This window comes from Vespa mandarinia, chromosome 13 (assembly GCF_050613455.1).
Source record: "Vespa mandarinia isolate Hongniang chromosome 13, ASM5061345v1, whole genome shotgun sequence".
In the NCBI taxonomy this organism is placed as follows: Eukaryota; Metazoa; Arthropoda; class Insecta; order Hymenoptera; family Vespidae; genus Vespa; species Vespa mandarinia.
Window position 1 is genome coordinate 5,433,349 of NC_140822.1, and position 63,787 is coordinate 5,497,135.

At 30.4% G+C, this 63,787-nt stretch overlaps 4 protein-coding genes and 2 long non-coding RNA genes across 8 annotated transcripts; 2 read left to right on the forward strand and 4 right to left on the reverse strand.

The window, feature by feature from the left end:
- The first annotated feature begins 4,052 nt into the window (after positions 1 to 4,052).
- Positions 4,053 to 8,126, forward strand: Sec63 (translocation protein Sec63). The gene is made up of 12 exons (XM_035887022.2): positions 4,053 to 4,482; positions 4,829 to 4,931; positions 5,026 to 5,140; positions 5,211 to 5,316; positions 5,497 to 5,720; positions 5,827 to 5,988; positions 6,053 to 6,281; positions 6,355 to 6,500; positions 6,586 to 6,733; positions 6,809 to 7,298; positions 7,412 to 7,703; positions 7,774 to 8,126. Exons 1-12 carry the CDS (start codon positions 4,359 to 4,361, stop codon positions 7,912 to 7,914), a joined length of 2,280 nt encoding a protein of 759 aa, XP_035742915.1. The 5' UTR covers positions 4,053 to 4,358; the 3' UTR covers positions 7,915 to 8,126.
- Positions 8,127 to 9,912: 1,786 nt separating this feature from the next.
- On the reverse strand, positions 9,913 to 14,466 carry IKKbeta (inhibitor of nuclear factor kappa B kinase subunit beta). Of its 2 annotated transcripts, none has more exons than XM_085660953.1 (12): positions 14,068 to 14,466; positions 13,740 to 13,936; positions 13,434 to 13,592; positions 13,143 to 13,360; positions 12,962 to 13,066; positions 12,722 to 12,860; positions 12,408 to 12,593; positions 12,137 to 12,348; positions 11,739 to 12,020; positions 11,493 to 11,639; positions 11,154 to 11,369; positions 9,913 to 11,078 (listed from the first exon to the last, which is right to left on the reverse strand). In XM_085660953.1, the coding sequence occupies exons 1-12, from the start codon at positions 14,171 to 14,173 to the stop codon at positions 11,000 to 11,002; spliced, it is 2,046 nt and encodes a 681-aa protein (XP_085517079.1). In that variant the 5' UTR covers positions 14,174 to 14,466; the 3' UTR covers positions 9,913 to 10,999. The 2 variants fall into 2 exon arrangements, with proteins under 2 accessions (XP_085517079.1, XP_035742919.2); XM_035887026.2 differs by having other exon boundaries at positions 9,915 to 11,078; positions 13,740 to 13,939; positions 14,068 to 14,460.
- Positions 14,467 to 14,534: 68 nt separating this feature from the next.
- Positions 14,535 to 18,844, forward strand: LOC146872623 (uncharacterized). Its single transcript, XR_014982871.1, has 3 exons — positions 14,535 to 14,595; positions 18,549 to 18,638; positions 18,721 to 18,844. It is a non-coding gene; the product is annotated as an uncharacterized LOC146872623 (long non-coding RNA).
- A 10,171-nt stretch (positions 18,845 to 29,015) lies between these two features.
- On the reverse strand, positions 29,016 to 31,664 carry LOC118450971 (cytochrome P450 4C1-like). Its single transcript, XM_085660954.1, has 12 exons — positions 31,481 to 31,664; positions 31,303 to 31,409; positions 31,148 to 31,238; positions 30,702 to 30,884; positions 30,553 to 30,622; positions 30,350 to 30,476; positions 30,172 to 30,241; positions 29,980 to 30,086; positions 29,826 to 29,894; positions 29,560 to 29,734; positions 29,289 to 29,465; positions 29,016 to 29,182 (listed from the first exon to the last, which is right to left on the reverse strand). The coding sequence occupies exons 1-12, from the start codon at positions 31,662 to 31,664 to the stop codon at positions 29,016 to 29,018; spliced, it is 1,527 nt and encodes a 508-aa protein (XP_085517080.1).
- Positions 31,665 to 41,648: 9,984 nt separating this feature from the next.
- On the reverse strand, positions 41,649 to 45,047 carry LOC118450969 (uncharacterized). Of its 2 annotated transcripts, none has more exons than XR_004840979.2 (4): positions 44,979 to 45,047; positions 43,909 to 44,073; positions 43,205 to 43,844; positions 41,649 to 43,103 (listed from the first exon to the last, which is right to left on the reverse strand). It is a non-coding gene; the product is annotated as an uncharacterized LOC118450969 (long non-coding RNA). The 2 variants fall into 2 exon arrangements; XR_014982861.1 differs by lacking the exon at positions 44,979 to 45,047 and adding an exon at positions 44,329 to 44,965.
- A 6,776-nt stretch (positions 45,048 to 51,823) lies between these two features.
- LOC118450972 (cytochrome P450 4C1-like) lies at positions 51,824 to 54,774 on the reverse strand. Its single transcript, XM_035887028.2, has 10 exons — positions 53,838 to 54,774; positions 53,510 to 53,692; positions 53,361 to 53,430; positions 53,158 to 53,284; positions 52,980 to 53,049; positions 52,788 to 52,894; positions 52,634 to 52,702; positions 52,368 to 52,542; positions 52,097 to 52,273; positions 51,824 to 51,990 (listed from the first exon to the last, which is right to left on the reverse strand). The coding sequence occupies exons 1-10, from the start codon at positions 54,772 to 54,774 to the stop codon at positions 51,824 to 51,826; spliced, it is 2,082 nt and encodes a 693-aa protein (XP_035742921.2).
- Between the last annotated feature and the right edge of the window lie 9,013 nt (positions 54,775 to 63,787).

A 63,787-nucleotide genomic window follows, 5' to 3' on the forward strand; every position in this document is an offset into this window, starting at 1 on the left:
AACGTTCGGTACATGACTGTTATAATCGTCATTTGTCTCTGAATGCGAAAATATTCCGAATTGTTAAAGTATGAAAAATCGCACAGAAAAACAATTGATATGTTATCTGGAATGTTACATCTTTTTTTTTTGATGTATTACTGAATAATTAACAAATAAATGCATTAGTACATTTCGTACTAATAATGTTCCTTTTTTTATTAATTAAAATGTGCAAAATGGCTATAGCTGTCATTTGCCTACATATCGCCAAAAATCGGACGGCTATAGCCATCATTTGCGGCAACATGTTAATGGCTATCAATTAAAATATACGTTTTGATCATGGAAGTATCACACCTTGTTCGTTGCAATACAAATACCACACCGTATAGCTTAAGCATATATCACACTGGACAAAATCTATTAGGGAATGGCACTTCATTGAATACCATGACTGGTCACGTCTCAGTCTTCAGATTCGGCTAAATTTATCCGATAGAATGATAATAGAAAATTTCTTTTGTACTATTACACGTCATTGGCATCACGCGACATGAGTTATATCTTATGAAACGTCGTCGCGCCTTTAACATAAACTAACCCTAACAATTACTATATTGAGTTATTCACCAGGTGAAATATACAAATAATTTAAATGTAGAATCGTATTTGATGAAAGTGAAAATGAACATGAAAGTGGATATATAGAATGGATATATAGATAACAATAATAGAAATTAAATATGGTTTAATTCAATTGTCAAAGAAGCCAATTAAAAATCTTTTTCGAGTATATCTGGTATTAATATATAAAATATCAAAGTTTTAAAATATACTTTTCTAATAGAAGTTTACCTATTATTTTTAATGAAGAAATAATTTAGATGATTTATTTTGAATGATCTTATCATTTTAAAAATACTTGATACATTAAACTTTCCGAATGAAGTTAACTAGAAGTATTTAGAAAGTCTACTTGTTCAGTAATTGCGCAATCAATAATTCATTCTTCAACTACAACTTCGGGTAAGAATTTCATATCAAAAATCGGCGTTGGTTTCCGGACAATAGGAAATAGTTCAAATAAAATATTAATTAAATTATAATTCAATATATATTTACAATTTACAATTAAAATATAGTTCAATATATATTTTTAAAAAATTAAATAAGACATAATTTATAAAGAACATTACAACTTCTTTGGATTACTTTTTTGTCTTTTTAAAAATTGGATAATATGAAAAGTATTTTATTTGCACAATCTACTCCTTTTATATAATTATAATGTAATATTGATATAAACTTTTGAATTAATAATTTTGTCTATTTACGTCATCGTATTTTGTTAATCGTGCAATGTATTGCTAATATCAAATTTATATTTTTTTCCCCATTATTCCATACTTGTATAAGACCATTATTTCAATGAAAAATAGTTGACCACTTCTGAATATTACTGATTGAAAATTTTAAAGTAATTCTATTTCTCTGAATCTTATAGCACATTTGTATCTTCTTTTCTTAAGAATTTGAGCTATTTTGACATTATAATAATTATCTTGATAAATATAATGCATAGTTGTATAAAGCTAAATAAATAAAATCTTTAGAGAGTTGTTTCACAAATATATCATATTTCATTATTTCTGCAGGATTACATGTTCTGAGTCTGCCATATCATGGATTATGACATTTAATGACAGTTTTTGAGAAGGTTTATATATTTCATAAAAGTTTTTCAAAAAATAATAATAGATTGAACTCTTTACTGAAAACATTACTCTGTGAGTAATGTTTTCATTGTCAGTGTTATTAAAGTTTTTTATTATTTCTGGTTGTACATTATCTGATTAGATAGTTGTGTTCGTCAACTTAAGTTGATATTGATGAAATTGAAGTGGAACCTTCCTGATTATTTACAATTAATATTAATAACATTAATTATTTAATGTTATTAATAATTAAATATATTAATGATTATTATAAATAATTACAATTATTATAACTGATGTTATTATTCATATATATAATTCCATTTTCTTTCTTTGGAATCTCATTTTTGAACTGAGAAGATTTTTAATATATTGATTTTAATAAGTATACATTTGTTATGCTGCAAAAAATGGTGAACGCTGGGCAAACATATCGAAAAGGCATTAAGCAATTAGTATTGTTCAATCAAAAATCTTGCAACTATTGGAACACATTTAATATCTTTTCATATCAAAAGTGAGATACCAAAATTATAATTTAATAAGATGGATAAGATAAAGGAAAATGAAATATGTATAATGATGTTAATGAAAATAATTACCATTAATTAATTTAAATAATTAATATTAATGTTAATTGTAAATTATCAGGTAGGTTCCACTTCAATTCCATCGCCGTTGACTCAAGATGACGAATATGTAAATACTGTTCACTCGGATATTGGTAATACATAGTCGGAAATAATTTCAATTCAATACAATGTGTAAAAGAACCTATAAGAGGTAGCTCACATATTTTCAATTGACTAAACAATTGTATATAATTTAACTTTGATCCATGTAAATATGACATAAAGTAGCATAATTGTGATAAAAATATGTAAATCTGAGAGAATAGTTATTTATATTTTACATATAGCTTTAAAATATCTTTCTAAAAACTTAAAAGAAAAATTTATCAAATCAAGAGCACTATATAATTTATGTAAAGGGATGTTACTGTGAAAAAAGAAAAGTAGATGCAATTCATATATTAGAAGAAAAGATCGGAAAACAGAATAAAATTCAAGAAAAAAGAAATGATATTTTAAAATGTTTAATTTCTTTAATAGAAAATAATGTAGAATATATGGATAAATAAATAAAAAATATTTTGATTTATTTAGTTTAAATGAAGTTGGATTCAGATAACATGATAAATAACATTAGATAGATTATTAATACTTTTTTTTAATAACTCAATAGTAATATATAACTAATAATATATAACTTGGGGATATTTTTGTTTATTTATTGAATAGATTACTTTATATCCTTATTCAAAAAATATAGATTATATAGAGTTTGATCACAATATAAAATATGCTTACACTTGCTTTAAACATATAATTAAAAAAATACATCCAGCAGAAATCTTATGCTATCGGCAGTGCTTATTAAGCTGCTTATTCTGCTATATGCAACTATCAGCATGGAACGCTATAATGATGTTGTTTATGATACAAGTTTTAAATAAATTTCTGTAATAAACGTATTGGTTGGCGAAAAGAATACATATGTCGATATTGCAGTTTTCTAATATAGTGACGACTGTTCTTACAGATTTAATATAACCTTAATATATACGTATACATTAGTAGATACATAATATTGCACATATTATATACCATGTAAAGATATATCCACATATTGCGTTGCCTGATTTTCCATGTGCGAGTTTTTTATATTAAAGTTTGGGAGTATTGACAAATTCTGATATTATATAAATTCTAAATAGATCAACCAGAATAAATATCTCGAAATATTAGTTTTTTTAATACTGTGATTGTTTTTACAGCCTTGATAAATATTAGTATAATACATAATAATATAGTATTTTCCATATTAAAAATTTTAATACTTCGTATATATAATTATTGTTTTTATGACTTTTAACGTAATCTAATCAAGGTAGTTTTCAAATTAGAACAAAAAATATAAGACAGTTAAATTATATATATATATATTATATATATATATTGAGCTTTGCTGCGAATGTGTTTTAAAACAGTAAAATATAGTTTATGCTCGTCTTAAAATAATTATTATTTAGATGTGCATTCCTCTTAATTAATTAATCTACGTCATCGATTTTAGTAAGTATATTTTTCTAATTATATTTTAAATTAAGAAGTACGTACAAGAGTTTTCTCTTTCCAATAGTACTAACATATATACTATTATTGGCTTAGTATTAACGAAGAAAGATAGATTATTTATTGTAATAAAAAGGAAACTTATTAATAGGAAGGAAGAACGAGCTTCGTAATTACTAATATAACAATTTAGTTGCAGAGTGAGAGAGAGAGAGAGAGAGAGAGAGAGAGAGAGAGAGAGAGAGAGAGAGAGAGCTTAAAAAATGGAAAGGAATGAAAAGAAGAAGAGGGAGTGAAAAATAACGGTGAAAACTGGTAGAAAGAATGACAAGTATACTCATTTTTGGTGAATCGTCAACGTCACCGAGAACGTCTATTGTATGCCGGACTTAAAATTATTCATCCGCGGTCTATGCTGAGTTGGCACTCTTGACGAAGATAAATGTTACACTTTAATGATGTACATGATGGAACCGTGAATTCAAAGTATAACTCGATTAATTTAAATATTTGTACTTAATGAGCTATGAGCGGACAGAAATTTCAATATGACGAAAGTGGAGGGACGTTTTTCTATTTCCTGCTTTCATTTTTGGCACTCCTTTTGATACCCGGAACATATTATCTATGGCCACGTTGCCCAAAGCAAGGTTAGAGTATATCAGTTTATTTAAAATTTATTAAACTCATGAATCGAATGGCGACGCTTTTTTTTAAACTTTATTGCTCTTATTGATTGTTTTTACTTTAGTAGAGAAAAAATAAAGTAATTGGGGAAATAAACTTCGTGTAATAACTAAATTAAAAAATGTTTCATAAACTAAATTTAAAGTTTAATTTTTAATAAGAGATATATTTTATATATCGTGTATTATCTTAATGGATTAAGCTCAAAGCTTTTCAAAATTTATAATTATTAATATGTTTCTGATTATTACCATTTGTAACTAAGTTATGGGGAACAGATAGTTAAAATTAACATTTTTCTCTTTGTAGATCCGGATAAAGTTTCGAAAGAATGTCAGTGCGATGGGTGCAAAAAGAAAAAAATCATTTTACAATCGAATGAACCTTGGAAAGAAACAAAAGCATTGTTTACGTAAGTTTTATATATTTTTTTATAATCTAATTATTTAATTTAACAAAAGTATATACTAGATACGATTGATATCATAATCTGTATATTATCGTAGGAAGTTTCTGATTATTCTGGGATGGATAATTCTTATTTTACTAGCATATAAAGTATCCCAATTTGATTATGAAATGGCAAATTTTGATCCATTTGAAATATTGGGAGTTTCTCCTGTAAGTATAGATAATATTTAAGATATCCATTTAATTAAATAACTTAATTATTAATCGTATCTTCATTAAGGGCTCATCACAAAGTGAGATTAAAAAGGCATATCGTAAACTTTCGTTGATTTTACATCCAGATAAAGAAACAGGAAATGAAAAAGCGTTTATGAAGTTAACTAAAGGTTAGTTTATAAATGAAATGAATAAAGTATAATTAGTTTTAAATAATATTATGAAATGTATCTATATATATATATAGAGCTTGCATATATTGCATATAATGAAGTATATTGTTTCTAGCATATTAACAAATTTAATATAAAATTTAACAAAAATTATTTCTTCTTTTAATATACAATTAGCTTATCAGGCTTTGACAGATGATGAGGCACGAAAAAATTGGGAGAAATATGGAAATCCAGATGGCCCAGGTGCAATGAGCTTTGGTATAGCTTTGCCTTCTTGGATAGTTGAAAAAGAAAATTCAGTTTGGGTTTTAGGTTTATACGCATTGGTTTTTATGGTAGCTTTACCTACAGTTGTTGGAACATGGTGGTATAAAAGTATTCGTTATACAGGAGATCAAGTAATTCTATTTTATATAAAGATTAATTTTATTGGATATAAATTTGTAATGTAAGTTGTACATGTAAAATGTATTGCGTATATTTAACAAAAAAACAATTTCTTAGGTTTTATTGGCTACAACTGAAACATATTACTACTTTTTTATTAAAACCCCATCGATGACTTTAAAGAGAGTTATTATGATTCTTGCTGCATCTTTTGAATTCTGTAAGAAACGTAATGCAGAAATAATTGAAAGACATACAGACATTGAAGAAGTTCCTTCGGTAAGATCTTTATAAAATTGTTTTTTTTTTATATTTTATATACAATATATTTTAATACTTTCAGCTTATCAAGCAATTAACTAACTTAGGAGAAAAAAATAAAGAAATACCATTATGTCATCTGTATTCAATAAAAGCTAGAGCTTTACTTCATGCACATTTGTCACGTATATCATTAAATCCGGAAACATTAGATAAAGATAGACAGTATATTGTAAAGAAATGTCCATATTTAATTCAAGAAATGGTTGCATGTGTCAATCAAGTAATTTTTCTAGCTTATGCAAAACGAGGTATTTATCATATATATTTACATATAAAATAATTTAATGAATTTCTTATAAATGTAAATATATTCTTTTCTAGTTCCGCGAGTACCCAGTATAAAAACTATAGAAAATTGTATGAAACTGTGTCCAATGATTGTTCAAGCATTCTGGGAATTTAAAAATCCTCTTCTTCAACTTCCACATATTTCTGAGGATAATTTAAAATACTTTCTAGCCAAAAAAGTAATTACTTTAATATTATTTTACTGCAAATTTTTTGTAAATATAATCAAAGGTAGCAAATGTTGTATATATATTTATTTGATAGCGCCAAATTAAGAGCCTTCAACAATTTGCACAATTAAAAGGAGAGGAAAGAAGACTGATTCTTAGAAACTTGACGGATAGTCAATATGAAGATGTTATGAAAGTTCTTGGAAATATGCCATACATTGAATTCAAAGTGCGGTCTGAAGGTTAGATTATTGTTTTCTATTGCACAATAAGATTACTATTCAATTAAACCAATTAATATTTCATTTGAATTTTAGTAATTGATGATGAAAATCCAACGGTATATACTGCTGGTGCTATAGTAACCGTAACAGTATCATTAACACGTAAAGACATGAAACATTTATTTGGTGATGACACTGTTAAGGAACAAACTATGATAGATGACATCAAAGTAAGTGGGGAAGTTAACGAAGGTTCAGAAGAACAAAATCAATCTGTGAAGAAACCAGCATGGCTTAGACAAAAGAAAGGTCAGAAGAAACCTCACAAAAAAGGTACCAATAAGAAAACAGCCCCTGTAAAAAATATACAAGCACAAGGACAAACAACACAACAGAGTAATAATAGTACACAGCAAAGTAATACACCAAATACAAAAAAGAAAGAGGACAAAATAGAAAAAGAGTCTTCCAAAGAAAAATCTGATGTTAGTGATAGTGAAGCTGATAGCGATAGAAGTGATGATGAAGACAGTAATGATAAGAAAGATATGAGTATTGATGATGATGATACAGAATGGGAAAGGTAATAATTTATAATAAATCATTAAATATTTTAATCTTATTCCATAATTATTTTCAGTTATGTATATAAATTAAAAATATGAAGACACGATTTTTTCATATTATTATTTATAGATTTCAACAAAGAATTTCAAAAAGAGAAAGAGTTTTAGAAGGAAGAAGTAATTTATCACACGAAGTACATTGTCCACTTTTTCCTGATATTAAACAAGAATATTGGTGGGTTTATATCTGTGATCGCAAAAGTCAAACTTTGCTGACAACTCCAGTACATGTTACATCTTTAGCACATTCGGAGGAGGTACAATTACGTTTTACAGCACCTCGTTGGCCGGGACTATATACATTTACAGTATGTTTACGTAGCGATTCATATCTTGGTTTTGATCAGGCACAAGATATTAAGGTACATTAGATTGAAAAATTAATTTTTTTTACTAATTATTTTCAAATCATTAAATTAATGTGATTGATAGTTGGATGTAAAAGAAGCTCCCGAGGTACCAACAGAACATCCTCAATGGGATATTTCGGATGAAGAAACTGCAGAGGATGTGGATGCAGTGGATGAACATTCCGAGTTCACAACTGACGAAGATATCAGTGATAATGAATAATATCTATTTATCTTATATGATCGGATGAATGGATATTCTACAAATCCTCATTTCTTTTTTTTTTTACTTGCTAAGTTAATGTAAATTTGTCTTTTATACATGGAATTGCATAATCGTTGATGTATGTGGACAATCTAGGAAATAGTATGGTGTGTAATATTTCTCCATGACGAGAAAATAATAGTAAATAAAGAACATGATATTTATTTTAAGATCGTTGTTTAATTTTTAATCTCAAACGTGCATAGGGTTGTGTATTTTATAATATACCAATAATCTTATTTTCGTGTTTATATTATATGAATTTTCGTGATTTGTAAATCATATTCAAATAATTAAATATATTAATAATAAAAGATTTATTGTGTATATTACAAAAAATATGTATTGTATATAGTTTTTAATAACAATAATAACATAGTACACATACAAAGATATGATATTAAAATTTGGTGTATTGTACATTTATGTATTATATGTATATGCTGAAAGAAATCGAATTTATAATTACTATAATTATACATTATTCGTAGTAATAAACAATAAAATCTGAATCAAGAAAAAATTTAATAAAAAAACTTCTACCATAAAAAAATGTATAGTATAAACAAAGTATATAAATATTAGTCACTTGCTCTTTATAAGTAACATCTTATCTTATAAAATTACATTTAATTATACTTTTACAAGATTATCACATTTTAATCTACATTTTATAAAGAAATTTACAATGCAAATCTTTACTGTAATAAATTTACATTATATGTATGAAGTAACATATGAATATAAATCTATATAAAAATCAATATTATGTTATTTATATATATGTAATATATAAATTATTTATCTTTTTTTAAAGTTATGAGTATTCCTGTACATTTACTTTTATATACAATATATATTATTACTTATGATAAATGTAAGTTTCATATATTTTTTTCATTATAACTTATTTTCTTTTAGCATATATATATATATGCTAAATACATATATATATATATATATATATATATATATATATATATATGTATATGTAAATATATGTTATTTGTAACAATTAGATATATACATATCGATGTCTGTCATATCCTACATACGTTAAATTGTTTAATGCCATAAATATTCCTCGTTGAGAGTTAGAAATGCGTAAATCAAATATTCGCTTAAGTCACAAAATTAAAAATATTCGCAAATATTTGAGTATCTTTAAAAAATATTTTTTCTTAGTTATTTCATTTTTTCATTTTTTCTCATTATTTTGTTACATTATTTATTTAAATATAATTCTAAAATAAGTTTAAGAACACTTATTACATTGAATTTCTATAGGTTGAAGATTAAGGATTTTTTGAATCCTAAATCTATTCGCGCGCATATCCCTAAAAAAATCTTTCGAACAATAAACAGTCACAAGCAACTGTCAATATCTTACATAGATACATTATAAACTTATAGGTTACGCAAATTATCTATCTTTTCAATATATGGTGACTTTACATCTTAATCACCAGAATGAAGTTCTTTCAGAAAAAGGACGCTAACCAATGAGTGGTCTTTAATGGAAGTATCAAGACCAATCAGTAGCAACTAGATTATGAAAGTATATGCGATCGTTGTGACGTGCTAAAAATAAAAGATGAAATACACGTCTTTTTTATTAAAATTCTTTTGTAAACCTTTCTTAGTGTCTTATTGTTCCTTAATTCTTTAAGTATTAAATTGTATTATTTGCTGTCGAAATTTTATTAATTAAAATTAATTCTTGTTCTAATGTACTTTCTAGGGTAATTACTAGATTTCTTTTACAGATATATTTTATGTTAGTCGAACTTCTCTATATTCTCAATTATAAAAAGTTCATGGTTAAATTTTAAACCAATAGAAATGCTCAAAAACATTCCGATGAAGAATTTATGAAAATGAAAATATTTACATTGTTTTTATGTATAAATGAATTCATATTTAATATATTTTCTAAATATATGTAAGAATTGAGGCAAGATCTATTTTAAAGTCTACTGTCAACAATATCTTAATCTGTGTCTAATTTATTCTGGTATCTGCACTTAGTTTAGTCGAAATTTTTATTGTTTAAGATTAATCTCATTATTTTGTAATTAATATCAGTACTTAATTATAATTTACGATTAATAGTAAGTTCTATACTCAAAATTTCTAAATTTTAATTTCATTATATACAATATTATTTTGAAATTGACAAATATATATAGTAATCAAAATAGATTCAATTAGAATTTTTATTCGATTATTTGTTACATAGGCATTGGTGCATTAAACATTTACAGCTTCAATTCAGAAAAGATGCCTATTCTTTTACGTAGAGGATAACAAGTTCAAAAAAGGTGACACCCGGTTCTTTTAAAAGACACAATAAGATGAATAATTGAAGAATTATTTTTTCTACGAAAAGATTATACAAAATTACTATATATTTTTATATAATTTCTGAACAATCCTACAATCTAAACTTTTTCTACACTCATATTTATTTCTTTATCCCATTTTCTTTTATGGTAATTCTGGAAAAAATATTTGAATCCAAAATTATTTCTATAGATTAAATAGAAACTCATTTAATTCACCCCAGTTTAGAATAATAAATTAACTTTATCTATTTTAATATTTTTTATTTTGTTTTATAGAATCACAATCCCTTTTATCATAATCTTTAAATGAATTCATATTCCTTAGGATCCGTTCCTGGTAAATATTTTATGGTTTAATCGTAGAAAAAAGATCCATACTTACTATACTATAGGAGATTACAAATCATTATGACAGATATATATTTTTTTCTATTTCAACAATATGAATTAATATTCTATTCGAATTAGAAAGGATGAATAAATTGAAATTATATACATTCTTTAGAACTGAGAAAGAAGTGAATATTAAATGAGTAAGATAAGGATACATGCTATTATTTTTTTTTTTATAATTGTAATAAAAGTTAATTCAATACAACTTTCTGATACAAATATAATGTAAAATTAAAGTGGAATAATATATTAGTTATTAAAAAAATGTTGATGAATATTTATATTTTGCACGTATTATGTATAACTCAAAATTTATTTTTCATTTTATGGATCAAGCCTATCTCCTGATATATTTTCTCTATTTCTGTCATAAGGTTATCCATCCTATACAATAAATATAATTCATAAAACTGTTGTAGAAAGTTAGTATTAATTAAACATAATGTAAAATAAACTCACGTATGTCGTACTATTAAATTTTCATATATTAAGCTATCATGACGTTCTATAGATTTATTAGGCTCAGTAATCTCATCAATTTTAGATGAAAGTTCCATATCTGAATCTTCCTTTATTATAGAATGCAAATCTTCTTGATACTTTTTAGTCATGACTATTACAGAATCGAATGAACCTTCTAATTTAAAAAGTTCATTTTCTAGTTTATTTATTTGACTGTAAAAAAATTCTTAATGTACAAAGTAATATAAATCATGATTATATTCAATATAACAAGAAAAATATTTCTTGATTATTGTTTTAATTACAATAATAAATGTTTTTAAACAGACATAATACCTTGCAAATTCAATGATTTTGTTTTCACGAAATTGAACTTCTCGTAATTTTATGAATTCAAAAAGTATTTTAACCATTTTTGTTGGTGTCCCAATACGGTTAAAGGTCTCCTTAAACGTTTTATATATATCTAAAGCTTTATTATATCTATAGAATTTATTTAAAATATTTCATTAGTAATAAATATCGATATCTTTTTCTCTAGAATAATATAGCATTAAAATTGAAATATATAATGTTACTTACATTTCATATAAAACTTCTATTGAAATATTTTGGGCAATGTTTCTTAATACATTATTATCTTCATTAAAACTAGTAAATTGTAACTGTATTTGATTAGCAGCAGTTAGTAATTTGTTTACTTTCTTAGAATTTTCTTCCAAAGCTTCAATTTTCTCTTTTTTTATTTCTTGATTAACATAATGGGTTTGACAAGAAGTTACTTCTGCAGCTAATAAATTTGTACTTTGTAATGTATTTTCCATACATTTTCCAAATTTAACAAGTCTTGCATTTATTAAATCTCTGAAATATTATACCTTTTTATTATAAGATTATTGCATTGTTTTAATTATTTAACAATTAAGTAATGTATGTATTACTTAATGTAATTAAGTAAAGAATAAGAAGAATGAACTTACACTTCTATGGATAAAGCAAAAATATACAAATTGAAAAAATGCAACTCCTGTTTCATCATGAATATGGTTGCACGATAATAATCATTTAATGCTTCAAAACCGAGTTCACTTTTTGATTGTTCTATCATTTTTTGTGTTAGGTAAGGCATACTTAGTACAGGTATATTGTATATTAATATATCCCCAGTTTTCAGGACAAATAACATTGAGTTCTATATTAATGAAATTATTTTTAAATTATAAAAACATTTCATGTTATATTAATACGTACATTAATTTGTGCAAGAACTGGTGTGTCATTAAGAAGGATATTCCCATAATAATCAGTTAATATTTGTTGATTTACTGAAATATTCGTATCTTTCTCTATAAGAAATTGCAAATTTGAAAGTGTAGTGTTGTTATCAATTACATATGTATTAATCTTATATAAATACATACAATACACATACAGAACCTGTAAAATATAGAAACAATAACATGTAAAGCATAGAAACAATAATTCCGAAAAATTCTATTCTATTATTTGCATCTGTATAAAAAAGAAAAATTTCATATTTTTAATTGTTGCTTACTTAAAAATACCTTCTGTAATAGAGCTGGTTCAAGTAATTTAAAAACTACTAATTCAAATGTTCCATTTACATCTAATTGTTTACCCCGTTTCTTAGGATCCCATTGAAGGACAACTTTAAACCATTCTACCATCGCAGATCTGATATAACTATAAAATAAAATAAAATAAATCATAATAAAAGTTATATTTAATAAATTCTTCTATAATTGTGTATAGAATAAACCAAACTTTTTTTTTATAAAATTTACCTAGACAGATCTATTGGATCTTCTATATCTTGTCTAAATATTACTTTTCCTTCGCATTCATATGCACATATATCATCATTGGATTTATTTTTAATAATTTGCATCCTGTGTAAGTTAATAATAGAATGTTTATAAACATGATTTTTATAAAGAATATTTATTCTGTAAATATACTACTTACCATTCAATTGTATGTGGCATAAGTGGTAAAAATGGTCTCTTTCCTGTTATTATTTCATAAAAAAGTATTCCTAAGCTCCAATAATCAACAGAACAACTGTATTTTTCATTACAAAGAAGTTCTGGAGCTACATAATTCAACGTGCCTACTATAGACGCAGATGTACTTGTCTCTCCAATTTCTTTAGCATATCCCAAATCTATTAATTTATATAAAACCTATAAAATATTTTAAATATTGTATAAAAGTTTTACAAACTTTTTTCTACAAGATTAGATAATATATTCTTACTGTGCCTTTTACAGGTTGCAAAACTACATTTTCTGGTTTTAAGTCACGATGAGTAATATTATGCAAGTGTAAATACTTTACAGCCAATAAAATATTACTTATTATTTTTAAGGTATCTGTTTCTTTAATACCACAGCAATTCTCTGGTTTGTTCAAGACCTGACAGATATTATAAAAAAAAAAAAACAATTTTAACCTATAATAGTGATAGTATGATTCAATCAATATTAAAAAGCAAAAAATTAAACAATAATAATTAAAATTAAAGTATGGTGTAGACACATATAAAAATAATAAAAAATTTACTTTTCTAAGATCACCCATTGTACAATATTCCATACATAATACAGGCATGCTTTTATCTTTATCCAGAAGTTTAAATGGAATATGTATTGCTTTTACAATATTAGGATGTGTTAAGCGCTTCATTATTTCGACTTCCCTAGTCCATCGCTCTTTTTGTATTGCTGTTAATTGTGTATCATTCCATTTACATTGTTTTACTGCTAAAAAAATAATTACTAAATTAATATTATAATTTTTTTGACGAATTATAAATTTAAGAATACATAGAATAAGTTTAATGCACTTGCTACATATAATCGTATTTTTACTATTTACATATTTTATTTACCCAGTTTTTGTCCGGTTGGTTTATGAACCCATAGCTTTACAATTCCAAAACCTCCAGTTCCTAAGATGCGTTCACAATTCCAATTTAATGATGTGACAGTTGTCATTTTTTTATTAACTTTCGTAATAAACAATATATAAGAAGAAATAAGCAAATATAACAAGTATTTTTGCAGTCTCTTGTAGTATCTGTATATACAAAGCACTTTAAAAGATTTTATTTATTTTTAATAGAAGAAATGCTGCATTATCAAATTTTTTTGCATTTTTTTTCGATTTAACTAGGATTTATTTAGCTTAAATAGTAAAGTGGCACTGACAAGTAGCATACGCACACATATTTAACGAAACTGTATCATATTATCTCAATAGCGTAACATACACTATAAAGAAAATCGCCACCTATAGCTCGTTCAACAAAATAGAAATTTAAATGAAACAATCACGTACTAAGAATGTGATTAGTGTTAGGACACCAGCTATTGGATGCTGAATGATAGTTAATTGTTAAATATAGGAGTAAATTCTCGTAAGTTTTCCGTCATAAAAATATTATAATATTATAATATAATATCTAAAGGTTATAAGTACGCTCCTGATCCGATCACATTTGATCATGTGCATTTGTTTACATTTGATATCTCCTTGAACGAACTACAATATGGTTAACTACTGCTGAGATCGTTTTGATGCATCAAGTCTTGTCAAGGTTAAAGAAAACAGAAAATTACACGATTCATTTTTTAACATATAACGCAAATCAAAAATAAATAAAATCGAATATATTAAATTGTTTAATATATTATGTTTTTTTATTTTTTTATTTATTTTTTTTTATTAATAGAGGAATATACAATCAATTCTCGCAGAGAATTATAAGTATTTTTGCTGACGTGATATATTGACATGAGTTCAAGACGACATTACAATGATTAATTAACCTAATTACAAAAAAAAAGAAAGTAACTAAATCTTCTTCCTAGATCAGAAGTGTAGAACTTTTTTAGCCTATGTACTAGTTCTGAGGTTACTAGCAATTTATTTGCTAGAGGATTCAGATGTTTAGCTAGACAAATATTGTAGCGTTCATTGAAATTAACAATTTCTTCCTTGACTGTAGGAATTCTTAAATCAATATGTATTCTTTCGTTTGTTACATACCAAGGGGCATTGCAAATGTTTCGCAGGGTTTTTGATTGAAATCTTTGTAGAATTTCTATGTTAGAGTTACTAACGGTTCCCCATAGTTGAATTCCATAAGTCCAAATGGGTTTTAGAATGGCTTTGTATATTATGAGCTTGCTCTCCAGACTTAACTTAGATGATCTCCCAATGAGCCAATATAGCTTTCTTACTCTTTCCTTCAGATAGGTTGTTTTGGATTTAATATTATTTATTAATAATTATTTATAATTTAATAATTTTTCCACGTCAGTCTTTTATCAAGTACCATACCCAAGTATTTGACAGAATCCCTGGTTGGAATTACTGTCCCATTGATTGTCACAGGCAAATGCCCTTTCTCAGCATGAAGGTTACATGTGCCGATTTATTTTCGTTGATGTTGATTCACCACTTTTAGCACCATCTTTCAAGCTTGTGTAGATGACATTGCAGTATTTCAGTCGCATTATGAAGATCACTGTCCGAAGCATATATTATATGTATACATATTAATTAATATATATGCATATATAGGTGTATCAGTAACTTTATTACAAAGCGATATCTCTGTTACTTTGAATGATACAAAAAAATTCCGAAGGAATGAATTGTTTAGTTCAAAGGAGTATATATTATAATGTGAATCAATTCTTTTTTAAGATTATTCTTTTCGAGATTTCAAGGTCATCCAGGAAATTAAAAAATATACGACATATTATCATTGAGACACTATAGTTAAAATCAAGATGAGTTTAACAATCTATAATACCATGACTTTCACGTGATTTTCAATTTATACCAAATTACTTCTTTGAATCAAACAATTCGCTCCTTCGGCATTTCCTAGTATCATTAATAAGATTAACGGAAGTGTCGCTTTGTAACAGAGTTATTGAGATACTTTTTATACATAATATATGATATGTATACTTAATATATGTATTAATTACAAATATGTGTGAAAGCTTAAATAGAGTTATTAGTGTCATTATTTATAAATGAGAATTTAGATAAAAATGTGTTAGTGGAGTAAATTTTGTGTGAGGCTTAATAATTACATGAAAAGATGTTAAATAAAGAAGTTTGAGAAAAGAATAATAAGTAAGAATAAGAAATAGTATACAGAATGTAGACGTTTAGATAATAGGTAAAATAAAGAAAATGGTAGTATACAAGTTTAAAGATACTTTTAATTCCAAATGATCAAGGTAAGGTTAGAAATAGATTTAATTGACAAAATTAATAAAGCACAATAAACAAAACAGTTTTTATGTAAATATAAGAACAATTATAAATTTGAAGAAAGCAGGATGAAAAACAGATAAGAAAGAGTTAGATGGACTTACAAATACAAAAACCATTTAGAAATCAAATTAACTAACTCTATCAAATAAAAGTGAGAGAAAATGATTAAAGTTATACAATGATTTTAAAAATTTTGTGTAAATTATATGAACAAACAAAAAATTTTTAATATATAATTAAACATATGTAATTTTTATATTATAATGTATAAAATATATAAAAATATATATATCAAATTAATTTCTAAAACAAGCTATTTATTATTCGGTAGAAATCACAATTTTTACCATATTAAGATAATATTATATAATGAATAGATATTATCAAACTATTTTATTTATACTTAGTTGAATATTTATGCGTGTGCTTTGGTATTCAAATGGGAAAAATTACCAAAAGTGGACTTAATCAGTTTAATCCATTGATATATTAATTTTTTACTCTAATATTATGTTTCTATGTATACTATTTTTTCTCAATTAAAATATTACTTTTTACTTATAATTTTATATATACAAAATTAATATTTTGAAGTAAAGATGGATAAAGAAGAAAAGTATATAGGAATGAAAAGAATATTGATAATTAACTACTTTGTAACAAATTGGAAAGGACTTCTAAAGATAGAAGAATTACAAATATAAGAAAAGAGGATTTGTTTTATTTATAGAAGTTAACTACAAGAATATGTAAAAAGTAAAAAATATGGGAAAATGACAAAAGAGGTATATTTAAAAGAAAGATAATTCCTTTAATAAATTTACATAGGAAAGGAGAAGAAAAGAAAGAAAAAAATAGAAAAAGAAATAAGAAACAAAAAATCAGTAATATAAATATGAAAATATATTAATATTGATGATTTTTGATATTGAGAATGTAGTTTCTTATTAGATAAAGAATAGATATAGTAAGGAGAAGATTGGAGATGCAGAGGAAAAAAAATAAAAGTAAAAGAAATACGAAAAGGTGATAAAAGAGTGTATAAATCTTCGGAGAAATAGGGAGATAAAAGTAAATTTTTTGAATGAAAATGATATAATAGAAGATGTTAAAAATTGCAACAAAAAAGAGGAAAACAATAAGAAACAGGTGGTGATGCAAATAAGAAAATAGGTGAGAGGTTAGGAAATAGAAAAGTTACTGCTTAATGTGGAGAAAAGTAATGTGAAAAAGATGGAGAAAATCAAGAAGTTAATATTAAATTTACCAATCGGTTAAAATGATTGATTTCAATTATAAAAATTTAATAAAAATTATTATAAAAATTGCTACTTTAAATTTCATTGTATCTTTTCTTTCAAGGTAATGACTTTTTATTTTATACATGTAATCAATTTTATAAATTTTTTTTCTTCTTTTTTTTGTTTTTCCAAAGATAAATATTATAGAAATATAGACGATAAGGGAAGAAATAAGAAGAAAAGACAAAAGGGGATTTGTAAGAGAAAGAGGAAAATTGGTAGTATAAGAATGAGATATTAACACATCGAGTGTCATATTGGTCACTTATGACCAGAGATTGTTTCTTCAATGGAGCCATAGTGGTCATCAGTGATTGAAATACTTCATATGTTTTTTATTATTTTGTCATTATTTATCTAGAATAATGAAAATGAATTCTCATATGACCCTGAGAGCATCAGGTAAAATCATATAACGTACAAATAAGAAAAAAATCACTCAAATTCTCAATATCATTATATTGTAAATTAAAATAATTTCCAGAAGTTCTATACAATCATATATTTTCATATAGTTACGTGCAGTAGTAGCAGTAAGATATACATCTAGTTAGAGTTCCAGAAAGCCACGATATTTAACATATGTACGATATTATACAATTACAATAGAAAATATTATAAAGATTAACTGATGCTTGGTCAAGGTTCGAAAAATCATCTAAATTGGAAAAAGATCAATTTAAACTAAAACAATAATGATACTAATTTTTTTTTAAAAAGGAGAAAATGTGTTATGCATTATTAAAGAGCTTATTTTCTCTCTGATGTGTAGGACCCACTAAAAGGCTACTTCTACTTCAGACATAGAATCCATTCTAGCATCATATATATTTTTTCAAATTGATATCTCATGCTACTTCGCGTAAGGCTCTTGTTCTTATTCGCCGTTGCTTATTAATTATTTTGTGCCATTTAGTTCTTATCTTGTTTTTTTGTTGTTGTAGCACTGCCTCAACATATGTAGCCATTCTTTTCCCAGTTGTCCTTGCCTGAAAGTATCACTTTCATGAAGTTCTGAGATGACAGCTGGTCTACTATTCTTGATTCTAGTGCGCGTCTCATCGATGCCCATTTGTTGTTAAGGATCGTCCAGAAGCGAATCACAAAACAAAAATTTTCGATCAGTTCGAACTTCAGTTTTTCGTGGCGAATTTATAAGAGTGGGATAGATTTCTCTCATAGCTTATATGTGGAGACTTGATAGATCATAGTGGAATTTCGTGGAATCCATCTTGATATTTGCCATTGCGATTTGTGATTCGAATTGCCTGAAACATAATTCGGGCTCGTCAGCAAAGAATAAAGGTACTCGACACCTATGGGCATTATTTCGTTGCCATTGTTTTCTGGCTACTGTACTTCGATCATCTCGTTTTATTTTCATAAAGAAAAAATAATTCGTATGTTTTATTTCAATTAAAAATAAATATTTCGACAATGAAGACATTACTCACTGATTTTCATCTATTAAAAGATATACTAACTAGAAACTGCGAAATTACAATTAAGGACGTGCGATGCAAATAGTTGTATCGCTGTCATCAGATCAATTGACTGAATCATTATTCTTCAAGAGTTTCGTTATTATCATAATAAGTTGGAGAGGTACAGATTATGAAAACCTAGGACTGTAAAGATAATCAAGAGTTGGCATGTAAAATTGATTGAAAACTCAAATTTTGTTGATTTATCACTCATTTCTCAGGGCAATGCTGAAAACTACTCACAACCTATTAATTTACCTTTCATATAATTTACCTACGCAGGGAAATGAGAGAGGCATTTCACCAGAGCAGTTAGATGATGTGTCAATTAAAAATGGTAATTCTGAATGAACAGAGACAAATAAATCTAAAAATGTGGAACACCAGAAAACAGTGCCGAGATAGAGCAAGAATTATGCGAACTGAACAGCGAAAGAGGCTGTGAAAAAAAATTCTATTTAAGATAATGCATGTGAATAAAGATTATAATAAGAGAAGAAACAAATATATAGTTGATTGACTACAGGTTGTGATCTCCGTCCACCGACTAGATTATTTAATTATTTATAAAATAATTAAATAATTTAGAAGCTTTAGTCTATTGTATGTTACTTGTTGAATTGAAATCGTAGGGGATGTTTGCAGATTGAATTCATACTTTTTCATTTGTTCAAATTGTCTCTGCCCGATACATGTTTGACATATATGTCTTGCTATCAGTGTAGAAACTTCATGTGCATCATATGGACATCATTATGCATATGTATAGGGAGCAGTTATGAGCAGTCATTCATATTCATCAAAGATGATACTAATGATAAAACCTTTACGACATTGTACGGACTAAAACAGTTTTGTCGAGTAGCACAAATAACATGTGTGAAAAATAAAAAAGAATCGGATTAAAAGTTAATCATGTATTTGTAGAAATAATAGAAAAATCAATCATAATAGTTGTGGTATACGTAGACGATTTGCTGATTATATCAATTGCATAAAGATCACTAAAGGCTCTTGATAAGACTAAGTCACATCTATAGCGTTTAAGTACAAAGAAAAGTAACATATGGAAAGTATACTTCATCAAAAATTAATAGAGAGTTTAATCTACCTGGAAAATTTATTAAGGCTATTCACTACCTTTTGTTCAAAGCGTGTGTGACTTCAGTGAGGGACTTTCAGATATGGACAAAATATGAACTACGAAACAAGCGGGAAACGCTGTCCCTACCATGCGTCTATCGTATTGGTATATAAACTTGTGTTTGTTACTCCCCTTTCACGCGTACATAACAACCGGTTTCGTGTGAACGCATCATATTTTTTAATGTCTCATATATATCTTTCTTTGATAGTAGCATACGTATCGCAATGATCTGAATTAGATACGATGTTGATACGCATTTGTTTTACGATTGCATAGAGAATAATAAATATGATTGATACATATAATAACTAATATATAAATATACGATAAAAAATAAGATTTTGTAGAATATTTTGTCAAAAATAATTAGTGAAAACATATATTATATCTTTTTAATATACATTAAAACATGCATTCATTTCCATATTACATATGCGGGTTTTTTTCCACATCTATTTCCCTTTCACGACTACTCCACTCCATACTATTTGGACTATTACTTCTACTGCTACTACTACTAATTATATAATAATAATAAAGACGTAAATATTACATACATTATGCTTATTTTATATTATAAACACTGGTGACACGTTGTTATTTGAAAGTCTCAGATTGAACGTTTTAACCACGTTTCTAAAATATACGCCGTATTACGAATCGGATGATAACAAATTTTACGGGAATAAACAATTTCGAACAGACGACACACGTAATAATTATAAGTATATTCTGTTACTTTTCCTTCTTATCATCCTCTATTAGTATATTATATTATGTATTATTATTATAATAACAGTAGTAGTAATAGTAATGATACAAGAAATAGCGCTGAGAAAAAAATTCCGTTGATAATGTGGAAATACACTTGCACTTTGATCTTTAATCTATCACTAATTATTATTATTGGAAAATCAATCGACAAATGTATATATTTTATATGCATTAGTTATCAAGCTAAATACTGATGCTGTTGCTTCCTATTCAACATAGATCACATTCAACTATCAGTAGAGGAAATAAATATAAGATATTGGGAACTAATGTCCTATTAAAGTACCAAATAAAATAAACTCAAAAAATAAATTAGTCGATTATTTTCTTCTACGCTGATACAAGAACAAAAGAAAAAGAAGCAACGGAATCATTCAACCTCAGAGAATCTACAATTTTAGAATTACTAATCTAGATGTTTCTCAACGTGCTACTAATATTGCTTATAAAGTTTCTAAGTTTCTAGTTTATAAAATATAAAAGGAACTATACAATTTTCTAAAATTTAACAATATCTTAAAAATTCAGAACCATTGACATGAAAGATTGGACATGCGTTTCCTTATTTTTGCCGTAGAATTATTTATCCAAAGCTCAAGAAAATGTCCATTGCTTCTTCATCGTGAAACGCATTTCTTAGCGTTCAAAAGATCTTAGTATTATCCGTTTACTGAAACGAACAAGCGAGCACTCGTTTATTAACCGTAACAAATCATACATCATTCCAGTGTAGATATGAAAATCAGTATTACAGGTACGAAATTCTTCTCTTTTGCCGCAGATTTTCAGGAACGGCAGTGTACAAAACTCTTTCTTTGCAAGAAATGTCCAAAACAGCAATTGAACAATGACAAACAAACATACTTCTTAACCAAAGCCCCATTTTGGAAATGAAAGTTTAATCTAGGACCCAATTGATGGAAACTTTTGAAAAAGCTTCATATTTCTGCATAAACTCTTCTCGAAAAATCATCATTCTTTAACACAATTTTTTTCAAAAAAAATAAAGCTTTTTCAAAAATTCAAAAAAGTGAGTTCTATCTTAAACTTTCCTCTTTAAAGTGAAACCTTGCTTATCAAGATCGGTCCAGAAATACGTCTGTTCTCATTGTTGGCATAAACTATTATAAAATTATGGATGATGGACGGTTAACGATTATTAATGAATACGAATTATTACGAATGAATTACGAATAAGTAATTAATTAATATAAGTCAACGATATCTATGAGTGTTATTTGAATGATATTAACATATTTAAATTCGGCGATTTTAGAGTAAGATCACTATCTGAACATCGCATTCAATTTTCAAACGTATGCGTATAATCGATGATCGAAGGATCCAATAGATTTTTGTCCTTCTTATCGTTTGTATTTGATGTTAATGAAAACATACATAAATAATAATTATCTTAAATCAGTTCGTATTAATTACTATTTTAGATTATCAGATTAAAAAATTTTCGTACAAGAGATATATAAATGCGTATGAAAGAAAATTCAAGTATAAAGTATCCATATCTTATTAATAATATCTAAATTTATTATTAATATCTAAATTTAATAATTTATCTCCATTTAATTTTTATTAATAATTTAATAATTAATTGTAATTAACAATTAACATTAGCTATTAATAATAATTAATCTGATAATTTTGTGAAGGTAATATTGTTAGAAATTTTGGCTGTAGTTCCTGCATAAGTACTGATGTTTGATTATGACGAAATTTGGAAGATTGCATGTATTGAGATAGTAGATATGACATATAAAAATCTTATTTTATGAAAATCATACTTTCGAAAAGTACAGTCCTCATATATGCAATACATATATACTTCCTTATCCGCTACCAGTACTCTAACATAAATACAATGTAAGATTGAGAAAGGTATATATTTGAGGGAAAAACATATATATGTATTTAAATATGTGTATATATTAGACTATAATTTGCAATCACATGACGATTAGACGACAGTGAATGGTCACCGTACAAAAAAGAGGAGCAAGAGATGCGAAGCCGATAAGAAAAATTGCTTTCTCTTTATTGGTACGCGAATGAAAGAAAATTCATGTATAAAGTACCCATATCTCGTTTGTATTTCAAGACATTACGACGTTGTATACAGGTAGCGTAAAAAAGAGTAAGTTATTAAAGGCTATATAGAAACACGTATCTAGCCTTACGTGTGAACATCGCATGCCTACAGTATCTTTAATTATAACAAAATTAGCATTAAAGTATTATATATGTATGTCATAGACTAAGTGATTAAACAGATTTACTAAATTATAGTGCTCAACTATTGTGAATAGTGACCAGAACGATCGCGTATCATGACAAATATTTCTTAATTTATTGAATCGACCAGACATTATGAAGACAGCTACATTCTCTTTGGGCAATTTAATCTTTTTCAGCACTGTAATAAATTTCGGTATAAGGGTTGCTGTATTTTTCTAGACAGTTTTCTATTTTTTATACGATGCCTATAATAATGATTTTGTTCATATCACAGACTTACGATTTAGCCGCCACGGTCTAACTCATTGTAACTAATATACGTACAGACTTGGCTACTTTTTTTCATATTTATATTAATTTTTTATCGGACTTTCGAAAGTTCTCGGTATTATTTCAGAGAATTAACGATAACAATTTTGTGCTTCACAATTTTGTTTTGTCTTATATCAAGAAATGTACGCGGCTCAAGCCGAGATTCTTCTTTCTTCATTTTCTCGAAATATAATATTGGAAAATTGCTTATCAGAAAATAGAACTAGAAAGTCTATTCCAAATGGGAAAGAAATCAAAATGTCAAACAAGAATAATTGGGTGCAAGGTGAATTTATAATTCGATACTATAACTTAAAATCACAACACAATCCTACCGGACTCTATTTCACTCTTAGTCCAACTCGATCGATTCTTATACTGTCTAAATGATATAGAGAATTTTTGATGTTAAGTAAAGAATAAAATGAATTGTAAATGTATTTTGTTCTATAAATTTATGATATGCTATTAAAATAATATACAAGACTTTATAATTATTTGTGGAATTTCTTCTCTCGTAGCCAAATAGTAAGAATTTTGATATGCTTTGAATAGTAAGATATTTGATATGCATATTTGGTAAAAATCTATCCGCATTGAATAGTAACAATTGGGTCGAATACTTTTCGTTTCGATAGAGTTTATACGATTAGAATTTACAGAATTTCCTTTTGGGCAACTATATCCATCCCATTGAATGAGAAAAGAAAAAATATTATAAATACATACAGAACATTACGAATATAAAAGATATATCATTATTACCGTTTTATAGATCCAGCTAATTTGAAATTCGGATTTGTCAGTCAATTTAATGGGTTGTTCGGAAAGTAATTTCGTTTTTTTTTTTTGTGAAAATGAAAGACAATTTTTGTATAATGAACAAATATTTTATTAAATTATATGTTGGCCATTCTGGTCCAATTCTTTTTGCCATCTTTCTGGTAGTAGCATGATTCCACGTTCATTATATTTTTGGTCTTTGCTGGCAAAAAACTGATCGAGGTGGTTTTTGATCTCTTCATTTGAAGTGAAGGTTTTACCGTCTACAAAAATTTTGCAGTGACCGGAACAAATAATAATCCAAAGGTGCCAGATCTGGAGAATATGGTGAGTGTGGCATTGTATCCCATTCAAGCTGTAAATGCTTTTGGCGAGAGACTAAACTTAGATGAGGTCTCGCATTATCTTGGTGGAACACTACATCTTTTGTGATGATTAATTCTGACCTTTTTTGTTGATTAATTCTGGCCTTTTCTGTTGAAGTGCATCATTCAGTTTGTCCAGCTGATGACAATAGACTTCCGAATTAATTGTTTTGTTATCCGGTAAAATCTTAAAATAAAACGATTCCTTTAAAATCCCACCAAACAAACAGCATCAGTTTTTTTTTATGGATATTGGCTTTGGAAATGCTTTGAGTCGGTTCGTCTTTTTTGCTCCATGATCGCTTGCGTTTAACATTGTTATATACAACACATTTTTCATCCCCACTAATGATGCGCTCCAAAAATGGATCATTTTCGTGACGTTTGAGAAGCGAATCACAGACGTCAACGCGACGACACAAATTTCTCTCCGTGAGATGATTATGGGGAACCCATATATCGAGATTCGAGGTTAAACCTAGTGGTCATAAACAGTTTAATTTGATAAATTTAATCTCTCTCCGATCTCACGTGTTGTTATTCGTCGGTTTGCATCAACTAATGCTTTTATCGTGTCTTTATCAGCTTCAACCTGACTTCCAGAGCGTGGTGCATCTTCGACATCAAAATTGCCAGATCGAAATTTTGCAAATTAGTTCTGGCACTGGCGTACTGTCAACACATCTTCTCCATACACATCGGTTAATTTCTTTCTGGCTTGAACAGTATTTTTACCTTTTCTGTAGTAAAAAAGTAAAATATGACGAAAATGCTGCTTATTGCTCCCCATTTTTAAAAGGGGAGCCAACCAAAAACTATTGCTTAGAATCAATTGGACTTTTTCACACACAAGCCTTACTATATAAGCTTTCAAAACGTATAATGTTTATGCGGCTTAAGTGTGAAGTTTGATGCAAAATACAATTAAATCCTCTGTCGGGAAAAAACGAAATTACTTTCCGAACACCCCAATATATGCGCATCCTGATTATCATCTTTCGATAAAAAGTGTAATAAAATTATATTAAATTCCTACAAATGCAAATAAATTTTATATATTAGATAAGTCAAGGGAACCAAAAAAATTTTTAATGGACCCCCTATTTTATTATATGCAAATGTAATTGAATTCATGATATTTCATAGTACTATAATAAAATATTTTTTCACTAATTATTTTTCCTTTAATAAGATTTGTCTTTTACAGTAATATCAGCACTACTATTAAAACCGGTACTCGAGCATAAAAGTTGCACAGTCGATTTTTCTATATAGCGGCCCATCAACTTTGATTTGGGCAAGAAAGTAGTGAATTAGTAACATTTTCGAAATATCTTCTATTCAGCTACAAGAATGTGAGATATTAAATGTAGAATTTTGTATATAACATTTACCGGTCATTTTGAATACGCTTTTAATATACCGATATTTTCTTAGATAAATTTTTTGACTCTTTTGGAATTTTATTCACTTTCTGTCTAAGAGACAGTGTGTTATCTTTGTCGTCATCGCCTTTATCTAGCACTTATCTTTTGTATATTTCATTTGGCATACATGTCTCTTTCTCTCTCTCTCCGTCATTTTTTCTCTCTAATTTCCTTGTTCTTCCCTCATATATCGTTATACATTTTCTCACTCTCATCTACGTGTGCATGCATATGTATATCAATCAATAGACGTTTTTATGATTCGTCTGAATTGATTTTGATAATAAAATTTACGGCTACCTTTGATTCTATGAACCTGATGCCAAATTTACATTAAATAATATATGATTGTTAGCGAATATTCAAAGTGAACTAGTATCCAATTTTCGGTTATTTTATAGTAAAAAAAAACAATTACGAAGCAAATAAATGGATGCGAGTTTTCCATTATCATTGTGTTAGAGTACTCAATTGAGTATCAAAGATGTATATTTACGCGTCCTTGCTTCGACTGAAATGGTATGAAAATATATAGACAGGAAATAAAATTGCTAAAACGTAAACTATATTTTATAGCCGTGCAAAGTGACACTAAACGTTCCTTCGATTTGTATGATTTTGATATATTTCAATCCGGAATTGGTTTTAATTGATGACACACTTATTGAAATTTTTCATTAAATTTTCTAATAGAATTACTTATTAGAACAAGTGTAATTAATAAACACGAATACCCAATGAAAACAATCTAGATGATGACCGATGCATTAGGCTTGTACCAGATGAATAAACGTATTTTCAGTGTAATGGCCAGTTTGTACGAATATTTTTATTCGGCAAACAAAAATATTTAATCTGCTGCTGTGTGTGTTAGTGCATGAGAGAGAAATAGAATGACGGAGATAAGAAATAAGAGGAAGAAAAAGCAATGGTATCAAGATAACTAAACATACAATCACCGACAATTGGCACAGAACATATCGACTAGTTTTCTTTCTGTGGATTTTGGTTATTGCGTCGTAGCTTTCACACGTGAAAATTTAAACATTATCTAATAACGAATGCTTAGCGTTCTTCTCTTTCCTTCTTGCGATGATCGAAACATTGAAATAGAACATGTGGAGATACTTTAGAAAACATAAAAATCATGTTGACCAATTTATCAGATTTTAATAATGGTATAAATACGTTATACATTATAATGATTTATGTAGAATGCAACATAAAACGATGATCATTTCCTATAATTCTTTGAACTGGACGAGTCGATAAACTCTGAATGAAACAGTCGCGTACTAATTTTGTGATAGATTGCTTACAGCAGCTATTTGCGACAGTTAATTGTTGAAACAGATGGTTGAATATATAAGTCATTGTTAAGGCTTTCTTCGACTTTCGCTCGAAGAGCATTTAGCAATCTAAAATTCCTGAATTCAATCATGACCCGATCATGCCATTGCATGTGTGCATTTGTTTGTTTCATTCGATTCGTTTCGATAATTGGACAATATGTAATTATATTTTTCTATACTAAAAGTATTTTGTATAGCAGCATGTAAGATGTGGATAGGTCCATTAAAAAGAGATACAGTGGTCACCTTGTCTATTCGTGTCTGATGGAAGAATTTATATATTCGACCTAAGTATTCTGATTTAAGAGAGAGGGGTAGAGAGAGAGAGAGAGAGAGAGAGAGAGAGAGAGAGAGAGAGAGAGAGAGAGAGAGAGAAAGAATACAAACATTCCATAATTACATTGTTTCAAGACAAGATTCCATGAATAAGAGGAATTACGCTCATGTCCAGAACCCCTGAGAAGGAAAACAACTAGATATCAATCGTTGGTACATAATTGTGGTATGTTGGTCATATGTACATCTCTATATTTTTGTCATTCCTATTTTATCTCTCTCTCTCTCTCTCTCTCTCTCTCTCTCTCACTCTATCACTACAGCCATCTCACACAGTCGCTCTCTCATCATCTAAGTATTTCTCCTTTTCCCGCTCTATTCCACTTTTCCTACTAAGCAATTAGATTTGGATGATGTTGTGCACATTCTTACAGGAAGACTTCATTAATTCATCAGGTTTCTTCTTAACGATTTCTTTAATTAGCAGTTATAAAGTAATGTATGTAAACAAGAAGAAATCTTTTTTACAGACGGATTCTGTTGTTTCGTTGACAATAAATATGAAATAATCTTATGGACAGTATATTTTTTAACGAAACGTCTTCTCGGAGATATTATAATATAAATTTATATTTATATCATTATATTTCACTCATTCCAATCATCCAAATCTCGATTAAGAGAATGTTAATAATTTGTCCGCACAATTTAGGACGTATAGTGGCATGTCTTTCGTTGAGAAAGAGTTAATTGGTATCAAAAATCGTTATCAATTGATAACAAGAATTTATAAGAATGCATTTTAGAATTTTTACTATTCTTTATAAAAACTAATTTATAGAAATTTTGGTATGAGCAATAAGAATGATATTAAATGTCTTTATCAATGGTTTTTTATTATGTAAAATTGCATGAAATAATGAGATCTTTTTATAGAATTTGTACAATAATTAATTTATACAGTTAACAATTTACTTATGCAGCAGATTATCTACTATCGCGCACAGAATTAGTCATGTATGTATGTTAATTATACATGCGTTACATTTATAAATATTACCCATTTTAATTAATTTCTTCTTTCAAATTTTAATCTTATAGGTTTCGCTGGCTTTAACGTAACATCCATTTTTATCGAAATTTCTTCAATTGCTTTTGGCTGATCTATTTTAATAATAAATCTTCTTATCAAGGTCGTAATTATTATCTTCATTTCTAGCATAGCGAATATTTGACCTAAAAAATATGAAATCTATGTTTAGATGCATTTTATATAACTTTACGGAAAGTAATTTCTATTGTTTATAAGTCGTACGCTTATATTTAATTACATAATAATTACCTATGCAATTTCTTTTTCCGTAGCTAAATGGAAAAAAACATGCCGAACTATTCCTACCCGGTAGAAACCTATCCGGATCGAATAATAATGGCTGTGGCCAATATTTTTCATTACGATGTGTTTTATAGATGAAGAACACCGCGGTACTTCCTTTCGGTATAGTCAAATTTTTTTCCACTTGATATAAATAACATATAAATATTACTATTAAATAACCTGTATTATTAACGATAAAGACATATAATAGTTATTATTTTATATATTAAAGTACCTTCTATATCTTGCGTAACATTCCGAGCAACGATTGGCCCTGGCGGATAAAGACGTAATGTTTCTTTGATCACTCGTTCCAAAAGTTTCATTCTTGCAATATCGTCGTGCGTTATTGGAACATATCTCGGATCGCTCGAGCCATAAATTTGGTATAGTTCGTCGTATACTTCATTCTTTTTGAAAAAGATGATGAAATGATAATGTAAAAATAATGTGCGTTTTTTAAATAATGGAAATAATTAAGTATGTGTAATATGTACGTACTTGAATATGCGGAAATGTAGCAAGCATTAGAAGGACAAAGCTAATAGTGACAGCTGAAGTATCACTTCCCTGAAAAGAAATAAACACTTTTCTCCAATTTTATTCAACCAACAAAATTTGTAATAAATGCAACGGAGTAATAAATATGAATTACCGCAATAACCATAGTATTGATTTCGTCTCTAATATCTTGCTCTGAATATTTTCTTCCTTCATGCGATGACTCGAATAAATAGTCTAAAAGTCTCCTGGGTCTTTGTTCTTGAAAAATAAATAATGATTTTCTATTAATTTAAAAAATAAACGAAAAGTAAAATTGGGTTGCGTGTATAATAATTACTTTTACCTGAATTTTCCTCTTTCAGTTCCTGGTTAATGATGCTTCTTAACATGGATTCCTTTTTTTCTTTGATTATCTTTCCAAACAAAAAATAATATATATTTATAAATAAAATATAATACTTAAATTTTTGATTGTTAAAAAGAAATAAGATGGATTAACAAAATGTATGTCATAAATATACATTGCTTGCATAGTTATTCAGGTAGGATGCACATGTGTGAAATTTCTTCCCCATAGCAGTATTACGAAAAATTATATTCGGTTGTAACCATATTTTAAATATCCTTTGCACAGTTATATTCATTAAACTGAGGAAGAAAACAAAACAGGAATTATAAATGAAAAATAAAATATTTGATATAGTATAAAATTTAGTAGTATTACCAATGAATTGATTCATCTAGTTTGCAATTCTCATCGGTCAGTGAATTTACTTGAGTATCAAGTAGACTATCTTTGAATAAGGAATGTAACAAAAATATTATAAATTCCTAAAAACGAATGTAAACGTTTATAAAATTTCGAAATGTTACCATATATTATGTCTAATGTACAGCGAAAGACGTAATGGCAAACGTCTATTTCTTCTCCAACTAAAGTTTCCAATTTTTCCATTAAAACGACAGAATGATTAACGATTACATCCATTTGAGAGTTTAGATATTTTTTAAGAAAGACTTCATTTAATATTTTCCGATGAGGATTCCAGATTTTTGCTGCAAATCGTAAGGAAAGTAATACTTAATTTACGTTTTATACTTATTTTTCTCCTTAGAAAAAGATCGAGAGAAAGAACGAGAGAAGATTCTGTACGTTTGCTTATGATACATTTGTATATACCTATTCAGAATAAAAAATATTTTATCCTTCAATTTTGCATAAGTTAATATTCGAATGGGTATATATATATGTGTCTATATATAGATTGTAATATGAATAATAAGATATTATTAAACAAAGTATAATATGTATACTTCACCTGGAGAACAAATCAATCCATTGCCGGCAAACGATTTCATGTATTTATACTCCTCGCTCTTCTCAATAATATTAGGATTATTTAATATCTTCTGTAAAAGAATATAAAAATATAAATTTATTAAAGATGATTGAAATTAAACTAATAGGTCTTACCTTGATATATTCTGGATTGTTTACAATTACAAGTAATTTAGTGCCTATCCATATACGCCACAATGTTTCATAATTCCAACCAATATTAATAAAACGTTGTGCTATACCTAAAAAAAAAAATTATAAATGAAAATTGGGTAAATTGTTTAACTATAAAATATATCCATTACAAATATACCTTCGTTATCGTCAAGAAACAGATGAATATTTCCGATTATAGGGTATGCTTTTGGACCCGGGATCCTCTTGATTGTATTATACAGGTGTAATTTACATAAAATATATTGTAATATATTGTAAAATAAGTCAACTGTTAATAATTTAACTATTGTAATAATAGATAAAATTTCAGTGAACTTCATGATTATTTGCTGCTTTTGAAAGATATAGAAATAACTTAATAAAAATAGAATTAGTATAACGAGTGTAGTAATAATTTTTGTGATTTAGGAACACTACGTTTGCACAGTACAATTCTTACTATCCTCGTGTCTTAGCAGAAAGTGAGGACGGAGAAGGAAAACGAGGAATATTTAAATGATACGAATATTGCTCACGTGATCAGAGTTTATATAATAAAATTCTTATTCGATTAGGAGAGAAGAATTCTTATTCGATAGGAGATTCGTAGAAAAAATTAATTATGTCTCCTTCTCTTATTTTCAAAAAAAATGCTATAACTGAATATCGGTTGTTAATAACTTTCATTGGAATGACGAATACGACATAAATCATTCGAATATGTTGCGAAAATAATTTTTCTTTTAGCTTGTTACTTGAATATATATTTCTACTTTAATTTCCAATTTTGGCGTAAAAAATAGTAATTGTAAAAAATGCCCATTTTGCTAAAAGCAATTATTTCCTATTTTCTTATATACATGAACGTTGATTTCTTATATAGTGAACGCTGATTTTGGAAATATTAACAATATATATGAAAAGCTGTATAAGAACTGTATGTATAATTAGGAAAAAATCCTCTGTGCAAATCGGTCGTTATCAATAGCCACGGTGGTAGAAGTGCAAAGTACTTTTAAAAAATTATTTTTTAATTACGCGTTCAATGCTGTACAGTTCAACGGTGAACAGCACTCAATTTATCTATTTTTCCTCACAAATTTTCATCGTTCGATATTCGATGTACGATATTCTGAAAATAAAACAACTGGTGTTCTTTCTCGCACTCATGTTTAGTGTTTTTTATGTTATGTAATATTTTGCTCTCTTTCACCGCTCATTATTGCTTTCTGTCATACACATGTACATTTTTTTGGAGTACGAGCCAACAAACTTCGTTTAGGCCAAGGGCATTTGGAGGACGCAGGTCCTTATTAATTTATTAATACTTATTCTGATTAATACTTTATTCTGATGCTAATTATTTAGCATTAATACTTATTACTTTTATACTTATATTAATACTTATTCTGATGCTATCATAGTTCGTACATTAATTCCTTATATTTATTTTTATATTTTTATGCAAATTATATGCCATAAATTATAGAAACCGGATTAACCATGGATCTTATATTCTAAACCACGCTTTGGACAGAAATCAAAACAAGTCTTAAAGAATCACTATTAGCCGATAATTTAACCTTACATTGCTACATTTCTTGGTATTCGGATAAAGTCCGTCTGTAAAAAAGATTTCATCTTATTTACATACCTTACTTTTTAACAGCCGATTAGAGAAATCGTTTCAAGAAACCTGATGAATTAATGAAGCCATCCTGCAAAAGTGTCTATAAGATCATTAACAAGTCTAATGACTCGATCGGAGAATGATAAAGAGTGGGTTAAAACGGGAGAAAGAGAAAGCTTGTGAAAATAATGAAGTGATACAGAGAGAAAGGGTAACATGAAGTAAGAGTAACAAGAAGAAAAGGGATGTATGTATGATCAGCATATCACAATTTTTACAATTATGTATCAATAATTGATATCTTGTTGTTTTCATCTCAAGAACTCTGAATATGAACGTGGTGCCTATTAATCGTCAGAATTTGTCTTGAATTAATGTAATTATAAAAATTTGGCTGCTTTCTCTCTCTCTCGCTCTCTCTATCTCTCTCTCTCTTTCTCTGTCTGTCTGTCTGTCTGTCTGTCTGTCTGTCTGTCTATCTCTCTCTCTCTCTCTCTCTCTCTTTCTATCTCTACCTCTCTCTCTTTCTCTCTCTTTCTTTATTTAGATTTGCCGACCAGTCGATTTCAAAGAATTATATATTTAGATGTAATGATCTTTTTCTTAGTAAAAATATTCTACAGGAATGATTATCGTTTTATGTTGCATTCTACATAAATCATTACGATAGATAACGTATGTACACCATTATTAAAATTAGATAAGTTAGATAGCATGATTTTCATATTTTCTGAAGAAATTTCACTGTTGCAAATTCTTCGATTTTCGATCATCGCAAAAAAGAAAGAGAAAGAACGTCAAGTATTCCATATTAAATTTTGATAAAATTGCCTTGTATGACATCTACGACGCAATAACGGACATCTACGAAAAGAGAAACCATTCGATATTATCTGCGTCAATCCACTGTTATGAGACGTATACGGGAGAAAAAACGAGGAAAGAGAGGGAGAGAGAGAAAGAAAGAGAGAGAGAGAGAGAGAGAGAGAGAGAGAGAGAGAAAGTTAGAAAAAAATTGTTGAACAAGATGAATTAAGCAAAATTCGATCAAATTTTTGATTCGGGTATCATCGCTGGTTACGGTGTGAGAAGGGCGATATAATGCGTTCTTTGATAATTTATAACTAAGCAAATCTTTTTCTTAACATAAACCAAATATTCTATGTTTAATTCGACGTAATACATGATCGTTTTAGTTGTTGCTCCAGCAATGATAAATAATTGTCATAAACAACATGCAGGTAATGATTTCATTTATATTTTACGTGGTAGAATTTTCCAATGGTCGAATTAATGTTGATACTTTGACTGTTTCACTTGCATTAAATATTTCTTTTACTAACTCGAAAAATAGAATAAAGAGAGAGAATCTTATTAAACATATGATCAAAGTATACATAAAGCATTACATAAATTTTGAAAATATTATAATGAGAATTTTTTTATTACCAATAAAATAAAAATATTGTTAACATATGAGTACATAATTTTTGTACACAGTATAAATGAATTTGAAACATTAATGGAAAAATATGAGATGTTTCTATTTTTAATATTAAATTTTACACTAAATTCAAAAAATACACATGCAAATATGCTGTAATTGTTATTTCAGAATATGATTTCATTTGAGGATAAATTTTCTAGATTACATCAAAATTTGTTAACTTTGCGGTCTATCTTTGTATGATATCGTTTAGTTTCATTTGTAATACTTCGTAAAGAAGTGTCCCCATTATTACTTCAATGTTATTGTTTATCATATCTTATGATAATATACAAAAAATTATTTCTTTCAAAAATATTTTTTGCAATTGTACTTTTTCATTTATTGTTTGTTTTTTATCATAAAGGAATGCGAAATATTTGCCATTTCGGGAACTTTCAGACTTATACAATGCACTCAATTGTTAAGAATTTTCCTTTTTTTTTTCTATTCTTGTCCATATTAATAAGTGTTATTAATATTGTGAAAGTCTTTAAATGTAACTGATAAACAATAGATCCTGATTATAATTTTTGAGCAAATATCATACTTCGTATTTTTCAAATAAATCAAGTTAACCGCCACAGGAAAAATCAAGAAATATACCTCCATCTATAATTCGAACACGACGAAAGGGAAAATGTTCCAAACAAGATATTCTGGATGAAATCAATCCAATTGTTATTACCGTAAGTGAAGTTCCATTTAGTTACAAATAAATATTGCTCATTGAATGCTACTTAAGAAGAATTGTTATATTTGTCTTCATAGAAGCAATGCTTCAGTTTCAACCATATATATAGTATATATATATATATATATATATACTATATATATATATATATATATACTATATATATATATATATACAATACAGTATATAAATACAGCACATACATCATTGAGTATACAATAGACAATAAAAATTGTTTTTCCAAAAAAATGTGAAATAATCTTAATAAGTATCTTTCTCCTAATATTAATTTTACACATTTTATCGGTATTAAAATAAATTTTGTTTTTATTCTAATTCTTTTGATTGCTACTGGTCGATATATTTAACGATAAATCTTCTTTGCGAAGTAATAATCAGTACTTTCACTTCTGGCGACGCGAATTTTTGATCTATAATGTAGAATCAGAAATCAATATATTCTGTTCTATAACTTTAATTATGTAATTTCTTTCTCCTTGATCGAATGCTGAAGAAATTTCATCAATTACCTTCGACGGTTTGAAATCCGTCTGTACCGAATGTCAACAGTTCAGTCAAAAATTTTTTGTTTCACTCAACTTTATAGATAAAAATACGATCGAACTGCATTTTCGCATGATTTTCTTTGTAGATCTTTTTTGAAGAGTGTGTGTAAGAGAGAGATAGAGAGAATGCATAAAATAACAAGTAAGAAAGTAAACCATCATTTATTTTTCTTTAGTTCTGCCAAGGCTCCAAATGTAATAGATACAACACACATAACCGATGATTATGAGGAAATTATATGAAGTAATTATGATCTAATAATCGAATATAAATATCCCTCCTTTTGCCTCTTTCTCCTATTTCACATCGTACTCCTTCTCTTCCTTTCTCTTTTTCTCTATAAGTCTCTTCATCTCTCTCAACCACCTCGTCATCCTCACTATTTTCCTCTTTCTTCCTCTTGCTCCCACTCTTTGCCATTCTTCCACTGAGCATTTAGATTTATATGATATCGCATACTTTTTTATAGGAATACTTCATTAATTCTTCAGTTGCTAAAAGTAAAATATATAAATCAAAACGAAACTTGTTTTTACAGACAAATTCTATTGTATCGATCACAATGAACATGAAATAACTTTGTGAACCGTATATTTTTTAAAAAAATGGTCTTGATTGAGGCATTATAATATAAATTTACGGTCAATCGCGTCGAATGTTATTGTGTAAAGTTAATAAATAACAGTACTAATTGAATAGTCATATTGCTATTTCATGAATGATGTTTTACGTCGTTAGATTTCGCTCATTCTAATATCAAAAATCTCATTAAAAGAAAATTAATACATTTCCCGACGTTATGTCGTACGTAGAGAAAGAGTTAATTGGTATTAAAAATCTAGCACGTACAAGAAAATCTATATGAATGCATTACTGAAAAAAACTAATTTATAAGAATTTAGCAGTAAGAATGATCATCGAAGTCTTTATCTATTGATTGCTTATTATGTAAAATTGTATGAGATCCTTTCGTACAGTTCTTTTACAGTTCCTAGATTATATGGTTAATAATTTATATCTGCTATAGATCTGTCATCACCAACGGTATTTGTATAAAAACATAACATATTAATTACATATATATTACATTTATATATATTATAAAAATTAATTAATATCTTCTATCAAATCTTAGTCATACAGGACTAACTGGCTTTAACGTAACATTCATATTTATTAGAATTTTTTCAACTATTACTAATCGTATTATTTTAATGATAAATCTTCTTAACAAAGTTTATATTATTATCTTCATTTGCAGCATTGCGAATTTTTGACTTTGGAATATAAAATCTATGATACATACGGCTTCTACAATTTATGGCATGCAATTTGTATAATATATAAAAATAAACATAAGGAATAAATGTGCGAACTATGATAGCATCAAAATGGGTATTAGTACACGTTCGACTTCCAAGCGCCCATGGCTTAGACGAAGTTCGTTGGCCCGTATTCTAAAAAAATGTACAGGAGTATGACAGAAAGCAATAATGAGCGAATATCGAGTGAATGAACAAGTGAAAGTTTGTGTGGTCCACGGCGATATAAATAAATTGGGAATCGTTCACCGTTGAACTATACGGCATTAAACGTGTAATTAAAAAATAATTTTTTAACTCCTACTGCATGCAGATACCTTCATTTCTTGTACTACGTGTATAGTACGTTTTGAAATTTCAAGATGTTGATAGTGGAGGCTTCGGCGATAGACTTACTGATATTGCTAATTCTTTTCATACATTATTTGGACTTATTGCATTATCGTTAATGCATAGTGATTATCCATTGGAGGAAGTAAATTCTACTTATTGTTTACCATTGTTACGTCTCACTGAGTATGGTCCTTAACAAAAGCTAACTTTCTAAGGAGATCCGGCTTTCGCGAGATCTCGTGCCTTTTCGGTCGTTACCTGCCTGGGCAGTTTTTCTGCCTTGGGATCGGCACTAAACGGAGTGTCGAAGCGACGTTGCAAACGTTCTCTTACCTCTTGGGAGAGTGATTTCAGACGATGCTGAAGCCTTATCTGCAAATACCTCGGAGTCCTAGGATTCAAGACTTGAAGGTCCAGCGGTGGAATCCACCTTCAGGATTGCTACAGGAAGGTCAGGCGGTACGGTGTAAGGTTCTCTTTCCTTTCTTCTACGGACACGACACCCAGTCCGTCGTTATAATTTTTCGTTTTGTGATAAAATTCCTTTAATATGCGACGCAATATCCTACCACTGCGACGTAACACCATAATATGTATTAGATCGTTTAGTACTATAACAACACGAGTGGATATCATTTCATACATATATATATTTAAAAATAAGATTAAATTATGGAACATTTAATTGTATTACATTTATGTATTATAAATCATTATGGAATATGGAATATAATTCTTTATGTACGATATAATTTTTTCTCTTTCCCATAGAATAACAAATTTTATTCCAAGAAATGAGAAATGAAATAGATTATTAATAATACGTTGCAAGAGATTATACCATGAATGATCACAATTTTTGTCCGATTTTGGTTATTAAAGACATATTCGAAAGATAAAGTTATTTTGTACAAGTTTATCGTATCAGATTTTTGTAAAATGTTATATCCTTTGCAAAAACCATGTGTGATAATAAATAATTTTCATTAGTAGTTTTATTATGCTTGTCTATATTTTTTATGCACATTTGGTATTGATCGAATCCATAATTAATTGAATATATTTAAGCATCTCTTGTTTCAATAGTTTACAATAATATATTAATATCTTCTATTATTTGTGCGATCATTAAAATGATTTTCTACAATTATCAAATATTTTTAGCTGATTAACAAAAAATGATTGTTATTTTATCCTATTATCTCATCAAAATATAAAACGAGTAAAATTAAATAGAAATTACTGTAACAAATCTTTTTGGCATTCAATAAATTAAGTACCTTAACATCGAATTATGGCAATACAAGAACCTAAATCAACATCATATTATGGTATAAAGGAATCTACTTTACCGAAGGTCACTAAAAAGATTCTTCCGTACAGGTTGATGTTTAAATATGAATTTACTTTGCTAACTGATACTTTATTATTAATCGATAACGAATAACTGTTTTACCATTTATGTTTTAAAAATAAATGTACTTTATTGAGAAACGGTAAACATGAATCTTCTTCAAAGATTCATATATTGTATTACGGGAAGCTATTATACAGGTCGTCCGTGTACGGCAGGCATTTAATTAGCCATTTTTGCGGCTATTAGAGACGGACAGTTTTGATGGCCGATTTGTTCGGAGAATATCCTCGACTCATCCTAGAACGTCAATACGAGGCTTGAAATCTGCCGATTTTTCTCCGCGAAATAATGCTCAACGCGTATTCATAAATTATTGGAAGAACACATTTTCTCGAAAAGATCCTGTAGAGATTATAAGATAGATGCGCGGTAATATTCACTTCGTGATTTTAATATATAACAATATATTTCACGTATTGAAATGAAAAGGTTTCGAAATACGTGTTTCGTTCTCGTGTCTCATTAATTGTACTGGTTCGCTCCGAGTGAGGCTTGAACGGCATTGCTATTAATACTCGATTGTTTTAATACATTGCATATGGGTTAAATATCATCCATCGAAAGCCTGTATGCCGAACTCACTTGTTTTTTTTTTAAAAATTCAAAACAGAAAGTACAGAGAAATATTATTTATTATAGAGAGAATTAATGATGCTTATTGATTGTCAGCGTCTCAAGACAGTTCGTATATATATATATATATATTTTTTTTTGCTTTTTTTTGTTTTTTAACAACATTGCTTTAATGGAATCTGAAATCAGTCTATGAAAATATAATTCTCGAATTTGGTTTTTCATTTCTCTAATAAATTCTAAAATTATCTTATGCTTCAGGTCGCTTATTAACGCAAATTCGATCAAATGAATGAAGAAGGCGTTTTATTCTGTTTATTGAAGAAACTTCAACGCGACGATAATATCATATCATTAATTACATAAAATGCGTAATAAAGAAGGTGCAATGAAAACATTGATAAAGTTATATAGACATTGAAGATGACTGAAATATATAAGATAGTGGAAAATAAACTATTATTAGTACAACTTGAATAAAAAATCAATAATTTATATAATCCGGCAATCGTTAGATTACGCAGAGACATATCAATTAATTGCTAATTATATCAAATCATATTAAATAATGAAGTTTTGGTGAATGGTTTTGCTCCTTTATAGTTTGGACATATTTATTTTAGCTACATATTATCCATTACTACGCACAAATTTCGTTATCATTAATATAAATATAAAATATGAAAAATATTCAATAGAAATTTAAAAATATATGAAACTACTTATAAAACTAGAACCTTAGTTACAACGTAGCTATGTATACTGTATTACTAACTACGATTCTAATCTTATAGCTTAGAAACATTTTATTATTATGACTGGTTTTAAACTAATAGCCGTCTGCGTACCAATGAGCCATAACGATTAATAAGAGACTTGAAGAGATTTTCAAATCAATCGATGGACAAGCCCTCCAGAATATTTTAACGACAGTTCTGTATAGTTAGTAGGGATAAAAGAGTCAATAAAAGTATATGATTTGTTTGTTAAATTCTTTATTGAAAGTCAAATTTTTTCATTTATTAATGTTATATTTGTTAACAATGCGCTCTGAACAATAAAAGAAGCAATCAAGTAAAGCAATCGGAAAAAGTAATCACTTATGTCGCGAGTGAGAAAGAGCGACAAGGAGAAAAAGAGATGATAGAAGAAGGATATAGTGAAAGAAGGAGAGAGAGAGAGAGAGAGAGAGAGAGAGAGAGAGAGAGAGAGAGAGATCGAAGATGTACAACGCAAGTACGTGAATTCCATTTATTAGGCAGTCAAGTGGAATTTTAGAGGATTTGGATGTACGTATTATGAATGCAATATATAACGTTATTTGTTATCTTTGCTTGTTTTTTTTTACCGATTTGCTTTTATCACAAATTTTCATCCAAGGAAAAAGGTAAATTTTTGAAAATTAAAATATTTTAATTGTATTCCCTATCGATATTGTATTTTATTTTAATAAAATCAACTATTTATTTTTCTAACGATTCTTTTTTTAACGATTGACAATTTTAGTTTAAAGCCAGTAAATGGTTTATTTCGCAATATGTTGCGAAACTACGCACTGTTTATGCCGCAATGCTGGCGTTATTGCATTTTTTGAAGTGGTAATATAGTTGATTTTATATCGTTCCTGCAAACGAAGTTCTATAATTTCAGAGATTAATGACATCAGACATCAGCAAGTAAAGTCAGAATGATTTGATTAGTACAACCGAAGAACTTATAGCTCCCTGAAATATAATAAATACAATAAATATCTCATGAAGAGATATAAATTTATATATGTTTAACGTGTAAATAAAAATACATTTTCGTAATATATATATATAAAATGTATGTGTGTGTGTGTGTGTGCTATAAATAATATGTACCGAAGAACTTTCAATTCGACAGCGCTTCGAACGATCGATTTTCGAATGAATTTATCGAAATTAAGAATTGGACGGAATTTGAATCACGTAAATTGATGGAAGTAAAGGACAACTGCATTACCAAGAATATATCTCTGTAAGTAAGTCTTTGTCATTTGTTATTGTAAATATTTACATTTTATTATTTAAAATAAACCATAATCATGTTACTATCTATTCAGAAAAAGGAAATCTCATATTCTATTTATCCATTACTTCTAACACCAATTAAAGAGATCATTAAGAAGAAAACTGGTAAATTAATGAAATGCTTCTGTAAGAATGTGTGGAATCAAATTTAAATATAAACTAATACAAATCGGTCGATTGATGAATAGCATTTATTAATTATTGTTAAAAGATAGAGAAAGAGAGAGGGACGGAGAAAGAGAGAGAGAAAGAGAGATGGAATAAGAGAAAGAAGTAATATGTAAATATATGTAATAACCATATATAAATTATCATACGTATTTACGTAATAATCAATAATTGAAGCAAATCATGTCAAATTATTTTTCTAACATCAGTTATTTATATCGATTCGACATATTCCAAGTGGTAACTCGGATTATGCAATAAAGAATCTTTGTCTGCTTACTGTTCTAATAATATTGTTATCTTATGTGTCCTTTTCCTTTCTCTTAAAAATCACTGTGAAGACGAATCGCACAAGAAAACTTTATTACAAAACATTCAGGACGAAAAATTTATCTCATTTTAATAATCCTTTCGATGCATTATATATGGCACATTATATATTTTATTTATTTCAATACTAGTCATTAAAATAAAATACTTTTAATAACAGAAAACGACCATAAGGACACAAGGACCATGAAGAAAAACAAAATGATAAAAAGGGAAAGATATTGATCATCCTATGTAACCTACATATATATACAGAGTGTCCAAACGAAAAGTGTTAACCAGGATTATTATGAAATCTAATGACCTTTTCAAAAAACGTCAGATCTGGTTAATATTGTCTTCAGGGGGTTAAGTCCTTATCATAAATCGATTTTTCTTTAGGCTAACTTCCTAAGGGGATGAGAACCACCTTAAAAATCCTAAATGGCCAAAGGGGCCGAGAGGCATATCATTTGAAACGTTTTTTCATTCTCTTTACAATAGTATCATTTTCTCCACTTTAAGATGATAGTTATTGAAGAAATGCGATTTTCAGTTTTTCGTTGATAACAGCTTTTATTTTATTATATGTTAGAAAGGTTCAACTGTAATTAATAAAACTAATTCCTACTTTGTTCCTAACGATCGAAAGAATCATACACGTTAAACGAATTGAACCTTCAGTTGACTCTTTAATTCATTCCTCCTTCAGATATTCGAGAATACAATCCGGCAATCATCTATTCGCTTACTTCTTTTAATTCAACTACCCGTACATTTTGCCGAAATAAACGATTGGCATATCCTTCGAATAGGGCCAAGCTACACTGAGGCCTATCGACAAGAAAAATGTTTTTAAGTAATAATACCAATCTCTTTAAAAAAAGAAAAAGAAAACAAAAAATATAATTGTCGAATTCGCTGATGAAAATTTTCTTGGCGTTTAATGCTATAGATATTAAAACGATGGCTTGTCATGTATTCAGTGATCGAGCTTTTGTTCATAATATGATAAATAATTAGTTAATGAAAAACCTGATACTAGTATTGTAATAAATATAATCATTTATTCGTTCCAATCGTTCAATTTATCGTCAAATAAAAATCTCAAAAAATAAGCCAATGCTTTGGTTAAGGCTTCCTAATATCGTTATTATAGATATCAATCTCTCGAATCTTCGATGATGCTTTAGCATGTTTTCTTCTTTTCCATAAAAAACTTGGAAACTGGAAACACAGAAATCTTAACTGATGGATGATTACTATAATGATTATTATGTTTTTCAGATATTCATATATTTGCACTGCTCGACGATACATTTACTTACCAAAGCATCTACTGCTAAATTGGTCCATTTAATAGATAAACGTACGTGTGAGAATAGATTGCCACAGCAAGATTGATACAAGAACATGGTCCAAATCTTATTCTTCTCTCATCAACGATCGTTCTACTACCATGAAACAAACCTATCTCCACATTAAATTAGCAGAAAATATGTTCCGTATGGTTGATGAAACAAAACTGACCAACATGAGCTTTTTTAATATTGGCTTCCACACAATCTTCAGTGACAATTCTCTCTAAGCATCATTTGTAATAAACTGCTTTTCTTCTCCTTTAGGATTGTTATTAGACTAGCAGATTCGATAGGATAAATTTACTCTCTTTTCATCTCTACATATTTAATGCAGCTATGTCCCTTAAGATGATTCCGATGATCTCTAGAATAGTTCTCTTGCTTCTCTCAATCTTTGCATTCATAATGAATATAATTTCGATAGAGAAATCATCGACTACCTGACGAATATATATTATCGAATGATATTCCTGAATCCTAAGATATTTTTCTTTCCTAATTCCATACGAATAATAAACACGTTCTTGTTCAATGAAAATCCAGTGATCATGGAGGTTTGAACGGTGTTGAGGCATGATCATATAATGGCGACATTCTCGTTGAGGACCTAATAATTACCAGAGGGAACATAAGTCAGAATCGAGATGAAAACACAGACTCTTGGTACATACCAATTGAAAGTCAGTCCAATCTATTGCACAATGGAATATTCTTCTGTTACGTTCATTTCCTTAGCATAGTAATAATCTAGTGCATAATGATACATTTCTGGATCGATGTCATCATCCTTTGTTCTAAAAAGTAACAAATTGCTGAGCATCAATGGTTGGCCATTTCTGAAACATTGCACATTACAGCCATACATTGATATAATTTGAAAATAAGAAAAAAATACACTTTTGATTAAAATATTTCACATAATAATAATAATAATAATAATAATAATAATAATAATAATAATAATAATAAAGTCATTATCATTTATCATATTTTTTTAATAGGAAAGAAAGAAAAAAACTTGCGATAACAGGAATATTTATTAAATTTTACTTTGCTTGCTGATAAACTATATACCAATGCTAAAATATTACCAATTAAAAGGATAATCTTTTCCAAATATTTTATTAATTCTCTGCAAGATAGTGACTCAAATCCGTTATTATTCTTTCTAGAAATCTTCTGGAACTTTCACATTTTAACAATATTATTTTCTAGACTTTATTCTGATCTTTTTTCAATGATAAATATATTTCATTCACTTGTAACACTACTTCATACCATGTAAAAACGTCTTACTAAATGTCCATTTAAAATAAAATGTTTTTTGGAAATAAAAATTAATAAAAATAATCATTAAGAGTAACTAGTACTATTAATAAAATCAATTAATTAGAACGGATAATATAATGGAAAAGTTCCGTAACTTCAGTACCAGCTTTTTCAAGTTGTTATGCTTTACATTAAAAATAATTTGATCCGCTTTATTTCTTGATTTCTTATTTAAGTTAAAAGCTTTCGATTAAACTCATATTCAGAGGTTAGTTTTTAGTTTCTACAAACGAATATCATTTAATAAACTTTCAACATGCTAATTTTGGTTTCAACGCCGAAAACCTACAGAAAGGTTCATTAAATAAATGACATAAATAATGCATAATACGATATATAAGAAGCAATAAATGCCTTATCTTAAAACAATCAAAGAATACGTTATTCTACAAAAATAAAAAGAAATATTAACCTTAAAAACAGAACTCGGAAACCTTTCGAAGGAAGCGTTCGTGATTACGGCGACAAGTATGGACAAAATATCAACTACAAGTGAAAGTAATTATGGCTGCCCCCGCCATGCGTCTATTCAATAATAGTATTTGTCGTAACAAATTAATGGGTTTCGATTAGGTAGAGTAAGTAATGTCAATAAACTGTGATCTCACATTTTTCAGTCTCTCTGAATGTAGATCTCCGAATGTAGATCTTTTTTAGATGATCATGTAGGTCTCGCAATGATCCAAATTAAATACGACGTTGATACGCATTTGTTTCATCACTATCTGAATATCGCATTCAATTTTCAAACGTATGCGTATAATCGATGATCGAAGGATCCAATAGATTTTTGTCCTTCTTATCGTTTGTATTTGATGTTAATGAAAACATACATAAATAATAATTATCTTAAATCAGTTCGTATTAATTACTATTTTAGATTATCAGATTAAAAAATTTTCGTACAAGAGATATATAAATGCGTATGAAAGAAAATTCAAGTATAAAGTATCCATATCTTATTAATAATATCTAAATTTATTATTAATATCTAAATTTAATAATTTATCTCCATTTAATTTTTATTAATAATTTAATAATTAATTGTAATTAACAATTAACATTAGCTATTAATAATAATTAATCTGATAATTTTGTGAAGGTAATATTGTTAGAAATTTTGGCTGTAGTTCCTGCATAAGTACTGATGTCTGATTATGACGAAATTTGGAAGATTGCATGTATTGAGATAGTAGATATGACATATAAAAATCTTATTTTATGAAAATCATACTTTCGAAAAGTACAGTCCTCATATATGCAATACATATATACTTCCTTATCCGCTACCAGTACTCTAACATAAATACAATGTAAGATTGAGAAAGGTATATATTTGAGGGAAAAACATATATATGTATTTAAATATGTGTATATATTAGACTATAATTTGCAATCACATGACGATTAGACGACAGTGAATGGTCACCGTACAAAAAAGAGGAGCAAGAGATGCGAAGCCGATAAGAAAAATTGCTTTCTCTTTATTGGTACGCGAATGAAAGAAAATTCATGTATAAAGTACCCATATCTCGTTTGTATTTCAAGACATTACGACGTTGTATACAGGTAGCGTAAAAAAGAGTAAGTTATTAAAGGCTATATAGAAACACGTATCTAGCCTTACGTGTGAACATCGCATGCCTACAGTATCTTTAATTATAACAAAATTAGCATTAAAGTATTATATATGTATGTCATAGACTAAGTGATTAAACAGATTTACTAAATTATAGTGCTCAACTATTGTGAATAGTGACCAGAACGATCGCGTATCATGACAAATATTTCTTAATTTATTGAATCGACCAGACATTATGAAGACAGCTACATTCTCTTTGGGCAATTTAATCTTTTTCAGCACTGTAATAAATTTCGGTATAAGGGTTGCTGTATTTTTCTAGACAGTTTTCTATTTTTTATACGATGCCTATAATAATGATTTTGTTCATATCACAGACTTACGATTTAGCCGCCACGGTCTAACTCATTGTAAGTAATATACGTACAGACTTGGCTACTTTTTTTCATATTTATATTAATTTTTTATCGGACTTTCGAAAGTTCTCGGTATTATTTCAGAGAATTAACGATAACAATTTTGTGCTTCACAATTTTGTTTTGTCTTATATCAAGAAATGTACGCGGCTCAAGCCGAGATTCTACTTTCTTCATTTTCTCGAAATATAATATTGGAAAATTGCTTATCAGAAAATAGAACTAGAAAGTCTATTCCAAATGGGAAAGAAATCAAAATGTCAAACAAGAATAATTGGGTGCAAGGTGAATTTATAATTCGATACTATAACTTAAAATCACAACACAATCCTACCGGACTCTATTTCACTCTTAGTCCAACTCGATCGATTCTTATACTGTCTAAATGATATAGAGAATTTTTGATGTTAAGTAAAGAATAAAATGAATTGTAAATGTATTTTGTTCTATAAATTTATGATATGCTATTAAAATAATATACAAGACTTTATAATTATTTGTGGAATTTCTTCTCTCGTAGCCAAATAGTAAGAATTTTGATATGCTTTGAATAGTAAGATATTTGATATGCATATTTGGTAAAAATCTATCCGCATTGAATAGTAACAATTGGGTCGAATACTTTTCGTTTCGATAGAGTTTATACGATTAGAATTTACAGAATTTCCTTTTGGGCAACTATATCCATCCCATTGAATGAGAAAAGAAAAAATATTATAAATACATACAGAACATTACGAATATAAAAGATATATCATTATTACCGTTTTATAGATCCAGCTAATTTGAAATTCGGATTTGTCAGTCAATTTAATGGGTTGTTCGGAAAGTAATTTCGTTTTTTTTTTTTGTGAAAATGAAAGACAATTTTTGTATAATGAACAAATATTTTATTAAATTATATGTTGGCCATTCTGGTCCAATTCCTTTTGCCATCTTTCTGGTAGTAGCATGATTCCACGTTCATTATATTTTTGGTCTTTGCTGGCAAAAAACTGATCGAGGTGGTTTTTGATCTCCTCATTTGAAGTGAAGGTTTTACCGTTTACAAAAATTTTGCAGTGACCGGAACAAATAATAATCCAAAGGTGCCAGATCTGGAGAATATGGTGAGTGTGGCATTGTATCCCATTCAAGCTGTAAATGCTTTTGGCGAGAGACTAAACTTAGATGAGGTCTCGCATTATCTTGGTGGAACACTACATCTTTTGTGATGATTAATTCTGACCTTTTTTGTTGATTAATTCTGGCCTTTTCTGTTGAAGTGCATCATTCAGTTTGTCCAGCTGATGACAATAGACTTCCGAATTAATTGTTTTGTTATCCGGTAAAATCTTAAAATAAAACGATTCCTTTAAAATCCCACCAAACAAACAGCATCAGTTTTTTTTTATGGATATTGGCTTTGGAAATGCTTTGAGTCGGTTCGTCTTTTTTGCTCCATGATCGCTTGCGTTTAACATTGTTATATACAACACATTTTTCATCCCCACTAATGATGCGCTCCAAAAATGGATCATTTTCGTGACGTTTGAGAAGCGAATCACAGACGTCAACGCGATGACACAAATTTCTCTCCGTGAGATGATTATGGGGAACCCATATATCGAGATTCGAGGTTAAACCTAGTGGTCATAAACAGTTTAATTTGATAAATTTAATCTCTCTCCGATCTCACGTGTTGTTATTCGTCGGTTTGCATCAACTAATGCTTTTATCGTGTCTTTATCAGCTTCAACCTGACTTCTAGAGCGTGGTGCATCTTCGACATCAAAATTGCCAGATCGAAATTTTGCAAATTAGTTCTGGCACTGGCGTACTGTCAACACATCTTCTCCATACACATCGGTTAATTTCTTTCTGGCTTGAACAGTATTTTTACCTTTTCTGTAGTAAAAAAGTAAAATATGACGAAAATGCTGCTTATTGCTCCCCATTTTTAAAAGGGGAGCCAACCAAAAACTATTGCTTAGAATCAATTGGACTTTTTCACACACAAGCCTTACTATATAAGCTTTCAAAACGTATAATGTTTATGCGGCTTAAGTGTGAAGTTTGATGCAAAATACAATTAAATCCTCTGTCGGGAAAAAACGAAATTACTTTCCGAACACCCCAATATATGCGCATCCTGATTATCATCTTTCGATAAAAAGTGTAATAAAATTATATTAAATTCCTACAAATGCAAATAAATTTTATATATTAGATAAGTCAAGGGAACCAAAAAAATTTTTAATGGACCCCCTATTTTATTATATGCAAATGTAGTTGAATTCATGATATTTCATAGTACTATAATAAAATATTTTTTCACTAATTATTTTTCCTTTAATAAGATTTGTCTTTTACAGTAATATCAGCACTACTATTAAAACCGGTACTCGAGCATAAAAGTTGCACAGTCGATTTTTCTATATAGCGGCCCATCAACTTTGATTTGGGCAAGAAAGTAGTGAATTAGTAACATTTTCGAAATATCTTCTATTCAGCTACAAGAATGTGAGATATTAAATGTAGAATTTTGTATATAACATTTACCGGTCATTTTGAATACGCTTTTAATATACCGATATTTTCTTAGATAAATTTTTTGACTCTTTTGGAATTTTATTCACTTTCTGTCTAAGAGACAGTGTGTTATCTTTGTCGTCATCGCCTTTATCTAGCACTTATCTTTTGTATATTTCATTTGGCATACATGTCTCTTTCTCTCTCTCTCCGTCATTTTTTCTCTCTAATTTCCTTGTTCTTCCCTCATATATCGTTATACATTTTCTCACTCTCATCTACGTGTGCATGCATATGTATATCAATCAATAGACGTTTTTATGATTCGTCTGAATTGATTTTGATAATAAAATTTACGGCTACCTTTGATTCTATGAACCTGATGCCAAATTTACATTAAATAATATATGATTGTTAGCGAATATTCAAAGTGAACTAGTATCCAATTTTCGGTTATTTTATAGTAAAAAAAAACAATTACGAAGCAAATAAATGGATGCGAGTTTTCCATTATCATTGTGTTAGAGTACTCAATTGAGTATCAAAGATGTATATTTACGCGTCCTTGCTTCGACTGAAATGGTATGAAAATATATAGACAGGAAATAAAATTGCTAAAACGTAAACTATATTTTATAGCCGTGCAAAGTGACACTAAACGTTCCTTCGATTTGTATGATTTTGATATATTTCAATCCGGAATTGGTTTTAATTGATGACACACTTATTGAAATTTTTCATTAAATTTTCTAATAGAATTACTTATTAGAACAAGTGTAATTAATAAACACGAATACCCAATGAAAACAATCTAGATGATGACCGATGCATTAGGCTTGTACCAGATGAATAAACGTATTTTCAGTGTAATGGCCAGTTTGTACGAATATTTTTATTCGGCAAACAAAAATATTTAATCTGCTGCTGTGTGTGTTAGTGCATGAGAGAGAAATAGAATGACGGAGATAAGAAATAAGAGGAAGAAAAAGCAATGGTATCAAGATAACTAAACATACAATCACCGACAATTGGCACAGAACATATCGAGTAGTTTTCTTTCTGTGGATTTTGGTTATTGCGTCGTAGCTTTCACACGTGAAAATTTAAACATTATCTAATAACGAATGCTTAGCGTTCTTCTCTTTCCTTCTTGCGATGATCGAAACATTGAAATAGAACATGTGGAGATACTTTAGAAAACATAAAAATCATGTTGACCAATTTATCAGATTTTAATAATGGTATAAATACGTTATACATTATAATGATTTATGTAGAATGCAACATAAAACGATGATCATTTCCTATAATTCTTTGAACTGGACGAGTCGATAAACTCTGAATGAAACAGTCGCGTACTAATTTTGTGATAGATTGCTTACAGCAGCTATTTGCGACAGTTAATTGTTGAAACAGATGGTTGAATATATAAGTCATTGTTAAGGCTTTCTTCGACTTTCGCTCGAAGAGCATTTAGCAATCTAAAATTCCTGAATTCAATCATGACCCGATCATGCCATTGCATGTGTGCATTTGTTTGTTTCATTCGATTCGTTTCGATAATTGGACAATATGTAATTATATTTTTCTATACTAAAAGTATTTTGTATAGCAGCATGTAAGATGTGGATAGGTCCATTAAAAAGAGATACAGTGGTCACCTTGTCTATTCGTGTCTGATGGAAGAATTTATATATTCGACCTAAGTATTCTGATTTAAGAGAGAGGGGTAGAGAGAGAGAGAGAGAGAGAGAGAGAGAGAGAGAGAGAGAGAGAGAGAAAGAATACAAACATTCCATAATTACATTGTTTCAAGACAAGATTCCATGAATAAGAGGAATTACGCTCATGTCCAGAACCCCTGAGAAGGAAAACAACTAGATATCAATCGTTGGTACATAATTGTGGTATGTTGGTCATATGTACATCTCTATATTTTTGTCATTCCTATTTTATCTCTCTCTCTCTCTCTCTCTCTCTCTCTCTCACTCTATCACTACAGCCATCTCACACAGTCGCTCTCTCATCATCTAAGTATTTCTCCTTTTCCCGCTCTATTCCACTTTTCCTACTAAGCAATTAGATTTGGATGATGTTGTGCACATTCTTACAGGAAGACTTCATTAATTCATCAGGTTTCTTCTTAACGATTTCTTTAATTAGCAGTTATAAAGTAATGTATGTAAACAAGAAGAAATCTTTTTTACAGACGGATTCTGTTGTTTCGTTGACAATAAATATGAAATAATCTTATGGACAGTATATTTTTTAACGAAACGTCTTCTCGGAGATATTATAATATAAATTTATATTTATATCATTATATTTCACTCATTCCAATCATCCAAATCTCGATTAAGAGAATGTTAATAATTTGTCCGCACAATTTAGGACGTATAGTGGCATGTCTTTCGTTGAGAAAGAGTTAATTGGTATCAAAAATCGTTATCAATTGATAACAAGAATTTATAAGAATGCATTTTAGAATTTTTACTATTCTTTATAAAAACTAATTTATAGAAATTTTGGTATGAGCAATAAGAATGATATTAAATGTCTTTATCAATGGTTTTTTATTATGTAAAATTGCATGAAATAATGAGATCTTTTTATAGAATTTGTACAATAATTAATTTATACAGTTAACAATTTACTTATGCAGCAGATTATCTACTATCGCGCACAGAATTAGTCATGTATGTATGTTAATTATACATGCGTTACATTTATAAATATTACCCATTTTAATTAATTTCTTCTTTCAAATTTTAATCTTATAGGTTTCGCTGGCTTTAACGTAACATCCATTTTTATCGAAATTTCTTCAATTGCTTTTGGCTGATCTATTTTAATAATAAATCTTCTTATCAAGGTCGTAATTATTATCTTCATTTCTAGCATAGCGAATATTTGACCTAAAAAATATGAAATCTATGTTTAGATGCATTTTATATAACTTTACGGAAAGTAATTTCTATTGTTTATAAGTCGTACGCTTATATTTAATTACATAATAATTACCTATGCAATTTCTTTTTCCGTAGCTAAATGGAAAAAAACATGCCGAACTATTCCTACCCGGTAGAAACCTATCCGGATCGAATAATAATGGCTGTGGCCAATATTTTTCATTACGATGTGTTTTATAGATGAAGAACACCGCGGTACTTCCTTTCGGTATAGTCAAATTTTTTTCCACTTGATATAAATAACATATAAATATTACTATTAAATAACCTGTATTATTAACGATAAAGACATATAATAGTTATTATTTTATATATTAAAGTACCTTCTATATCTTGCGTAACATTCCGAGCAACGATTGGCCCTGGCGGATAAAGACGTAATGTTTCTTTGATCACTCGTTCCAAAAGTTTCATTCTTGCAATATCGTCGTGCGTTATTGGAACATATCTCGGATCGCTCGAGCCATAAATTTGGTATAGTTCGTCGTATACTTCATTCTTTTTGAAAAAGATGATGAAATGATAATGTAAAAATAATGTGCGTTTTTTAAATAATGGAAATAATTAAGTATGTGTAATATGTACGTACTTGAATATGCGGAAATGTAGCAAGCATTAGAAGGACAAAGCTAATAGTGACAGCTGAAGTATCACTTCCCTGAAAAGAAATAAACACTTTTCTCCAATTTTATTCAACCAACAAAATTTGTAATAAATGCAACGGAGTAATAAATATGAATTACCGCAATAACCATAGTATTGATTTCGTCTCTAATATCTTGCTCTGAATATTTTCTTCCTTCATGCGATGACTCGAATAAATAGTCTAAAAGTCTCCTGGGTCTTTGTTCTTGAAAAATAAATAATGATTTTCTATTAATTTAAAAAATAAACGAAAAGTAAAATTGGGTTGCGTGTATAATAATTACTTTTACCTGAATTTTCCTCTTTCAGTTCCTGGTTAATGATGCTTCTTAACATGGATTCCTTTTTTTCTTTGATTATCTTTCCAAACAAAAAATAATATATATTTATAAATAAAATATAATACTTAAATTTTTGATTGTTAAAAAGAAATAAGATGGATTAACAAAATGTATGTCATAAATATACATTGCTTGCATAGTTATTCAGGTAGGATGCACATGTGTGAAATTTCTTCCCCATAGCAGTATTACGAAAAATTATATTCGGTTGTAACCATATTTTAAATATCCTTTGCACAGTTATATTCATTAAACTGAGGAAGAAAACAAAACAGGAATTATAAATGAAAAATAAAATATTTGATATAGTATAAAATTTAGTAGTATTACCAATGAATTGATTCATCTAGTTTGCAATTCTCATCGGTCAGTGAATTTACTTGAGTATCAAGTAGACTATCTTTGAATAAGGAATGTAACAAAAATATTATAAATTCCTAAAAACGAATGTAAACGTTTATAAAATTTCGAAATGTTACCATATATTATGTCTAATGTACAGCGAAAGACGTAATGGCAAACGTCTATTTCTTCTCCAACTAAAGTTTCCAATTTTTCCATTAAAACGACAGAATGATTAACGATTACATCCATTTGAGAGTTTAGATATTTTTTAAGAAAGACTTCATTTAATATTTTCCGATGAGGATTCCAGATTTTTTCTGCAAGTCATAAGGAAGGTAATATTTGTTTGGTGCGAATGAATTGTCGGTTTCTTGAGTGAATATATTAAACTGCATATCTTTTTCCAAAAGCTATTTATTTAATCAGAATATGCTCCATTTACTTAAATACACTTTTCCCAACGAGATTTTAATGCATAGATGCCTGTCTTGAAGAAATTCTGATCTTTAGAATCAATGAACTCTGATATGGCATTTTTCACACTGTCTTCATTTTCGTACTGTTTAGCACGTAAAAACAGTTCTAAATGTTTAAATAAATGAAAGTCGATTGGCGAAAGATCTGGTGAATAAGATGGGTGCTGCAAAATTTCATATTTTAATTCATTTAATTTTGCAATTATTTTGTACGATGTTTGCGGCCGAGCGTTGTCGTGGAGAAGTATTGGGCCATGCCGATTAACAAGTGATGGGCGTTTAATTTTCAATTTTTCATGCATTTCTTCAATGTACTGACAATACTTTTCGGCTGTAATTGTCATTTCAGTTCGAAGGAATGAGTAGTGTATTATTCCAGTCACATTCCACCAAACTGTGATTAAAATTTTCCGTGGATGAAGTGATGGAATATGAGCACAAGCCTTATCCCTATCATGCCACCGAGCATACCTTTTTCTATTGTCGTAAAGAACCCATTTTTCATCACAAGTAATGATCCGATCGAAAAATGGATTTCGATTAAATCGGGTTAGCAATGATAAGCATACGTTCAAGTGATCCAGCTTATTTCGCTCGGTTAGTTCGTGCGGTATCCACTTATCCATTTTTTTCACCATGCAAATTTCAGAAAGATGTCGCAATATTGTTTTATGGTCAACTTCCATTCTGGCAGCAAGTTCCCTTGAAGAAACAATTGGATTCGTTTCCACCAATGCTTTCAGAGCATCATTTTTCAGAGACGTTTCGGGTCTTCCACGTGGTTCATTTTGCAGGGAGAAATCACCAGACCGAAATTTTTCAAACCAACGCTGCACTTTTCGATCGTTCACAATATTTTCTCCAAACGCCTGGTTTATATTGCGTACAGCTTTTGCAGCATTATTTACCAAGTTTATACTCATATAAGAAAATTACACGAATATCGGTTGAATTCATATCGGTACAAAATTCAAAGCAAATAACAAAAGGGAACATTTTTGAAAAAATGTTCTAAAATGTGACTCTGGCAATGGACAGTACGACTATAAACCAGGTTATGTTAAAAACAAATGCATAACAAAAACAGGGAATCAAGCGTTCACATTTAAAGAAAATCCGACATTTCATACGCACCAACCGAATAGTAGAGGGAAATTTGTGCGAATGGTTCTCCAATCATTGCGGTTGTCGGACATGAAATTATTCCGCCCAGACGAGGGAAAGATATACGAGTGCCTCTCGAAATATTGTGAAAGTCAGACTTGGAAATATTCCGCCTTTTCGGGTAAAAGTTATGCGAGTGCCACTCGAAACAAAGCTACTGTTGGTCTTTGTAATATTCCGACTAGTCGAAGTATAGTTATGCTAGTGACTTGTGTACCAAAGCAAGGTCGAAATTGGAAATATTCCAACTAGATGAAATAAATTTATGCGACTGCCTCACAAATCACAGCGGCTATCGGATTTGAAAATTGTCTGATTAGTCAAGGGAAAATTATGCGAGTGACTTGTGAGCCAATGCGAATGACGGTCTTCGAAAAATTATGACTAGTCGAGGAAAAGTTATTCGAGTGCCTTTCTTACCAATGCGACAGCCTTTTTTTGGAAACATTCCGAATAGTCAAGGGAAATTTTTGTAATTGCCTATTGAAACAATACGGCTGCCAGACTAGGAAACATTACGAATAGTCGAGGGAAAGGACTGCGAGTGACTTGTGAACCGATTCGACTGCCGGACGTGAAATAGTCCGACTAATCGAGGGAATCTTATCCGAGTGACTATTGGGCCAATTCTTCTGTCGGATTTGGAAATATTCGGAATAATTGTGGGAAAGTTATGCTCGTCACTTGTGAATTAAAGCGACTGTCGGACTTGGAAATATCCCGCCTAGTCGGAGGAAGTTACGCGAGTGCCTCTCAAAACAATGCGGCTGTCCGTCTTTGAAGTATTTCGACTAGTCGGGGGAAAGTTATAAGAGTTCTCTCAGCAAATCAGCAAATGCGACTGTCGGACTTGGAAATAATCCAACTATTCGAAGATAAGTTATGCGAGACACTCTCGATACAATGCGGCTGTCAGAAATGGAGAAATCACACATGGTGAAGGGCGCGTTATGCGAGTGCTTCTTGAACCAATACGATTGTCGTACTTAGGCATATTCCGATTAGTCGAGGGAAATTTATGAGAATAACTTGTCAACCTATGTGACATTCTGACTTGAAAATATCCTGACTAATCAAGGGTGAGTTATGCGAAATATTTGTGAACCAATGCGATTGTTTGACTTAAAAATATACCGACCAGTCGAGGAAAAATTATGCGAGTGACCTTCAACCAATGCAACTGTCGGGTTCGGAAATATTCCAACTTGTCGAGGAGAGTTATGCGACTGCCTCTCGAACCAACATGACGGTTGGACTTGGAAATATTTCGACAAGTCGAGCGAAAGTTATGCGAGTTCCTCTCGTACAAATGCAACTATCGGACTTTTACCAAATATTTCCGACTAGTCGGGGAAAGTTATGCAAGGGAATTGTGATCCAAAGCTACTGTCGGACTGAGAAATATCCCGACTAGACGAGGGAATTTTATGCGTGTGAACTGTGCTCCAAGGAAACGGTGCGAATTGGTAATATTCCGACTTGTCGAAGGAAAGTCATGCGAGTGCATCTCAAACCAATGCAGCTTTCTGAACTAGTCGAGATAAAATTTTGAGAGTTAATTTCGAATCAATGCGAATTTCTGTATTGAAAATATCCCGACTAGAACAGAGAGAGTTTTATGCGAGTGCCTTTTGAATCAATGCGACTGTCGGGCTTGTAAATATTACGACTACTGGAGGGAAATTTGAGGGAGTGATTCTAGATCTAATACGTTGGTCGGACATGAAAATATCTCGTCTAGCCGAGGAAAATTTATGCGATTGTCATGTTAACCAATGTAACTTTCGGCTTGGAAATGATCCAACGAGTCGAAATTTTTGCAAGTACCTCCAGAAACAATGAAACTGTTGGACTTGGAAGTATTAGTCGAGGGAAATTTTTGCGAGCGATTCTAGAAGTAATGCGACGGTCTGTCTTGGAAATATTCCCTCAAGTCGGGGAACGATATTCCAATGTTTATCGAACAAATGAATTTGTCGGACTAGGAAATATTCCAACTAGTCTAGGGAACTTTATGCCAGTGCCACACGAACCAAAGCGAATGTCGTACTTGGAATAATTCCTACTATCTGAGGAAATGTTATTCGAGTGACTTGTGAAACAAAGTAGCTGTCGGAATTGTGAATATTCTCATTGGTCGAGGGAGTGTTAAGCGAGTGCCTCTCGAACAAATGCTGCTGTCGGACTTGGAAATATTCCGACTTGCCGTGGGAAAGTTATGCGAGTGCTCCTCGATACACTGCAACTAATGGGCTTGGAAATATTCCGACTCGTCGAGGGAATGATATACGAATTACATTGGGACCAATGCGACGGTCGGACTTGAATATATCCCTCTTGGGTGAGGGAAAGTTGTCGGATTTGTAATCATTCAGATTAGTCAAGGGAGAGTAATGCGATTAACTTATAAACCAATGCGATTGTCTAACTTTGAAATATCCTGACTAGTCGAGGGAGAGTTATGTGAGTGTCTTTTGAACCATTGCGACTATCGGATTTGGAAATATCCGACTATTCGAGGAAATTTTATGCGAGTGTTTTGTAAACCAATGCGACTTTCATGCTTGGAAATATTCCGACTAGTCAAAAGAAAGTTTTGCGCGTGACTCTCGAGCCAATTTGTCTGTAGAACTTGGAAATATTCCGATTATTCGGGAAAAGTTATGCGTGTGCCATTCGAACACATGCCGCTGTCGGTCTTGAATACATTCTGACAAGTCGAGGGAAAATTATGCGAGTGACTCTAGAACCAATGCGGCTGTCGACCTTGGAGATATTCCGACTAATCGAAAGAAACTTATGCGAGTGCTTCTCGAACAATGCGGCTGTCGGACTTGGAAATATTCAGACTAGTCGAAGGAAATTTATGCGTGTGCTTCTCTAACCAATGCAGCTTTCGTACTTGGAAATATTACGACAAGACTTGAGAAATCTACGCGAGTTATTCTGGAACCAATGCGGAGGTCGGTCCTGGAAATATCCCGATTAGTCGTTGGAAATATAACAAAGTGTTTTTCGAACCAATGCTGCTTTCGGAATTGGAAATATTACTACTAGACGTGGGAAAGTTATGCAAGTGTATTGTAAACCAATGCGTCAGTCGGACTTGGAAATGTTCCGGCTAGTCGGGGAAATGTTATGCAGGTGCCTCCCGAACCAATTCGGCTGTTGGACTTGCATATATTGTGATTAGTCGAAGGAAAATTATTCGAGTGACTCGTGAAGAAAAGCGACCGTCGGAATTTGTTATATTCCCAGTGGTCAAGTGAATTTTATGCAAGTGGCCCTCGAACAAATGCGGCTGTCGGACTAGGTAATTTTCCGACTAGACGGAGAATGTTATGCGAGTGACTAGAAAACCAATGTGACTTTCGGGCTTTCAAATATTCCGTCTAGTCAAGGGAATGTTATGCGAGTTACATTCGAACCAATGCGACGGTCGGAATAGGAAATATTTCCACTAGTCGGAGAAGTTACGCGAGTGCCTTTCGAACAAATGCGGCTGTATTTCTGTTAATATTCCGACTAGTGGGCGAACTTTATGGGAGTTCCACTACAACCAAAGCGAATGTAGCACTTGGAAATATTAGTACTAATCGAGGGAAAGATTTGCGAGCGATTCTAGAACTAATAACTAATAAATAATAATAAAACCGATTCAAGACGGTTGGACTTGGAAATATTCCGAATAGCCGAAGGAACGATACGCAAGTAACTGTTGAACTAATGCGACGACTGGATTTGGAGATTTCGCGACTAGTCGACAGAAAGATATGCAAGTACCTAGTAAACCAATGCGACTTTTGGGCATGGAAATATTCCGACTAATCGGCAAAAGTTTATAGAGTGCCTCCCGAACGATTACGGTAGTTTGACTTTGAAATATTCTGACTAGTCGAGGGAAAGTTATGCGAGTGTCTTAAGAACCAAAGTGACTGTCGGTTTTGGAAATATTCTATTTGGTCGAGGGAAAGCTTTGCGAGTGATACGAGAACTAATCCGACGTTCGGACATGAAAATATTTCCGCTATTAGGGGAAAGTTATGTGTATGCTTTTCGAACAAATTCAGCTTTCGGAATTGGAAATAATTCGACTAGACGAGGGAAACTTATGCGAATGGCTCTTGAACCAAAGCGGATGTCGTACTTGGAGATATCCCGATTAGTCGAGAGAAATTTATGGGAGTACCACTCGATCCAATGCAGGTGTCCGACTTGGAATCTTACCGACTAGACGTGGAAACGATATTCGAGAGAACCAAAGCGACTGTCGGAATAGTGTCCTCGAACGAATGCGGCTGTCGGGCAAGTTAATGTTCCGAGTAGCCGTGGAACAATTATGCGAGTGACTCTAGATCCAATGCAGCGGTTAAAATGAAAATATACCGACTAGTCGAGGGAAAGTTATGCAAGTGCCTTGTGTACCATTGTGACTGTCGGTCTTGGAAAAATTACGACTAGTCGAAGAAAAGTTAAGTGGGTGCCTCTCGAATCAATGCGGCTGATAGACATGGAAATATCCCGACCAGTCGAAGAAAGTTATGCGAGTGCCTTTTGAACCAATGCTGCTGTCGGACATGAAAATATTCCGATATGTAGATGAAAAGTTTTGCGAGTGTCTCCCGATCTAATACAGCTATCGGACTTGGAAATATTCCGACTATTCGAAGTAATGTTATGCGAGTTACATTAGTACCAACGCGACGGTTGGACTTGGATATATGTCGATTAGTCGAGGGAAAGATATGCGCTTAATTTTAGAACTATTGCGGTTGACGGACTTGGAAATATTTCCACTAGTCGAAGAAAGTTATGCGAGTGCCTTTCGAACAATTGCAGCTGTCAGACTAGAAAATATTCCAAACAGCCGAGGGAACTTTATGCAAGTGCCACTCGAACCAATACATCTGTCGGACTTGGAAAAAATTCGACGTCTAGGGAAAGTAATGCGTTTGCCTCTCCAAACAATGCGGCTGTCCGAAATGGAAATATTCCGACAAGTCGTAAGAAAGTTATGCGAGTGCCTGTCAAACCAATTCTGATGTCGAACTTGCCAATATTCCAACTAGTCGTGGGAAAGTTATGCGAGTGACACTGGAACCACTGCGACTGCCGGACTCGGAAACATCCCGCCTAGACGAGGGAAAGTTATGCAGTGCCTCTCAAACCAATTCGACTTTCGAAATTTGAAATCTCCCGACTACTAAAGAGTGAGCTATGCGAGTGACTTGGAATCAATGGGACTGTCGGGCTTGGAAACATCCTGATTAGTTTAGTTATGCGACCAAAAGTTATGCGACTGCCTCACATACATAGCCGACTGTGGGACTTGCAAAAATCCCGTTTACAAGAGGGAAAGTTATGAAAGTGACATTTGAGCCAATCCGAATGACGAACTTGGAAATATTACTACTAGTTGAGGGAAAGTTTTGCGAGTGACTTTTGAACCAATGTGGCAGCTAATCTTAGAAACATTCCGCTAGTCGGGGGAAAGTTAATGCGAGTGACTCTGGAACCGGTGCAAATGTTGGACTTGGAAATAATCCAACTAGTCGGACCAATGCGAATGTCGGCCATTGAAATGTTCCCAGTAGACGGGTGGAAGTTATGCGAGTGCCACTCGAACCAAAACGACAGTGGGTCTCGGAAAAAAATTTGTATTGTCAAGGGAAAGTTATGAAAATGATTTGTGAGCTAATGCAAATGACGGGCTTGGAAATATTATAACTAGTCGAAGGACCGTTATGCGAGTGACTTTCGAACCAATGCGGTTGCCGGTCATGTAAACATAACGACTAGTCGAGGGAATGTTGTGCGAGTGCCTCTCTAACCAATACGACTGACGACGTAACCAATACGACAGTTAGAAAAAATTCCGACAATTCGAGGGAAAGTTACACGAAGGCCTCTCGAAACAATGCATGTTCTGGACATGGAAATATAACTACTAATCGCGGGAAAGTTATGCGTGCGAATCTAGATCCAATTTGACGGTCGGACTTGGAAAAATCCCGACTAAACGAGGGAAAGTACTGCGAGGGTCTTGTGAACCAATGCGGCAGTAGGACTTAGAAATATTCCTATTAATCGAGGGATAGTTATGCGAATTCCTCCATTAGAAATGCTACTGTCGTGCTTAAACATATTCCGACTATTCGAGGAAAAGTTATGCGAGTGAATCTCGAATAAATGCGACTGTCGTATTTGGAAATTTTCCAACTAGTCTAGTGAATGTTATACGAGTAACTTGTGAGCCAATTCGGCTGTCGGGCTTGGAAATATACCTACAAGTCGAGGGACAGTAATGCGAGTGCCTCTTGAACCAGTACGGCTGACTGACTTGGAAATATTCCAATTGCCACACAGAAAGTTTTGCGAGTGCCCCTCGGACCAATACGACTGTGGAGCTTGGAAATATTCCGACTAGTCGGGCGAAGTTACGCGTTTTCCTCTGGAAACAATGTGGATGCTGGACTTGGTAATATTCCATCTAGTCGGGAGAAATTTATGCGATTGCCTTTCAAAACAAAGCAATTGTCGGACTTGGAAATATTCCGACTAGTCGAGGAAAAGTTATGCGAGTGACTTGTGGACCCTTGCGAACGTCGTGCTTGATAATTTTCTTCGTAGTCGAGGGAAAGTTATGCGAGTGCCTCATGAAACAATAGGGCTGTCGGATTTGGAAATATTCTGACTAGTCGTGTGAAAGGTATACGGGTTTCTATGAAAAAAGATGCGTCTTTCGGACTTGGAAATATACTGACAATTCGGAGGAACGTAATGCGATTACCTCCCGTGCCAATACGACTATCGGACTAGGAAATATTCCCAGTAGGTGAGAGAAGTTATGCGAAGGCCTTACGAAACATTAAGACTTTCGGACTTAAAAATATTCTGATTAGTAGAGAAAAACTTATATGAGTGCCACTTGAAAATCGCGACTGGCGGACTTGGAACTATTCCGAATAGTGGAAGAAAAGTTATGCGAATCTCTTCTGAACCAATGCGACTGTCGGAATTGGAAATATTCCGAGTAGTTGACGGAAATTTATGCGAGTGATTCCCGACCAATTGTGAATGTCTGACTTGGAAATAACCCGAATATTCGAGAGAAATTTATACAATTGCCTCCCGAGCCAATACGGCTGGCAGACTTGGATAAATACCGACTTGATAGGGTAAGTTATGCTAGTGACTCTGGTACCAATGCGGCTGACGGACTTGGAAATATCCCGACAAGTTGAGGAAAATTTATAGCACTGCTTCTTGAACCAATGAGTCTGTTCGAAATATTAGGACTAGTCAAAGAAATGTTATGCGAATGATTTGTGTTACAATGCGATTGACAGACTTGGAAATATTCGGACTGGTCGAAGGAAATTTATGCGAGTGCCACTCAAACCAATTTGGCTTTCGGATTTGAAAATTGTCCGAATGATTGAGGGAAAGTTATGCGAGTGCATTTCGGACCAATGCGGCTGGCAGAAGAGGAAATATTCCGACTAGTGGAGGGAATGTTATTCGAGTGCGTCTCGAAATATTGCTGCTCTCGGGTTTTTAAACCTCTCGACTAGACGAAAGAAATTTATGCAAGTGCCTCTCGAAACAAAGAGACTATCAGTCTTGGAACTAATCCTTCTAGCCGAGGAAGAATTATGCCAGTCATATCTACACCAAGGCGACTGTCGGAACAGGAAATATTCCGATAAGCCGAGGGAACGTCATCCGAGTTCCTCTTTAACCAATGCGGCTGTCGGACTATGAAAATATTCCAACTAGAGGTAGAAACTAATACGAGTGCATCTCGTACAAATGCGGCTGACGGACCTGGAAATATTCCGACTAGTCGGGGAAAGTTATGCGAGTGCCTCTCGAAACAATACGACTGTCGGACTTGGAAATTCATCGACAAGTCCAGAAAATGTAATGCGAGTGATTTGTGAACCAATGCGACTGTCTGGCTTGGAAATATTCCGGCGTAATCATTGGAGAGTTGTGCGAGAGACTCTCGATCCAATATGGCTGTCGAACTTGGAAATATATAGATTAGTGGAGGGAAAGTTATATGTGTGCCTCTCGATACAATGCAGCTGTCAGACGTGGAAATTTTCCTCCTAATCGAGGGAAGGTTATGCGAGGACCTCGCGAACCAATGGGACTGCCGGACTTGGAAATATTTCGACTAGTCGAGGGAAAGTTATGCGAGTGACTCTCGAACAAATCCTATTAGTCGACTTGAAATTTTCCCATCTAATCGAGGGAATGTTATGCGAGTGCCTTTCGAAGAAAAACGTCTGTCGGACTTGCAAATATTCTTACCGGTCGAGGGAAATTTATGCGAGTAACTTGTGAACCTATGTGACTGACGGGGATGGAAGTATTCCAACTGGCAGAGGGAAAGTTATGCGTGTGATTTTCAAATCAACGTGATAATCGTACTTGGACATATACTGTCAAGTCGAACGAATTTTATACGAGTGCCTGTCGATCAAATGCAACTGTTTGGTTTGGAATTTTTCTGATTAGTTACGGCAAAATTTTGCAAAAATACCGACATTTCGAGGGAAATATCTGCGAATGTCTCTCGAAAGAAAGCAACCGTCGAACTTGGAAGTACTTCGACTAGTAGTGGGAAAGTCAAGCAATAAACACTCGAACAAATGTGGCTGTCGGACAAGGTAACATTCCGACTTAGTCGATCGAAAGTTATGCGAGTAACATGTGAACCAATGCGGCGGTAGGACATGGAAGTATCAGGACTTGGAACGATCG

What these genes read in the sequence shown, in the direction of transcription:
- Sec63 (XM_035887022.2), top strand. Translation starts at nt 4,359, where the DNA reads ATGAGCGGACAGAAATTTCAATATGACGAAAGTGGAGGGACGTTTTTC. An exon ending in AAATATTGGGAGTTTCTCCT is followed by an intron (nt 5,141 to 5,210) that starts GTAAGTATAGAT and finishes ATCTTCATTAAG; the next exon opens with GGCTCATCACAAAGTGAGAT. An exon ending in ATTCAAAGTGCGGTCTGAAG is followed by an intron (nt 6,734 to 6,808) that starts GTTAGATTATTG and finishes TTTGAATTTTAG; the next exon opens with TAATTGATGATGAAAATCCA.
- IKKbeta (XM_035887026.2), bottom strand. Translation starts at nt 14,173, where the DNA reads ATGACAACTGTCACATCATTAAATTGGAATTGTGAACGCATCTTAGGA. An exon ending in ACCAACCGGACAAAAACTGG is followed by an intron (nt 13,940 to 14,067) that starts GTAAATAAAATA and finishes TTATTTTTTTAG; the next exon opens with CAGTAAAACAATGTAAATGG. An exon ending in CAGTTCTTGCACAAATTAAT is followed by an intron (nt 12,349 to 12,407) that starts GTACGTATTAAT and finishes TCATTAATATAG; the next exon opens with AACTCAATGTTATTTGTCCT.
- LOC118450971 (XM_085660954.1), bottom strand. Translation starts at nt 31,664, where the DNA reads ATGAAGTTCACTGAAATTTTATCTATTATTACAATAGTTAAATTATTA. An exon ending in TCAATACTATGGTTATTGCG is followed by an intron (nt 29,895 to 29,979) that starts GTAATTCATATT and finishes ATTTCTTTTCAG; the next exon opens with GGAAGTGATACTTCAGCTGT. An exon ending in CGGAAAAAGAAATTGCATAG is followed by an intron (nt 29,183 to 29,288) that starts GTAATTATTATG and finishes CATATTTTTTAG; the next exon opens with GTCAAATATTCGCTATGCTA.
- LOC118450972 (XM_035887028.2), bottom strand. Translation starts at nt 54,774, where the DNA reads ATGAGTATAAACTTGGTAAATAATGCTGCAAAAGCTGTACGCAATATA. An exon ending in TACATTAGACATAATATATG is followed by an intron (nt 53,431 to 53,509) that starts GTAACATTTCGA and finishes CCTTATTCAAAG; the next exon opens with ATAGTCTACTTGATACTCAA. An exon ending in CGGAAAAAGAAATTGCATAG is followed by an intron (nt 51,991 to 52,096) that starts GTAATTATTATG and finishes CATATTTTTTAG; the next exon opens with GTCAAATATTCGCTATGCTA.